Source organism: Trachurus japonicus, chromosome 1 (assembly GCF_045865225.1).
Source record: "Trachurus japonicus isolate A0001 chromosome 1, Traja_1.0".
Lineage (NCBI taxonomy): Eukaryota > Metazoa > Chordata > Actinopteri > Carangiformes > Carangidae > Trachurus > Trachurus japonicus.
The window spans coordinates 36059618-36120509 of NC_140907.1; the positions used below are offsets into that span (position 1 = coordinate 36059618).

Sequence of the window (60892 nt, forward strand, 5' to 3'; positions counted from 1 at the left end):
AAAGGGATACGCCAACATTTTTTTTTCGTGTCTTGCCTCACTCCCGAGTCCATGACCAGCAGATAGACACCATCCTTTCGACTATGCGTGCAGTAACCATGGAGATAGAGCCGTATCGCCCGTAATTATCTTAGCTCAAACGCTGGAAGTGTATGGGTAGTGTTAGCCTGCCCCCTACCCGAGCCGAAATCAGCAGTCAGAAGCTGGTTTCATTTTAGCTCTGAACTCTGTAAATAAATCACTTTATCAACATTTCAAACATGTTTAGGCGAGAAAGTAGCCGTTTAGATCAGCAGTGTGTCGTTAATTTGTCTAAATACCAGCTGTTTACAATTTTGTTCGGACGAATTCAGCGCTACTCAAGCTAGCCGATGCGACCAATCGCACTTCCGGTTACTTTCACAAAATAAAACACCCGTTGCCCTTTACATACAGAAAACCATGACGATAGAATTTGTGCTTTTACTTTGAAATAGGAAGCTAACCTACCCTCGATGTAGCTAGCTTGAACCAAAATAAACCGCCTTTGCTTGAACCCGCCGTTTTGACCGATCTCGTCCCGTTAGCGGCATTTGACCGCTCAAGATGCCTTACCGGAGAGTTTTGTCAGCTCTGAGACAAAGATCGGCCCGACGGTTTCAGTTTAGAGTTGCTGAAGAGTTTCTCTGATGACTTTAGGTGGAGGCAGGCTAACACTACCCATACACTTCCAGCGTTTGAGCTAAGCTAATTAGCGACTTTAGGTAGGAGGCAGGCTAACACTACACACTTCCAGTGTTTGAGCTAAGCTAATTAGCGACTTTAGGTGGAGGCAGGCTAACACTACCTATACACTTCCAGTGTTTGAGCTAAGCTAATTACGGGCGATACGGCTCTATCTCCCTTGTTACTGCACGCACAGTCCAAAGGATGGTGTCTATCTGCTGGTCATTGACTCAGGAGTGAGGCAAGACACACGGGAAAAAAATGTTGGTGTATCCCTTTAAGGATCAAAGAGGGGAACGAACGGGATCTTTAATGTTTTGGTTTTTGCAGAACGTAAAACCTCCAGTGACGTAGTCGTTGTTGTTCTTCTGGTTCTCAGACTGAGACGTTTCTCAGGTTCTGGAGCAGAAAACACAGAAACTGAAGGAGCTGCATCTTCTGCTGCCAGCTCTGCTAATTACCACCAGATGTTTGGCTCCAGAAACCTGCATGACTCTCTCTCTCTCTCACACACACACACACATACACACACACACTTACTAATGTGTGTCACAGACAATCACTTAACAGGCGACTGTGTTCACGTCCAGGAAAAAAAAAAAAGTGTGAGAGTGAAGAATCTGAAAATGTCACAGAGAGTTTCTGGTTTCTCTGTTCGTCTTGGACCTGCTCTAGTCTTCACCAGACTCTGTTCAAACCTTCTTGAATCACGACTCCTCAGAGACATCAGGTGACATCTCTGTGTAGAAGAGAAGAGGAGTCATCATGTGCAGAGCTCAACAGATGTGAGCAGATGTTTAGATACAAACGCTGAGCTGCTGCTGCTGCTGATGATGAATGAACCGGACAAGAACAAAGAACATCTGTTCTGTCACAGGACAGGAAGACGCTCTGACCCTTATCTCTCATCAACAGGCCGACTCTGGGCCGACATTAGGCCGAAGCTGAGCCCCAACTTGGAGTATAATAGAAATCCGAAATAAATCACTGACCGTGCGTTTTCCTGGCCTGAACGGGAGCTTGTGTTTTCACTTCTATTAAACTCGTATTTGCTCGTTAACATTAACACGTCACATGTGTCGGGTCACATGATGAAGTTGAACAGAAGTTTAACACAGGGACGGGTCAGATCCTGAACCTTCGGCTTTACGAGCCTGTTTGACGTAAATATGTTGTTTTAGAGGTACAGTAAATGCAGAGACTGCTTGATGAAAACGGGAACGCGCATCAGCGGTTTTGCATGAATTTCCCTCTAAAACAACTCTGTCTGGTAACGTTGTGTTATTATCTCATAGCGTGGTGAATGTGCAGGTCACAACTTGTCCACCAGAGCGTTGTGGAGTTGTTGGATTGTGTATTTGATGAGTTTGATGAGGGAAACCAAGAAATGAGCCTCCGTAGCGTAGCTCTGAGCAGCTCACGGCTCTGCTCCGCCGTTCTAAAAATAGCTTGCACCGACAATTAAAGGTAACGAACCTACTGCTATGACTATAGGGATTATGGCAATGGGCACAATTTGACAAAATGTTGAACTATCTCTTTAACGTGACGTTTAAGCTACTTCACTCACAGCTGTTTCCTGATCAGCTGAGTCATGTTGCTGTGTGTGTACGTTCACATTAAACACACCACACACACCTCACACACTTCCAGTGAGGAGTAAAGGCAGAAGGCCGCTCGCCTCTTGTCCTGAAAAATCCTCTGCGATGAGGCCGCGTGAGGAGGAAACATATTTTGCGAGGATCTTGTTTCTTTTTTTTTTTTTCCATTTTGGACAAAAACCCAACACGGACATTTATGTGCAATGATTCACTCTCTATATGAAAATAATTTTTCTTTTTGGCGGCAGCTTTACGAGCTCCTTCACGTCTCAATCAGAGTCGGAGCACACGAACACCAACAACACGAACCGGTTTCCTGAAAGAAAAACAACTATCTGCGAATCGATAGCGTGACCGCCATCTTCAAACGTCCTCCCGAGCTCGTAAAGCGTCGTCTCGCAGCGGACCGAGTTTCATGAGTTTTCTAACGCACGGCATCAATCATCCTCCGCATGTTCGCGTCACGCAGCCAAACACAACGACTCCATCGCAACTCCAACACCAGTTCCTCTCACTCTGCTGATTCACAGTTTACAGCTGCACATCTTGTTCGCATTTTTCTCTTTGCAGACAGAGGGTGTAATGGGTGGGGGGTGAGGGGGGGGGTAGAGGGGGATCCCCGGCTTGTAGCACAGTCGATCTGACTGACTGGGGGGAGGAGTATCTGCACGATACAACACTATAACAAGGCCTGGGAGTGGAGCCAGAGATTTAGGGTGGTGCTGAAGAATGCATGTGTGTGTGTGTGTGTGTGTGTGTGTGTGTGTGTGTGGAGTGGAGTGGAGGGGGGGTCTGGCAGGGATCCTAACAAAACCGCTCTCATTCATTTGAACATGTACGACGACATGTTTTCATCTCTTTATATATTTACTGTAATTTTGCAGTTTGAGTTTTACATGAGGCGTTCTGAGGTTCATTACTGTAAACGTCACGCAACCTTCAACCGTCTACACGTCCGTCCGTCTGTCCGTCCGTCTGTTTGTCCGCCATCGTGTCAGTGAAACCACAACATGACAGTTTGAGGGTTTATCCAGACAGAACAGAGAGATGGATGGACGGACGGACGGACGGACGGACGGACGGACGGACGGACGGACGGACGGACAGACAGACAGACAGACAGACAGACAGACAGACAGACAGATAGATAGAAAGACGGATGGATGGATGGATGGATGGATGGATGGATGGATGGATAGATATAAGGATGGATGGATAGAAAGATGGAGGGATGGATAGAAAGATAGATGATGGATGGATAGATATAAGGATGGATGGATGATAGAAAGATGAAGGGATGATGGATGGATAGAAAGATTAAGGGATGATGGATGGATAGAAAGATGGAGGGATGGATAGAAAGACCGATGGATGGATGGATAGAAAGATGGAGGGATGGATAGAAAGATGGAGGGGTGGATGGATAGATAGAAAGATGGAGAGATGGAGGGATGGATGGAGGAATGGATGGATAGAAAGATGGAGGGATGGATAAAAAGACGGATGGATGGATGGATGGATGGATGGATGGATGGATGGAAAGATGGAGGGGTGGATGGAGGAATGGATGGATAGAAAGATGGAGGGATGGATAGAAAGACGGATGGATAGAAAAATGGAAGGATGATGGATAGAAAGATGGATGGATGGATGGATGGATGGATGGATGGATGGATGGATGGATGGATGGATGGATGGATGGATGGATGGATGGATGGACCAGACCAAACCAGTGGACTCATCCCTCTGTGTGTTACTGTTCCTCTGTTTGTCCCACAGCTCATCTCCATACGGAGGCAGATCTTCTCTCTGGGTTTTTATTATTCATGATTCAGTCCGTTTTCATCGGAGCCTCCTCATTCAAAGTCTCAGTCTCATTCTGAAAAGGTCGCCGATCCTCAGGAGAACACCACGCCAACGGGCCGGACCGAGACTCGCCTCCTCCCACTCAGACCAGAGGTTCCCATGGAGACCAATGTGCCATAACAGTCGGTCGATCCAGTGGAGGTGACGAGCAGCTGGTTATCAGACAGGAGCACAATAAACCGTCTGGACTGTTACTGACCTCATGTCAGATATTTGGTTCTGGATGGTTCCTCGTTAAGGTTTCTCTGTGGAGGACTCTTGATAAAGTTCTTTGACTGGAGGCTCAGAGTCATAAGACTGTATTTGTCTTGTTTGTTGCAGATGAGTTGTCAATCAAGGGCTCGTTGGTGTAGAAGGTTTGATCTTTGCTTTGAGTGGTTGAGCCCTCGGTTGGTTCCCTGTATCATTTGACCTTTAAAGGTTTATCTGACCACTGAGCCAATTTGCATTTGCAGGAACTACGTCCATGTGGTGGACGTAGTTCAGAAGGCAGAAGGTCTTATAAGTCCTTCTGCTGACTTATAAAGCTCTTAATGATAAAGCTTTGTCCTATCTGAAATAACTCATCATTCCTTACTGTCCTACCAGAGCACTCCGCTCCCAGAATGCAGGTCTGTTAGTGACTCCCAGTATCTCTAAAAACAGACTGGGAGGTAGAGCCTTCAGTTACCGGGCTGCTTTACTGTGGAACCAGCTCTCTCCATGGGTCAAAGAGGTAGACACTCTACACACTACATTTAAATCTAGGATTAAGACTTTCCTTTATGACAGGGCTTATAGTTAGGGCTGGTTCGGGTAGCTCTGTACTTTGTAGTTTGGCCTTGGTATCTCGCACTCTCTCTGTGTTTCCACAGATCCACCGGAGCTCCATCTCTCTGGTGAGGGATCCCTCCTCTGTTGCTCACCCTGAGGTTTCTCCAATTTTTCCCTGTTAAAAGTGTTTTCCATGGAGTTTTTCCTCAGTCGATGTGAGGGTCTAAGGACAGAGGATGTTGTTATGATGCTATGTAAAGCCCTTTGAGACAAACTGTTTGTAAAAATGGGCTATACAAATAAAATTGCCTTGCCTTGCCTTGCCTTTGTTTCAGGAGTCCGATCAAACCGTCTTACAGCTCCTGCACATGTTCTACCTTCCACAAACCAGTCAAGAGCAACACAGTTCGACCAGTCAACTGTCTGAAGAGCAAGTTCAGCTGATCAAATGAGTCAGTCCAGTCTTGTGCTGCTGATTGGTGGGAACAAAAATGGTTTGGACATGCCTGGTCTACACAGTATATTTTCTAAAGTAAAGTCATGCTCCTCAGAAACTTTGATTCCAATCCAGTCCGATTTGGACGAACGAGGGTCTGTCCTCTTCCCGGTTCGTCAGAATTGGACGAACCGGGAAAAGGAGCTTCCGCTACAAACAAGCTTGAAATATAGACTTATTTAATTTTTTTCGGGACAAATTTGCATTTTGGGGCTTCAATACAAGACGGACATTACATACGAGCAGCATGGAGGTATTTGGATGTTTTTTGGTGTGTATTTTTGTTACGAAGACAGTTGGCATCCATTTGCAACCGCCATATGGACATGCACTTCTCCCAACCCTTAGTCGACATGAGGGTGAGTAGATAATGAGTGAAATTTCAATTTTGGGTGAACTATCCCTTTAAAGGTCCAGTGCGAACATGAGTCAATATACTACCCATGAATGTACTATTTGTATCAGTGTATAATCGCTATAAATTAAAATCTGTTTGGTTTTTATGTTTCTTCATAATTAGATTAAAATGATTGAATGTGTGTAGGAGGAGAAACATGAATGAATGAAGACACGCTGTCACTTTGTTAGCCTTTATAAAGTCTTTTCTTTCTTTTTCTTCTACATTCCTATTGGGCCACAGCTGACTGAGGGGAAACCTCCAGCTCCAGTCTAATACGACCACAAACTGACAGTTATTATTCTTGTCTCATGATATCATGAGTCTGAACCGGACGTCAGACCTGTGGTTTTTCACAACCTCATTAGACTTCACTACGGCACTTCACTCACAACATTTATTGCTGTTTTTAAAGCATCCCATGAGCCTTTGCTGCAGTGTGTCAGCAACACAGTAGAAACATACAACAACAGCAAACAAATCCTGTCTCTTTACCGCGAAAACAACCAGAGCAAAAAGCTGGATCCATCCTGACGATTAAGAAGGAACAACACAGAGGCAACCCTTTAACCTTTAAGAAGACTGGATGATCTTAAAATGCTGAATGTTTCTGTATGAAGCTGAAGCCCGGATCATTGTGTCATTTCAGAGCATAAAACCCCCATAAAACAGTGCAGCTGAACTTTATGGTCCTCCCATGATGCCCTGGGGGAAACAATAGGGAGCATTAACGGACAGTGGGCTTCAAAGAGCTGCCGGTACAACCAGAAAGTGTAATTACAAAGCTGCGCCGCCTTTTAAAAGCCGTTTGATCGCTGCAGATACCTGACGGGGACTCAGACTGCTGACTGGGCTGATTGGACCCATGCAGGACTCGGGTGACTGAGCTGCTCCGATGCTGCTGCTGCAGGGACAGGAACGTCAGGCTTCAAGGTTCATTAGCCTCCCTAGAGTCCCTACAAGGTTTCACCACCGTCCATCCAACGGCTGGACACAAGTCATAGATGACCATCAACACTCTGACTCCATTAGTGTTCGAGTTTCAGCCCAAAGTCAAACCCAACTCCCAAGAAGACCGACAAGTCTTTGTTGACTCAAGTCCCAAAATCCTCAAATCAAGAGTCAACTCCCTAGCCTAGAAATCTATCTGCACCCTAGCGGCAGCAAATCTCTTTGCTCCGTAGGTGGGTCTAGAAACGAGCCATAGGAACTTTTTGAGTCTCAAACACCGTTTGTGTTCACCAATCACAGCGCTCTATCTGTTTAGAGAGTCGTTGGGCGGCTTAACGCCATGACGACATACATTTTAATTGGCTTGTCAGGCTAACGTCATCTAGAGCACTGAGTGAGAGAGTAACGACACGCATTGGTCCAATGGAAGCGCCTCCTGATGGAGGAATGTGGGTTTTGCAAAAGCGCCCAAGAACTGACATCTCTGCATTGTTGGTGAATGAGCAAGTGTGGTATTTTCAATAATTTAAGGACATTTATAGATCACCCACGTTAATAGCATCATTGAGGATCCTTTACAGATAAACATTAACACATAGGCGAGTAAAAAAACAAAAACAAAAAAAAACAGTTGTCTACATTAATGTTTCAATCTACATTTTGTAATAAACAAATTATAAGTATAATTTGATATGACCAAGACACCTAAAAACAAAAACACGGCCGTTTTCATCAATTTACAAGCAAGTGGGCAACACACATACATTGGAGTGAATGGGTTTTCTGGGCGCTTTTGCAATACCCATATCCTGCCACTAGGGGCGCAAAACCCTTACCACGGGAGTCAATGGTGGTGTCGTTACTCTCTTTTCCAGTGCTCTAACGTCATCCTGCTCTTTGCTCTGATTGGTCGTAGCGCTACCCTATTGCGTGCAGAGGCAGTTTGAAAGACAGCCTTCATCCCGCCCCCTGGATTGAGCCGAGGTCTACCGGTCGTTGCCAGACTAGACATTTTAATGATATAGTCTGGCTTGTCTGGCTATCAACTCCCAAGATTCAAGTGCCAAATAAAGTCCAACGAATCCAACAAGTTGAGACTGAAGTCCAAAGACCATTGAGTCCAAGGAAAACCAGCCCCAACGAGTCCTGAACCAGATCCTAAACCTTCCAGATCAACTCCTTCTGTGAGGTCATGTTCATAGAGATAACTGCTGCTGTTTGATGTAATTGATGTTGTGAGTCTGACAGAAGTAATGAAACCTCACACTGGTGATTGAATCTGAGTCTGACTGTGGTGGAGCTGAGGCTCTCTGAGGCCGGCGTGTCGGAGCTGAAGCTGCTGCTGTCAGGCCTGAGAGAGACGACTCAGTCCGTTCGGATCGGAGACTTTTGTTTTGTTTTCCCAACCAATCTGTGAGCGATTAAGAGATTTAACTGAAGCGACTGAGGGTTTGTGTTGGTGCAGAGGAAAGAGAGTCTGAGGTTTACCAGAGTGAGGAGGACGGGCCGCTGGGAGAAAATGTGTGAGTATCTGATGTCTGATGTCGTATACATCGGAGGTTTCTATGGTAACAAGGGGAGGGATGAGGCGGGACTCTAGGAAAATGAAACTTTGGTAACACATTACTTGACGCCTACCTCTATAATGCATTAATGAGTTATAATGTGGTTATAGCGCTGTGTAACTATAATTATAAACACTCATAAATGGTCATAATGCTTTATAACAATAATCATAACACACTATAAAGCATTTTATCATGACTTATAAGGTCAGGTATTATAATACGTTATAATTGTTAGTAACTGGCTGACAATGCCCACATCGATAATACATTATAAATATAGTTATAATTGGCTTATAAACATGTATAACTATCATTATAAACACTCATAAATTACCATAAGGCTTTATAACAATAAGTATAACACATTATAGAGCATTATAACTCTATTATAATACTTGACCTTATAAGCCATTATAAAATGCTCTATGATGTGTTATGCTAATTGTTATAAAGCCTTATGGTCATTTATGAGTGTTTATAATGGTAGTTATACATGCCTAATTAGCCAATTATAACACATTATAACTATATTTATAATGCATTATCGATGTGGGCATTGTCAGCCAGTTACTAACAATTATAATGTATTATAATACCTGACCTTATAAGTCATGATAAAATGCTTTAGTGTGTTATGATTATTGTTATAAAGCATTATGATCATTTATGAATGTTTATAATTATAGTTATACAGTGCTATAACTGCATTATAACTCATTAGAAGTACGGTTTTAATGCGTTATAGAGATAGGCATCAAGTAAAGTGTCACCGAAACTTTTAGGTGTTTGTTTTAGTTTTTGTTGCTTCAGATCTCTGATGGTAAAGACAACGACAGTGATGATGATGATGATGATGATGATGATGATGATGATGATGATTGATGATGATGGTGGTGGCACCTGTGTGTTAAATGTCCTGGACAGATGGCACCACTTGGACCAGCGCTCCCAGAGGCAGCAGACGAGCCGCTCATTGATTTGTGAAGGCCAGAGGTCAACGCTGCGGTCTGAGGGAAGTCCATCAGATCAGAGGAGGCCTTTAATTATTAACGAGCCACACAGGCCGCCGGTAACCTGATCTGAGTTCAGGGTTTGAGTTTAAGAATCAGTTTTATTTTGACTGTTTGATCCAGAGTCGGAGATCTCAACAACCACTGGACAGACGTAAACACGAAGCACTCAGATCTGAATGAGAACAACATCTCAGGACAAACTAAATGATTTCATTCATTAAAAAAATTCAAAGAGGAGAGATTAAAGAGAGACCAGAGGACACGTGGGGACAGAGATGTCGCCTTTTCTTTTTTCTTTTCCTTTATTTGTTCGAGAGGGACAGTGTACATTAAAGGGACAACGAAGAGTTTCTATCTGGTTATAAAAAAGTCTCACGTTAATGTGGATGAATCTACGCTCATGGTAAATGTAGTATGAACACACTTCGCTTTCCAAAACTCCTCTTTGTCCCTTTAATGAACATTTTAAGATAAAATGTAAATGCAGCCATTAATAGCCAATAGGCTAATTTCCGTTGGCAGTCCCCCTGCCGGATGGAGCATGGCAATGAGACCTATAATAACGGTAGCAAATTACATTAAGACGAATATATGCACATTATTTACAACAGGAACATTACACTTTGGCCCCCACCCCTCCCACCCATACGCACACATACACATACACCCTCCAATCCACAACCAGTACTCCCTTTACCCCTCAACCACACAGTAATAGTATACATCCCCCATTCTGACAGGGGAATATTCATATCAAAAACGAATAAACGAGGCCGGGGATATGGTGTGAAGTACAGTTCATACCTCTACCACATAGTTAGATAGCTTTGTTGTTGAGGGTATACTGAAATATTAATGCAATTTCAGTGGGTGTACTGCCTGTTTATCACATAGACTACACCACTGGTTTTAACCGACTGACTCACGGTCATCTGCAGATAAGAGGAGGAGGAGGAGGAGGAGGAGGAGGAGGAGGAGGAGGAGGAGGTGATTTCGTCCAAAGCATCATGGGAAACACAGCAGCAGACGACTGACTCAGGAGAATAAAACCCTCCCGGACTCATAAAGACCTTTAATGAGTCTGAAGACCACAACCCTCCTGCTGCTCCGTGTTATCACAGCGTTCAACTCCCTTCACTGTATCTGTAGGCTACTGTACAGTACTGTACTGTACTGTACTATACTGTACTGTAGCCATCTGGTTTACGCTGAGTAAAGTAAAAATACCGCAAATTACAACAGAGTTAGCATAGCTTAGCATAGCTTAGCATAAAGACTGGACGCAGGGGGGAACACCGGGATCATCCCTATGTTCCCCACTCTGTTTGGGACCGGGGAACATAGGACCCTTTTTCTAAAAAAGGGTCCTATGTTCCCCGCTTTTCCCCAAAAGGACCCGGGGAACATGCAATTTTTGGTCCCATATCTGAAAGTTGTGACTTGGCATATTTTTGGCCTATTTTTGAGTGAGAAGTTGAGCTGTGACTTTGAGTGAGAAGTGTAGGCTAATTGTCCCATTGGTTGGGTTTAGGCAATGAAGAAAGGAGTTGGTTAAAGCAGAAGTAAGCGATCCGGTCGTTTTTGGCTATCTTCGTTAGTTAGCAGCCCCCGCCCTCGTCATGGATCTATTGGTCCTCGTCCCTACGTCACCACATTCACGCGCATCCGCATCTGCGGGTAATGGTAGCCTGCCTCCTCCTAAAGTCATCAGAAACACTCTTCAACAACTCTAAACGGGCCGATCTTGGTCTCAGAGCTGACAAAACTCTCCGGTAAGGCATCTTGAGCGGTCAAATGACATACAGAAGTGCTTTTACTTTGAAATAGGAAGCTAACCTACCCTCGATGTAGCTAGCTTCAACCAAAATAAACCGTCTTTGCTTGAACCCTCCGTTTTGACCGATCTCGTCCCGTTACCGGCATTTGACCGCTCAAGATGCCTTACCGGAGAGTTTTGTCAGCTCTGAGACGAAGATCGGTCCGTTTAGAGTTGTTGAAGAGTGTTTCTGATGACTTTAGGAGGAGGCAGGATACCATTACCCGTAGACGTCCGGCGTTTGAGCTAAGCTAATCAGCTGTGCGCCAGCTCTGCCCGCATCTCCCTTGTTACTGCACGCACAGTCGAAAGGATGGTGTCTATCAGCTTGTCATGGACTCTGGAGTGAGGCAAGATGCGTTAAAAAAAAAAAATGTTGCCGTATCCCTTTTACACTGGAATCTCAAGGAAATTTTAAATCGAAAGCAAACGTCTTCCTAGACCAATAACCAAGTCCAGTTGCTTTTGATTGGACAAATGAGAATATTCACAGGCTTAACACTGGAAGAAGTTTCCGTGTGTTGGTGATGATGACTGGAAGCCACGCCCCCCTAACCTGTGTGTACATGCTTCCCAGTTCCTGCTGCACTTACTTGGAAATCATACACACGAGTTTAATTTAGGAAACTTAAATTATACAAATACATGCAGCTCCGTCCCTGCAGGAAGACGCCGCCCGCCCGTGGACTCTCTAAAGGCTGCAGGAGGAAAATGTTTGGCCGTCAGAGGAAGAGTGACCTTCAGCAGAGCGACTGGCTGCTGCATCACAGCTCATCACTTACATCTGTGACTCACACTGTAAATGTCAACTGGAAACCTGAGACAGATGGGAACAAGACCTTCGCTCGCTCTTCACGGTGGAATCAGAGGTTTTGCAAAGAAAATAATAAGGAGGAAAGAAGAGTTTCTAAATGAGTTCATCCACTTTTCAAACTGCAGCATGTCACATCACTTACATACAGGGCCGTTGCTAGGAATTCTGGGCCCCCTTAAAGAATACTAAAGTGGGCCCCTCCCCCTAACTTTTCCAGTTTTTTTTCTTAGACTACGTATGTATTATCATTTTTTATTTAGCCTACTTTGTTTTGATGCTAGTGCAGCATTACACTGCAAAAACTCAAGTATCTTACCAAGAATATTTGTCTTATTTCTAGTCAAAATGTCATTTCTAGTCAAAACAAATCTCATTATACTTAAAATAAGACATATCATATTAAAAGTAGCTTGTTTTTAGACACTTTTTACTCCTTTCAAGCAGATTTTCACTTGGAATAAGTAGAAAAAATCTGATAGTGGAACAAGTTTTTCTTCCTTATTACAAGCACAAAAATCTTGCTTTCACTGGCAGATTTTAATACTTATTTCAAGTGAAAATTTGTTTGAAACAAGTGAAAATGATGTAAAAACAAGTTAATTTTTAGGTGATGAGTCTTATTCTAAGTGGAAAGAGATTAGTTTTGACTAGAAATGAGACATTTGGACAAGAAATAAGACAAATATTCTTGGAGAGATGTTGAGTTTTTACAGTGTACTATGAGTATTAGTCAGGGTCTTATGCAGAATAATTAAGTCATACAAAGATTAGACTACTGGGCCCCTAGAATTATCATCACCTTTCTCCCCTATACAACGGCCCTGCTTACATATGTACTTACTAGGTTGATGCACTTCTGGCTCTATGCAAACTACATTTCATTGGGTTTGTGCTTGTTCTCTGCACAATGAGTTGTATCTAATCTATATCTATGTATTGGTAAAAGTTGTGGAATAAATGAAACCTTCATCTACTGAGACTTAAACGTCCCGACAGGTGTCAGCCGGTTTGATGAGCAGCTAATGAAGCGTGAGTGGATTCAGCCTCAGGACTTTATTCTTTTTGCTTCACATTTATTATTAATATTATTTTCTTTTGCTGCTGTCTCGACAGTTTTGCCAGCTGAGCTCCTCAAAAGGAAACCCGTCCTGTCTGCAGGTTTGGGTTTGGCAGCAGCAACATTTCACGTTCATCACGTTTTAGGCAGCAAATTTGTGATCATGCCTTCAGGTCGTCGGCGGTACTATAATGTGCCGATGCGGAAAGCAAACCGCTATGCAAATTATTTTATCCCGTCTGCCGTAACACTGCTAAATGCACAATTGCAGAATGAACTGTGAATTACCTGCCATGAATTATGTGAACCGTGTGTATCTCGTTATATCGTATTTCGGTAGCCGCATGGACAGGTTGACTGTATTTAAGTGAATTGCCCTTTTGGAACTAATAAAGGAATCTGAATCATTTGACTTGTCGAGAGGCATCATGTCAGTTTGGCACAGGAGGAAATAAATGAGCCACAGTTTCTGCTCAGTTTCACCTGAAGAGTTCGACCATTCATTCACCTGTGAAGAGTTTCATAAACCTGTGTTTGACCTCAGTGCAACCAATTATCTTTTCTTTAAAGGACAATTCCGGGCAAATTCAACTCGGGGGGTGTATATTCCTAACATTTTAGGTCTAAAAGAAGGAATCTGAAGATTTTCAGTTTGATTGCTCCTGTTTTGCGGTAGTTGTGTCTGTCCCCGCATCGCCACGGCAGCACTTGAACACACCGAGCACGGCAACTTGGGTCTTGCACGAGACTCCACGAGACTTTGAATTAGGCTAGATCTAGTTTTACAAACATGTCGGCTTGCTTGAAGTAAATAAACTTTGCGGTGCATGTTTGCGTCGCCATCTGACGCTGTCTGTGGGGAAAAAAATTGCAGCTTTGAGGGATGTAAACAGTCTAAGCAGCGGAACTTGCATCCGCACCCATATCGCTGCCGTGGCGATGCTGGGACAGACACAACTACCGCAAAACAGGAGCAATCAAACTGAAAATCTTCAGATTCCTTCTTTTAGACTTAAAATGTTAGGAAAATACAGCCCCGAGTTGAATTTGCCCGGAATTGTCCTTTAAGTTTAAGTTTTAGGAACTTTGAAACATCTTTCATGCTCGTTGTTAACATTAATACTCACAGCACGGACACAGCCAAGTCAAATAAATGATGCCTGTTGACGACATACATACAGCGGCTGCAATAAGTGTTTAAAAACTGAATCATCTGTCCCACAGCCAAACATTCAGCCAGTGAAGCAGTCAATGGGCAGCCTATAAATACTACAACACCCATGGGTTTATAGCTGTGCATAACTTCACATAGCTTGAGAGCTGTCACTGTGAATGTGCTGCTAAATTAAAAAGTAGCAGCTAAAATAAAATAATACAAACATGTAGGCTACTGTAGCCGCCATATTTATTGCTAACATCTTAGCCAGCTGGAAGCATCGTCTGTTGACAATTAACACAAACATGCTGTTCAACCAAAAACTACAATAAGCATCAGTCTTGTCCATTAGCTCAAGTGCTATGTTTTATATTTGTGCCAATACGGGCAGGGCTACTTTAGCTAAGATGCATTGCTAACATCTTCACTGGTTGAAAGAATATTCACACAAATCACATGTGTTGGCTGTCGACTGAAGCATAGCTAAAGTTTTTGTGCTGCTAAACTAAAAGCTAGCGAGCTAAAAGAAGAAAAAAAAACTAGGCTACATAAACCTAGAGTTTGTTGCACATTATTAGAATTGTAAGGTGTTTTCTATTTACTAATTAACCTACATAGGCGCTAAGCAAAAGCTAGCAGCTAAAAGAGGCCAAATTATCTAAAAATAATAATAAAAAAAACACCAACCTGTCACATTAAATCTGGTCTTATGTCTGTAAATATATTGGCATGCAATTATCAGGACAGGATTGTGTTTAATCAACATTAAAGCAGATAACAGCGGCACGGCCGTTTCGGCTAATGCTGTGTTCAAGGCAGGCTTTTGAAACCGTAAGTTACAGCTTCAAGTCACAACTACGACTTGGTAGCATTCCAGGTAACCCGTAGCTCGTGTTTTTACCGTCCTGTTGTCTGTGAAAGTTCCCTATAACGGCCACTCGTAACTTCCGACCCGTGAACTCGTACCAGATCGAACTGGTATGACTTCACAGGAAGGAAAAACACAAAGTACGAGTTTCCTTGAACGCACCATGAGTTAGCAGCCCCCGCCCTTGTCAGGCATCAATTGGTCCTCGTGCTACGTCACCACATTCACGCGCATCCCTTGGCTGCACACACAGCCCTTCATGCCGTTCTCTCCCCTCATTGGATAACACTTGTATCCCACAAGGAAAATTTTCTCCTCGGGTTACAGCAGAGCAGAGTGACGGAGAGACTCGTGTTTAGGCTGAAATACTTCATGTAAGTGATTGCTGACGGAAAATAGGACTATTTAGGACTTATATTAACAAAAACATTCCACTGATATCTGCTTTAATTAAAGGGACAACGAGGAGTTTCTCCGTCGGCAGAACGAAAAATTCCGCGACAATAAAAAAGTCTCATATTGATGTGGATGAATCTACGCTACCCACACTTGTTAATGGGCCCATTTTCGATAAATATATTGTTTTGTCTCTATCGTTATTTTGTTATTATTAGTGGTGGCGGAAATGCTGGTTGAGCCGACCAGCGTTTCTTTATTTTCGGTTTCGCGGCGAGTCATGAGAATAACGCCACCGAATCGCCGTTTATGGTCGGAACTACGACGGTATCTGATCGTCTTCGGCCTCTGACTTTAATTATTGATGAATGAAAACATTTTTGGCAAGACGTCCATCTTGCGCCAGTCCAAGAATTTCACCGTGCGCGCGAAGGCTCATGGTGAGAACACTTCGCTTTCCAAAACTCCTCATTGTCCCTTTAATCCTGTGCACATGAACCTACAGTTAAAGCTGGAGGCTGCAGGGAGACTAAAGGAAGCTCTGGGATCATTTCACAGCTGCAGACGTTCACTCGGAGCGCCGACCTTCCAGACGGATATGAAGGATAACATTTATGAAGACTGCAGGGAGACGAGGGGTTTCCCAAAACTCGCTGGATGTCCAGTAAAGTCTTTTACACTCAGAGCTGCCAACATCACACACACACACACACACCCTGTTTCCACTGAGCAAACACTGCTGCAGAGTTTACTCCACCGCTGCTGTAGGAGACAGTGTGAGGCTCTGGACAGGAAAGCGTTAAAGGGATAGTTCACCCAAAATTGAAATTTCACTCCTTATCTACTCACCCTCATGTGGACTAAGGACTAAGGGCTGGGAGAAGTTTCAGAGTCCTCCGTGGCTTCTCTGAGTTCTGGGTCTCGGCGTAGCAGTGCATGTCCATATAACGGTTGCAAATGGATACCAACTGTCTTCGTAACAAAAAGACACACCAAAAAACATCCAAATACCTCCATGCTGCTCGTATGTAATGTCCGTCTTGTATTGAAGCCCCGAAATGCGAAATTGTCTCGAAAAACATTAAATAAGTCTATTTTTCCAGCTTGTCTTGTAGCAGAAGCTTCCGCTACAAACAAGCTTGAAATATTTTCGGGGCTTCAATATAAGACGGACATTACATACGAGCAGCATGGAGGTATTTGGATGTTTTGTGGTGTGTCTTTTTGTTACGAAGACAGTTGGTATCCATTTGCAACCGTCATATGGACATGCACTGCTACGCCGAGACCCCCTGTAACTCAGAGAAGTCACGGAGGACTCTGAAACTTCAATTTTGGGTGAACTATCCCTTTAATTTCCAATAAGAAGACAAAAAGACATGAGTTGTGTCTCTTCTGTGGCGACGTCCTGCTGTGGTCAGAATCCACAATAACATGAATGTTGTCTCTCAGCAGTGAGAGCGAGGCACCGACGCCGTCAGAGGTCACGGGGTTCGTCCCCACAGCGAGAAAGGAAACCTCCAGTTAAAGGGATAGTTCACCCAAAATTCAAATTTCACTCATTATCTACTCACCCTCATGTCAACTAAGAGCTGTGAGAATTTTCAGAGTCCTCCGTCGCTTCTCTGAGTTACTAAACTCTGTGAGTCATATAATGGTTGTCAATGGATACCAACTTTCTTCGTAACAAAAAGACACACCAAAAAACATCCAAATACCTCCATACTGCTCGTCTGTAATGTCCGTCTTGTATTGAAGCCCCGACATGAGAAATTGTTCCGCCCGGTCAGTGTAAATCAGGAAGAGCAGTGAACTGAGACACTGGGAGCTTCCGCTACAAACAAGCTTAAAATATAGACTTATTTAATTTATTGCGGAACAATTTCTCATGTTGGGGCTTCAATACAAGAGGGACATTACAGACGAGCAGCATGGAGGTATTTGGATGTTTTTTGGTGTGTCTTTTTGGACGAAGAAAGTTGGTATCCATTGACACTTTGTGTTACATGGCTATGTAGGAAAAGTGCTCTATAAATAAAGTTTGATTGATTGATTGATTGATTGCCCTTAGTCGACATGAGGGTGAGTAGATAATGAGTGAAATTTGAATTTTGGGTGAACTATCCCTTTAACTGGGACAGTTTTCTGCTGCCCGCTGGACTGGACTGGACGCATCTGCATCCGAATGGTTTTTACAGTCTTGTTTTACGAAGCGGCCGGGGAAAGGAGTCAAGTCTGTCCAGAACCTCTCAGTTTTCCGCTTTTGTTTTCATGCTGTTAAGAAAAAAAAAAAAAAGTCACCACAACAAATACGAGCGCCTGAATGTGGAGTCAAGTTATTAACCAGAAACACAAAGCTCATGTAGAGGAGGACAAACCATGAAGGAGGAACCTGCTGTACAGGACGCAGAGGAAGTCATTCATATAAAATCTATTAGTTTATACCTTGTTTGTTTGTTTGCTTATTTTTTTAGACATATCTATCAAAAACACAAACTGGAAAGTCAACATCTAACATGGTTCCCTCATAAAGTCCTTGTGGTGAACTTGTTAGCAAATAGTTTCAAACATCCATCAGACACAAAGCAACACGATCTCCCCATATAAGTGTCCACACCACTTTTAGCTCTGGTTTGGTCTCCACCATAAACACATTACAATTAGCCATTACATCATCACATCTGAGTCACATGATCCAGATATGACAATGCTGAGCAGCCAAGATCACATCATGGTTTTCTTTCTGGTTCGAGTTTCCTCCAACAACTACATCACCAATAGTCTACTTGCCAGCCCATAGGGCCCCATTGTGAACCCGGAAATGTTGAGTACCCCAAAGTTTTATGTTAGAAATAGATAGTATGGGTCCCAAGTATTCAGAAACAGCCGGATGCTAACTTATATATATATTGGGCAATTAGCATAACTGACATAATTAGCATAAATTAGCATAATTGCATATATGGGCAATATTTCAACAAAATTGACTTGGCTGATCTGGGCAATATTGGAGTGGTTTTAGGGGTTATTGATGATGCTGAATCCATTTCTGACATTTTCAAAATTCAAAATGGCTGTCTAAACCGGAAGTGACCAGATTTTAACCACCAGTGGGCCGATTTTGATGGATTTCAAAACTAAACTTCCGGTTTAGACAGCCATTTTGAATTTTGAAAATGTCAGAAATGGATTCAGCATCATCAATAACCCCTAAAACCACACTAATATTGCCCAAGGTCAAACCAAAATGTGTCGCCTCTGGCACCCTTAACCCTCCTGTTGTCCTTTTGGGTCAAATTGACCCAACCTGTTTCCTTTTTCCATCCTTCCTTCTTTCCTTCCTTGCTTTCTCCCTTCCTTCTTTCCACAATGCTTTTTTCCTTCCTTCCTTCCTTCATCCGTCCTTCTGCTTCCTTCCTTGACCTAATCTGTTCCTTCCCTCCATTTTTCTTTCCTTCCTTTCCCGCCTCCTTTGTTTCCTTTGTCCTTATTTCTTCTTCCTTCCTTTTTGACCCAATCTGTTCCCTCCCTCCATCTATTGTACCTTCCTTTTTCCCTTCCTTCTATCCTCCCCATCTCTCACTTCATCCTTCCTTCCTTTCTTCCTTCCTTCCTTCCCTTCGTCCTTCTTTCCTTCCTTCCTTCTTTCCCTTCGTCCTTCCTGCCTGCCCTCCTTCCTTCCCTTCGTCCTTCTTTCCTTCCTTCCTTCCTTTTTTCCCTTCATCCTTCCTTCCTTCTTTCCCTTTGTCCTTCCTTCCTTCCTTTTTTCCCTTCGTCCTTCCTTCCTTCTTTCCCTTCGTCCTTCCTTCCTTCTTTCCCTTTGTCCTTCCTTCCTTCTTTCCCTTTGTCCTTCCTTCCTTCCTTCCTTCCTTGACCCAGGAGGACAACGAACCATTTTTCTATTGCTACCTTCCTTCACAACTGCTAAAAATGGACGTCCTTCCTTCCTTCTTTCCCTTTGTCCTTCCTTCCTTCTTTCCCTTTGTCCTTCCTTCTTTCCTTCCTTCCTTGACCCAGGAGGACAACGAACCATTTTTCTATCGCTACCTTCCTTCACAACTTCTGATAATGGACAGGTGACCTCTCAACATGTCCTTGGCCTAACTAATGATGGATGGATGGAGAAGTTGAACAGTTTCTGAATCCAAGAGAGAATCCAAGACTTCCAGGACTCCTTGTGTCCTTCAGGCTCGTTGGTCTAGAGGTATGGTTCTCGCTTCGGGTGCGAGAGGTCCCGGGTTCAACTCCCGGACGAGCCCTTAATGAGCTAGCCTTGTTGTTGGTCAGAAGTGTTACTGACCTCAAATCTGTCTTAGAAGAAATCGTTAAACAACAACCATCTTCTATTAACACTGTCCAGGTGAAACACAGTTCTGTATGAACTCTGGAGATGGACGAAGGCCCTTCCTGTTTGAAGAACTCCTGGTGAAAAGTTCTGAGCTCACTGGAAGATCTGTGGAACAAATCAACATTTAAAGGGATAGTTCACCCAAAATTCAAATTTCACTCATTATCTCCTCCCCCTCATGTGGACTAAGGGCTGGGAGAAGTTTCAGAGTCCTCCGTGGCTTCTCTGAGTTACAGGGGGTCTCGGCGTAGCAGTGCATGTCCATATGACGGTTGCAAATGGATACCAACTGTCTTCGTAACAAAAAGACACACCAAAAAACATCCAAATACCTCCATGCTGCTCGTATGTAATGTCCGTCTTGTATTGAAGCCCCGAAATGCGAAATTGTCCCGAAAAAATTTAAATAAGTCTATATTTCAAGCTTGTTTTGTAGCGGAAGCTTCTCGAAGCTTCTCTTCCCGGTTCGTCAAATTTGGACGAACTGGGAAGAGGACAGTAAAATTTCAATTTTGGGTGAACTATCCCTTTAACAACACTGACTCTGACTCTGAGGTGAAGTGATTCCACGTGTTTGTCAGTTTTCTGTGGCTCGTTGGTCTAGGGGTATGATTCTCGCTTAGGGTGCGAGAGGTCCCGGGTTCAAATCCCGGACGAGCCCTGAGCATGGATATCTCCTTTATCTGTCAATGCAACACCAAAGCAATGTTCACTTTGACCACTGACCTTAGCAACAGGAAGATCCAGTTCATAGAGGGATGGAGACCAGAACCTAACACCATCACAGGTCTGGTTCTACATCTAAAAGGGATAGTTCAACATTTTGGCAAATTGGCCCATTGCCATAATCCCTATAGTCATAGCAGTAGGTTCGTTACCTTTAATTTTTAGAACGGCGGAGCAGAGCCACGAGCTGCTCAGAGCTACGCTACGGAGGCTCATGGGATTTCTTGGTTTCCCTCATCAAACTCATCAAATACACAATCCAACAACTCCACACACAACTCTGGTGGACAAGTTGTGACCTGCACATTCACCACGCTATGAGATAATAACACAACGTTACCAGACAGAGTTGTTTTAGAGGGAAATTCATGATAAAACCGCTGATGTGTGTTGCCTTCAGGGGCAGTTTTTCATCAAGCAGTCTCTGTATTTCTCTCTAAAACAACTCTGTGTGGTAACGTTGTGTTATTATCTCATAGCGTGGTGAATGTGCAGGTCACAACTTGTCCACCAGAGCGTTGTGGAGTTGTTGGATTGTGTATTTGATGAGTTTGATGAGGGAAACCAAGAAATCCCATTAGCCTCCGTAGCGTAGCTCTGAGCAGCTCACGGCTCTGCTCCGCCGTTCTAAAAAATAGCTTGCACCGACAATTAAAGGTAACGAACCTACTGCTATACGATACGATACGATACGATACGATACGATACGATACGATACGATACGATACGATACGATTAACTGTATTGTCCCGTTCAGGGAAATTTGTTTTGGACACTGTAGGGATTATGACAATGGGGCTAATTTGCCAAAAATGTTCAACTATGCCTTTAACAAACAACTTATTGCTTTAGGACACTTGAGCAACAGGTGGGAATCAAACCACCAACCGCTCTCCGGCACCTGAGCTGCTGCTGTCTGCTGGACGCCCCGGAGACTTCTGGGAAACGCAGTGCAGAAACACCACAGACAGAGCGAGAGCTGCTGAGAAACTGCTGCCTCCCTAACTCTCTCTCTCCGTTTCCATCTGTTTTTTATTTTGACACTTTTCTCCACTGAAGTCTCTTTAACAGATTCTCTCTTTGTTTTACACGTCGTGTTGCGGCGCGAGCGAGACGCTCTGAGCGCTAATGAAGCGTCTGGACCGATTCTCCCTCGTTTATGGAGTCGTGAACAATTATGGCTACAAGAAGCAATCCATAAAAACAATTACAGAGCTTTAATGTGAAGTGTTAAAGTCTTTTCCCAGGGTTCAGTGTGTGTGTGTTTGGAGTCTTTTGTTTCAAAATAAAAGATTTCAGACTCTGTGATTGGAGAGGAGAGAATGACCTCATCCTCTCATGACCCACAGTGCTTGTTTTTTTGTCTCCACAAATGTTCTACATACGTGGTTTGTGCATGTTTATCTTTTTTTTTTAACACACACATAACAAGGGAGTGAAACTGGACCAGAAGAACCGACGCCATGTTTTTATTATCTCTCTTCTTCCCCAAAAAGGTCATCGTTTCATCTCTGGACTCATTCCCACATCAACTTTTGTTTGTGTAGATTTAAGAGGACGAATCACTGTGGTGGTGTTTTCTTCTTTCTTTCATCTCTATGGCGACAGAGACAGAGATAGATGATGTCGTTCTGTATCCTCTTGTGTTTTTAGTGTGGACTGTAAAAGTGGGGTCATGTTTCCTTTTTGCAAACATTTTCCAAAACAAAACTTATTTATCGGTTCAGTTGTTGGATGGATTTTTTTTGTCTTTTTCACAGAGTTAAGTCACTCGCAGCTTTGTAGGTCATGTGACTGAGCAGCTGTTTCCACCTCCACAGAAGAGGAAGAAGAAGTATTCATGCAGTGTGTGGCTCGTTGGTCTAGGGGTATGATTCTCGCTTTGGGTGCGAGAAGTCCCGGGTTCAAATCCCGGACGAGCCCGTTCATTTCCTTATAGACTCTTCATAAAGACTGTGGATCAGCTGTTTCTGTCAGAACTGACCTGCAAAACTCCTAGAGCTTTGACTAACGATGACTGTTATGGCGCTTTTTCACTACACTTTCACGGCTCGGCACGGTAAAGGTGCTTTGGTGGGGTTGTATGATCTACAAATAGCCCCTAAGTACTTTAATTGCAGTAGAAGACTCTCTGCACTCCTCCCGTTAGCAACTGCATTGTCCCCAAGTGTACAACATCATTTGGACAGTCTGCCTTCTCAATAAAAGGGGTTAACCTATGGAACACTTTACCCACTCACCTGAAACTGGAGACTGACACAAACTCCTTTAACAGAGGACTAAAAGCATGGTTAAAAGCAAAACAACAATGCTCACATGTATAAATATGGACTTTTTTATTGTTACTGTTACGATCATGATTCTGTTTACTCAATCTCCTCTCGTTGATCCTGTGCTCTGTATTTTTTAGTATGTTACTGTCATGATGTAGTGTCATGCACTTGGTTTTATTTCATACTGTTGATAATATGTTCTGTATTTTTAGATTAGCCGCCTATGGACTGGTGTTGAAAATTAGCAATGTATTTGTATTTATACTTAATGTATTTGTGATGTCCATATCAAATAAATAAACATAACATAACATAACATAACATAACATAACATAACATAACATAACATAACATAACATAACATAACGCCAGCCCATAATAGCCCTGCCCAGAGATTTACAACATACATTATTTGGACCTAACCAACTGCTGATCGGCGGGCGCTAACCCTGGGCGGCGGGATACGTGAGTTGGTTAGGTCCAAATAAAAACTGTGTTTTTCCTGCACTTTGAAGGGCTGGAAAAAATTATATTGTAGCGAACAATGGAACTGTGTATTTTTTTTCCACGTAAAACCTCTTTTAGGCTGCGAAAATAGGCCGTTTCTTTGGGTCTGTTCACAACACTGTATGTTGTAAATCTCTGGGCAGGGCTATTATGGGCTGGCGTTGCTAACGGGAGGAGTGCAGAGAGTCTTCTACTGCAATTAAAGTACTTAGGGGCCATTTGTAGATCATACAACCCCACTTTTTAAAAAAATGCTACTATCCCTTTAATTATGGACCACAGCATGGTTTTCCACACAGCAACATTTGACTCGAAATGTCCGGGTTTGATTCTCATGTTGGACGTAGCGCTCGCGACTCTTCCAGTGACGACGCTCTGTCCAATCAGTGGAAGGCAGTCGGCTGACGTCACGTTATAGTATCGCTTCGGCTCGCTTGGAACCAGGGCCGAGGAGGTACTAAAAATAGTACCTGGTACCAGGTACTAGGACTAGTGGAAAAGCAAAAAAAGCGGGCCGTGCCGCGCTAGTGGAAAAGCGCCATTAATGTTCATTGTTTCTCTAAACACCAACCTGGACATCTTATAAAAGAATAGTTAACCAAAAAATGAAATTCACCCTCATGCTGATGAATACTCTGGAGTAGTTTTTTATTCCTCCAAGTGCATCTGGAGACCCGGGAGGCCGGTTCGTAGTCCAACCAAAACTTAATATGAGAGTAATAGGGACCGACACAAAAACGTCCATAAAACTACACAAAAACCATTTAATGTTCCTCCACACTGCTCGTCCACTGCAATCCAAGTGTCCTGAAGGGAGATAGTCCAGAGTTTACTGGAAACTATGTCATTTAGGACATTTTTACAGCCTAACGAAGTCCGGACTTCGGCAGCAACCGGTCTGCAGAGCTGGTCAGCCGGCCAACCTTCATCGTCATCCCGGGGGGAGAAAACTATCGCTACAATCGTTTACTGGAAACAACGTCATTTAGGACATTTTTACAGACTAAACAGTCCTGTTTTGAATTTACCTGCCGTTCATGCGATGTACTCTGGACTATCTCCCTTCAGGACACTTGGATTGCAGTGGACGAGCAGTGTGGAGGAATATTAAATGGTTTTTGTGTAGTTTTATGGACGTTTTTGTGTCGGGCCCTATTGACTCTCATATAAAGTTTTGGTTGGACTAGGAACCAGCCTCCTGGGTCTCCAGATTAACTTTGAGGAATAAAAAACTACTCCGGAGTATTCATCAGCATGAGGGGGAGGCGATAATGACTGGATTCCATTGTTTGGAGACCTAGTCCTTTAAGTCGGACACTGACTTTGAGACCATGTCTTCTCTGTGGCTCGTTGGTCTAGAGGTATGATTCTCGCTTCGGGTGTGAGAGGTCCCGGGTTCAACTCCCGGACGAGCCCTTAATGAGTTGTTGGTCAGAAATCTTATTGATCTCTTAGATCTCGTCAAGGAGTCAGAACTCGTTCTGTTCAGCTTCAGAAGGTGTTTGACCTCCTGCTGAGAACTTCTGCGCTCACTGGAAGATGTGGAGAATTGAAGCTTTCCCACCTGTAGACTAGAACCTCATGGCTCGTTGGTCTAGGGGTATGATTCTCGCTTAGGGTGCGAGAGGTCCCGGGTTCAAATCCCGGACGAGCCCCAATTGAGATCATCTCCTTTATCTTTCAATGGAAAACAAAAGCAGACAAAAGCCCTATTCACACGGGATTAGTATTACCTGGGGACCTCTGGTGATTTGTAAATTACCCCCCCCTGTCCGTGTTTCTTGCGGTGCATTCGCTCGGGATAAGTGAAGTCTGTATTTTAAGCTTGTTTGTGGGAGCTTCCGCTACAAACAAGCTTAAAACATAGACTTATTTAATTTTTTTCGGAACAATTTCTCATGTCGGGGCTTCAATACAAGAGGGACATTACAGACGAGCACTATGGAGGTATTTGGATGTTTTTTGGTGTGTCTTTTTGGACGAAGAAAAGTGAGCTCCGTTCTCAACCGTCATATGGACATGCAGTGCTGCACGGAGCCCCGCTGTAACTCAGAGAAGCCACGGAGGACTCTGAGACTTCTCCCAGCCCATGAGGGGGAGTAGATAATGAGTGAAATTTGAATTTTGGGTGAACTATCCCTTTAACTACTTAATTGTTGCCCCTTTTTTAGGCTTTTAGGTTGCCTTTAACATCTGGCCGGGGACAATGGACGAAAACTAGCCTTGTTGGCTAACTCTGGCCCACTTACAGTTTTTCTTTTAACTCTGTTGATTAGTGGTGCACTGTCCCTATGAAATAAACTAATAAATGAAAAAAAATGAAATAACTTGAACAGGTGTACCTAATATTAATTAGGGTGAAGAGTCTGGCATGACCCGACATCACATCCACCTGAGTCTCGACTGAAAACTTCTGAGCTCTGTCACATTTTCTGTGTTTTTTTTTAACTTTATTTATTTTTTACAGTGCACCGAGCGCTGCGCTGGGTGTCAGATTCAACCCGTTAAATTCCCATCAGTCGCGGCTCACGCGTCACTAACGAGGATTAAAAACCAGCAGCTTTTCATCGGCGGCGAGTCGACACCGTTGGCATCCGAGGCCGCCGCCGCCGCTGCCATCATCATATCATCTGACTCGCTCGCTTTCACACCCCGGCTACAATTAATTAATTGCAACAAAACAAATGCTGTGGTGAAAAGGCAGCAGCAGCTCATAATCTGCAGAACAATGGCCGAACAATGGCCGAACAACGGAGCAACAGAGCAACGGGCTCGGGTCCAGCTGCAGCAGCTCTCGGCCTTTTCAGCCCTCGGCTTCTTCTCATGAAGTGTTGAAGGAACTCTCCGCCTTTGTTCCCTCTCTCTGTCTCTAAAGGAAACAGTCACTAAAGTCTCGTTTGTTGCCCGTGCTGCTGCTCCGTGGCGTTGGGCCGAGGCCTTTAAATGGGATTATGAGGGCTTAATTGAGTGTGCTAATTGAGAGGCCAGTGAATGGGGCTGAATGGGGCAGAATGGGGGGCAGAATGGGGGGCAGATGTGGTGTGAAACCCCTGGTTCTGTCTGAAAAAAAGAATACAAATCAGCAGCAGAGGGATCTATTCTCCGCTCTCTATCACACTCAATTATCCCTTTCAGAGGGCGGTGGTGGTTGGAGGGGGGGCAATGGGGCAATGGGGGGGGGGGGGGAACAGGGCAACAGATGGTTTCCACCCCGGGGGGTGAACGGAGGCCGTCGCTGATCCTTGGTCTTTTCTTCGGCTCCGATGATCCACCGTGGAGCGATGGATCAGAGCCTTTTATTGGCCATTCATGACGACACACGGGAACAATGGACGACCGGAGCGAAGCCGCCATGAATCCTGATGAGGAGGAGGAGGAGGAGGAGGAAGAGGAGGAGATATAGGCTAAGTAGAAGAAGAAGAGGAAGAGGAGCAGGAAGAGGAGGAAGGCATCCATTACCAAGAGAGAAAGAAACTGTGGAGGGTGTTCACCTGGAGGAGGAGGAGGAGGAGGAGGAGAAAGAGGAGGAAGAGGAGGAGATATAGGCTAAGTAGAAGAAGAAGAGGAGGAGGAAGAAGAAAAGGAAGAGGAGGAGGAAGAAGAAAAGGAAGAGGAGGAGGAGGAGATATAGGCTAAGTAGAAGAAGAGGAGGAGGAGGAAAATGAAGGAGATGAAAAGGAGGAGAAGGAAGAAGAAGAAGAGGAGGAGTAAGAGGAAGAGAGGAGGAAGAGGGGGGGAAGAGGAGGAGGAGGAGGAGGAAGAAGAGGAGGAGGAGGAAGAGGGTTCGAACCCGGGGAGGAAGGCGTCCGTTACCAAGAGAAAAGGAAACTGGAGGGTGTGTTCACCTGGAGGAGGAGGAGGAGGAGGAGGAGGAGGAGGAGGAGGAGGAAGAGGAGGAAGAAGGAGATGAAAAGGAGGAGACGGAAGAAGAGGAAGAGAGGAGGAGGAAGAGGAAGAGAGGAGGAAGAGGAAGAAGAGGAGGAAGAAGAAGTTGCCAACTGTGTTAAATCTTCATCAGACTGAGTTCTTCATTAATAACTCATTAAATCCTGAAGTCACTCGTGTACGGAAGCCCCGATGGACAAACTTCAAATGAAACTGTTTTATCAACTGATTTCATCACAACATCGACTAAAGTAGAAACTTTTCCACTGATTTTCAGAATAAAATCATTTTAACGTCTTTACCTCAAACTGAGGAACTTAATATAAAAAAGTTCCCTCTGTTCTCTCACAGGGAAAATCTTCTTTTCTTTTATATTTTTATTTTATATTCAGAACAGAAATGTCAAAACGTCAAAACGTCAAGTGTGAAGAAAAAGAGAACGACCTGTTGAAGTGTCGTTTTAGAGGTAAATTCAACCAATTTGCCAAAATGTTGAACTATCCCTTTAATCTTCAACAGGTCGGTCTCTTTCTCTTCACACTTCTTCAGACGTTTTGACAGTTTGAAATTTCTGTTCTTCTGAATATATATAAAATAAAAACATAAAAGAAAAGAAGATTCTCCCTGTGACAGAACAACTTGTTGAACCAAAATGTTGAACTATCCCTTTACTAAAAAAAAGGAGAGAAAAACCATCAGAATCAGATAAAAGAGAGTTTCGTGTCTTTTATATTGTCATTTTAATCAGTTTTTATCGAAACAGAAACAGTGAAAGTGTATGAGAAGCTCAGTCACCACCTGTTACCGCACACACACACACACACACACACACACACACACCAACCGTCCGTCTAAAGCTGCGACACTAACGAGTCTTTTATAACTTTTATAGCAGCAGCAACAAAAGAGAAAGTGGAGTGTGTGTGTGTGTGTGTGTGTGTGTGTGTGTGAAAGGAGTGTATTAGCTCATGAATATAAGACCCTCTGTTATTGCCCCTTCACTGCCCCCCCCTCAACTGCCCCCCCCCCTCCCCACCGTGTCCATTATTAATCTATTCATCTGTGTGTGTGTGTGTGTGTGTGTGTGTGTGTGTGTGTGCCACCTGTCAGAGAGCAGAGAAAACAGCATTGAGCTCGTTACACACTGATGAACTGCTAATTGACTTTTAGAGACGTCACAGTGTGTGTGTGTGTGTGTGTGTGTGTGTGTGTGTGTGTTTGTTTCTTGTCTCAGTGAATTATTCGTAAAGGGATAGTTCACCCAAAGGGTCGACTAAGGGCTGGGAGAAGTTTCAGAGTCCTCCGTGGCTTCTCTGAGTTACAGGGGGTCTCGGCGTAGCAGTATTTGTCCATATAATGGTTGTGAATGGATACCACTTTTCTTCGTCCAAAAAGACACACCAAAAAACATCCAAATACCTCTCGCGAGTTTTGGACAGACCAGGAAGAGGAGCTTCCACTACAAACAAGCTTAAAATATAGACTTATTTGATTTTTTTCAGGACAATTTCTCATGTTGGGGCTTCAATACAAGACGGACATTACAGACGAGCACTATGGAGGTATTTGGATGTTTTTTTGGTGTGTCTTTTTGGACATTCACATTCACAACCATTATATGGACAAATACTGCTGCGCGGACCCCCCTGTAACTCAGAGAAATTCTCACAGCTCTTAGTCGACATGAGGGTGAGTAGATAATGAGTAGCCTCGCATCACCAGGCTCTTCAGACAAGCGAAGAGCCTGGTGTCTGTTACCTCCCAATTAGTCTGCATTCTGGTTCCTGTCTGTAGCGGATACCGAAATCACCAAATTCACCAAAATAAAAGTATTCACCAACATAAAACTTATAAAATAAGCATTAACTTGTAATACAATAAAAGCAAAATGTTAACTTAATGGCTCGGGGACATTCTTGTAAATTATATTCCTTAAATTAAAGAGTTTTACCGCATTTTATTAGCTCGGTGCTTTTATTTTGACGGAAAGGTCTGTCTCTCTCGCCCTGGATCCGTTTCCTACAGCGAGTCAACGGCCCCAGACTAGATAATGAGTGAAATTTGAATTTTGGGTGAACTATCCCTTTAAGACTGACTGCCACTGACTGCAGGGTAAATCTGAGGTCAGTGCTGCCACCTGCTGCTGGTGGTTTTCCATGCAGGGAACATTTATACCATCAAATTCTCAAATGAATGAACATGGACACATGTGTCATGTGTAAGTGCTAAAGATGAGTAACGACTGCCACGATTTTAACAAATATATTTTGAAAGGCATGTTGTTGCAGCATGTTGACATTGATTTGGATTTGTAGTCAGGTGCAAATATGACTTGACCCCCCAAAAATTCTAACAAAAGGTTTCTCAGCTGTTTTTTTTATAGTATTAGATGACCTTAATAACATACTAAAAGTTTACCAAAGTTGGACCAACTAGAAAGATGTCATTTTCAAGATGGCGTCCAAGATGGATAGGAAGCCCGGGGAGACACCACAGGTGAATAGGGTAAAATTCTTAAATAACAGATATCACCATGAAACTTCCCAACTTTATCACTTACATTAAGACAAATATTTTTTGTATTACAAGTTCTGTCAAATTTTTTTGTTTAAATATGTAAATGAGGCAATATCTAATGAAATATGCACTAATTTGCATTCATTTCCAGAACCGAAATCTGAACAATGGATAAAGCTTCTTTCAAAATTCTTGTTTCATTTTGTTGACATATTAAGAGTCAGAAGTTTTTACAGAGGAGATTCTGGATATCTCTTTTTATTACTTTGTAAATGAGAAAATACTGTCACCAGCCCAAAAAACTCAAATTTCGCCATGTTTTTAGTAATAAAATGTTGTATAAATCAGGCTGTGAATGATATATCAACAATCCCCTCTGTGAAAACCTTCAGAATATAGACAGGAATAAAACTGGGAGGTTTGGTGTCTGTAAGTGGAGATTTCGGGTTCAGAGTCTGTGGAAAAACTCATTTTGAGAAAACACCACACACACACATTTCAAAACAGAAACACAAACATGTACAAATATAGTTTTATTAAAAACAATCTGTATAACCCAGCAGCGTCTGAGCAGAAGCTGTTAAACATCTGTACAGCTGTGATTAGAAACAGTTTTTATACAAAACAACTTCAAAAAGAAAAAAAAAAAAACGTTTAAAGTCATTAAAGGAGCATATTGCTACTTCTGTAGACACAAAAACATGCTCACGGTGCGTTCAAGGACTCTCCGGCACATTCACTTTGTTGTTCTTTTTCCCCACTGATTACATATAAACTACTGAATTTCACCAGTTCATCGTCAACACTCGTGTGTCTGAGCGTCCCTGAACGCACCACAGAGATCATATAATAGTCTCTCTCTGTAAAGGGTCGACTCGCGGTCTTCTGCAGCAGCAGCTCCCTCTGCAGGAGGAGACGTGTCATCGCCGTTCGTCCGTCAGCAGCAGGGTCAGTGAACGCCTCACCTATGGCAACAAACCATTTTAACATTTAAAAGCCAGACTGGATGTGTTGTAGATATCTGTAATTCAGTTTTGCCGAGTCAAAAAGAACATTTCAGATATCTGCAACTACGTTCTTCCTAGGACAAATGACGTCACTTTTGCCGTTCATGTGTATGGGGTTTGTCATTACAGATATCTACAATTCAGTTGCAGATATCCGCTATGTGAATTACGGATATCTGTAACTGAATTACGACTAGTAGTAATTACAGTTTGAGATACTATCTACAATTTGATTCTGACTAGTCATAATTCCAGTTCGAGATATCTTTAATTCACCTCAATTAAAGATATCTACATGTCCCTTTTCGGATATCTTAAATTAAGTTTTGACCTTAGGCGAAATGAGGTTGTAGATATCTCAAACTGGAATTCGTACTAGTCGTAATTCAGTTACAGATATCTGTAATTCACATAGTGGATATCTGCAACTGAATCGTAGATATCTGTAATGACAAACCCCATACACATGAATCAGGGCCGTTGTATAGGGGAGAAAGGTGATGATAATTCTAGGGGCCCAGCGCCCAGTGGGGCCCATAAAAAACCCCAGTAGTCTAATCTTTGTATGACTGAATTATTCTGCATAAGACCCTGACTAATACTCATAATACACTGTAAAAACTCAACATCTTTCCAAGAATATTTGTCTTATTTCTTGTCCAAATGTCTCATTTCTAGTCAAAACTAATCTCTTTCCACTTAAAATAAGACTCATTACCTAAAAATTAACTTGTTTTTACATCATTTTCGCTTGTTTCAAACAAATTTTCACTTGAAATAAGTAGAAAAATCTGCCAGTGAAAGCAGGTTTTTTGTGCTTGTAATAAGGAAGAAAAACTTGTTCCACTATCAGATTTTTCTACTTATTCCAAGTGAAAATCTGCTTGAAAGAAGTAAAAAGTGTCTAAAAACAAGCTACTTTTAATATGATGTGTCTTATTTTAAGCAGAATGAGATTTGTTTTGACTAGAAATGACATTTTGACTAGAAATAAGACCAATATTCTTAGTAAGATACTTGAGTTTTTGCAGTGTAATGCTGCACTAGCATCAAAACAAAGTAGGCTAAATAAAAAATGATAATACATACGTAGTCTAAGAAAAAAAAACTGGAAAAGTTAGGGGGAGGGGCCCACTTTAGTATTCTTTAAGGGGGCCCAGAATTCCTAGCAACGGCTCTGACATGAACGGCAAAAGTGACGTCATTTGTCCTATAGGAAGAACGTAGTTGCGGATCTGAAATGTTCTTTTTGACTCGGCAAAACTGAATTACAGATATCTTGAATAAAAAATCCAACTATTCAAAATGTAATTACGACAAGTCAGAAAGACGTTGTTGATATTTACAATGTTAATTCTGGAGAGTCAAACTTAGCTTTTAATAAATGTTAAATCCGCTGGCCATAACTCACGCTGCCTTCTGGGCCGGTGGGAGTTTCCGGCGGTCCTTCCCGGCGTTCCTCTTCCTCTTCTTGCTCAGGAAGTTCTGCAGCTTCCCGCTCTTCTTCAGCTGCTCGTACTTCTCGGCCAGCTGCAGCTTCTTCTTCTCAGCTGGAGGCAGAAACAAGAGGAAGAAGAGGCGGTGAGGAGACAACAAGCTTTCTGATTGGCCGATAGGATAGGATAGGGGGGGAGAAACAACGAGACGTTTGATTGGCTCTTACATTTCTTCAGGAAGAAGGGTCGAGCGCCCTGATTGGCCAGTTCCCGCTGCTGCCTCTTGAACTGCAGCTCCCGCTCCCGCTGCTGCTCCTGGCTCCTCCTGGCTCGCTCCTGGTTCTCCTGCAGGGGGAGGGGGGGGAGGAGGAGAAAGAGAAAGAGAGGAAGAAGAAGGAGAAGAAGATCAGAGGTCACTTCCTTTTTCCTTCACAATAAAACGTCTTCTCTTCCTCCAGTTTTTCCTCTGAGCTTCACACAGGAAGTTTTATTTTCATAGTGACTGCGTTTACATGCACTTCAGTACCCCGGTTTTAATCAGGTTTTTTAAGTACCCCGTATTTTGATCAAATTCGGGGTATGGTGTTTACATGAACTTAGAGAAACCCGGTTATTCAGTATCCCTGTATACATGATAAATACAGTATCCCGGTTTCTGATTACTGCGTCTTATGCGTGTTTCATGTTTATAGTTTACAACAGGAAGCGCAACTACTAGGAAATATGTAGGTCAGAAAATGTACAAATTAAAAATGATCGGTTCATTGTAAAACATGCATTTATTGATGTAAAAGTGGTGATTTCTGTACACACGTTAGGCTACAGAGCCTCCAGGCAGCGCTGCTCCTCCAATAACGTACACACATGAAGCTTCACTTTTCATTCAAACAAACTAATGCTACTGCCACAATTGTTAGATTTCATCAATGAAACCAGCATTTATCTCCTAAAAAGAATTTAACCAGCCGGTGGCAAACCTCTACAAACCTACGGGTAAGTTAATCAGCGATCGTTTTCTCTCCCGAGGTGACGACGTAGTCTGGCCGCCCGAGCACGTCAGGAGACGGGGTTGCTGTCTCTGTGATGTCCCGGTCACAGCTCACACACGGGGAGCTTCACTCCTCCGAAAAAACGTCGTAGCAAACTTGTAAACAGCCGTCATTTGGATAAACCGACCGCACATTGGGGATCTAAACAGTTACTTTCTCGCATGAAAAAATATTAAAACTTTTAGTCTCCTCGTCGCTCTAGAATGCGCTCTTGTTGTCGCCGCCATTTTGTTACGTAACGTATCTATGGTAACGGTTACGTCAGCTGGCTGAGCAGCTTTCAGATATTGGGGTACTGTGTGTGTGTGTGTGTGTGTGTGTGTGTGTGTGTGTGTGTGTGTGTCTCACCATCCTCTTGAGCAGGAACTGCAGCTTCTCCTTCTTCTGTCCGTCCTTCTTCATCTTCTTCAGCTTCTTCTGGACGATCTGCACACCAGACAAACAAACAAACAAACGGGTGTCAGTTAATGTTCCACAAGTAAACAAACAAACAAACAAACAAACAAACCGGTAAACAAACAACCAGATGACATCATCACCTCTCTCTCCTTCTGTTTGATGTCGTTGATAAATTTATACGTCTTCTCGAAGATCTCCGGCTTGTATTCTCCAGACAGGTCGTCGAACCGAGGGTCCCGAGACGTCTGTAGCCATGACAACAACAACAACCATCATCATACAAACAAAAAAAACAACAACAACATTTGTCATTTAAAGGAACAGTTCACCAAAAAATGAAATTCAGTCATTATTGCCTCCCCCTCATGCTGGTGATTAATACTCTGGAGTAGTTTTTTATTCCTCAAAGTTCATCTGGAGACCCGAAAAGCCGGTTCCTAGTCCAACCAAAACTTTATATGAGAGTCAATCGGGCCCGACACAAAAACGTCCATAAAACTACACAAAAACCATTTAATATTCCTCCACACTGCTCGTCCACTGCAATCCAAGTGTCCTGAAGGGAGATAGTCCAGAGTTTACTGGAAACAACCTCATTTAGGACATTTTTACAGCCTAACGAAGTCCGGACTGAGCAGAGCTGGTCAGCCGGCCAACCTTCGTCGTCATCCCGGGGGGAGAAAACCATCGCTACAATCATTTACTGGAAACAACGTAATTTAGGACATTTTTACAGCCTAAACAGTCCTGTATTGAATTAGCTTGGGGTGTGTGAACGTCAGAGTTCAATCCAGGACTGTTTAGGCTGTAAAAATGTCCTAAATTACGTTGTTTCCAGTAAACTCTGGACTATCTCCCTTCAGGACACTTGGATTGCAGTGGACGAGCAGTGTGGGGGAATATTAAATGGGTTTTGTGTAGTTTTATGGACGTTTTTGTGTCGGCCCCTATTACTCTCATAAAAAAGTTTTGGTTGGACTACGAACCGGCCTCCCGGGTCTCCAGATGCACTTTTGGCGCTTTTCCACTAGCCCTAGCACCTGGTACCAGGTACTATTTTAGTACCTCCTCGGCCCTGGACATGAGAATCAAACCTGGAAATTTCATAAAACAGAGCGGCAACAGCGGCTACCGATCTGTACCGAGATGTGTTGTTATTCCTTCACCCGAGTCAAACGATGCTGTGACGCTGTGGTCCGTTATCGAGGTGCAGACGAGTGAGTTTGGAGCTGACGAGAGGATCGAAAAAAGAGAAAAGCACCTTTACCGAGCCGTGACGTGACTGTGTAGTGGAAAAGCGCCATTTGAGGAATTAAAAAACTACTCCGGAGTATTCATCATCAGCATGAGGGGGAGTCACTAATGACTGAATTTCATTTTTTGGTGAACTATTCCTTTAAGTTTAACTCACTACCCACTAAAACAGAAGTTTCTCTCCACTCACCGGTTTCTTGACGGCGACGACCTGACGGAGGAACGGGGCCGGACGCTTCGCCGAGATCTCCATCGGTCTGAAACAATAACACACACACACACACAGACACACACACACACACAGACACACACACAGTTAAAACGAGCTCAGACGACTGAGGAGCAGGAAGCTTCGTGGTCGTCGTCGTGGTCGCGGTCGCTCACCTGTTCTTGTTGAGTCGTTTCTTGCTCGCCTGCGGCCGCCGGCTCTTGTTGCCGTAGGCGACCTCGTTGTAAACTTTGGTTCCCACTTTGTTCTGCAGCTTCATCACGTCCTCAAACGACATGTTGGACAGTTCTGGGTCACAGGACAAAACAAACATCACCACATGTTATTATCAGCTCTAATAATGTATACGGAAGGATGTGGGAGGATAATTCATTTATTTATTTACATAAAAATGAGCGCAAGAATAGAACATATCCAAATAGAAAGCGGTTAGACAATAACACTAAATGAGAGACAATTAATATGATACTACTAAAAACAAAAACAACAAGTTGACAGTAATACACAACAACAAAAACAGGATGTGTAGTGCAATTAAATAAAATTGGGCGAGATGAACTGTCAACCAATAATCTAAAATCAAAAATTATGCATATTCTATAACTTTTACTTTACAATTTTAATCAATATTAAACACATAATTACGGCTATAAAAGACATAGATGTGTGTAGATAGTGTAAATATGTTAAATATAACTGTATGTGTATAAATCAATCAATAAATACATTAACTATCTTTTTCCAGGAGCTTTTATTTTGTAATTCCTATTAGAGCTACAACAATTAATCGATTAATTGAACAATAATCGATTATTAAATTAATCCTCAACTATTCTGTTAATCTAATTAAGAAAAAAAGTCAAAATTCTCTGATTTCAGCTTCCTAAATGTGAATATTTCTGGTTTCTTTGTTCCTTTATGACAATAAACCGAGTCTCTCTTTGGTTTGTGGACAAAACGAGACATTTTATCGACCAAACAACTAATCGATTAATCGTTTAAATAACCGTCAGATTAATCAATATAATGAAACTAATCGTTAGTTGCAGCCCTAGTTCCAATATTTATTTGTGAGGCCTTTTTATTTCCTTATTTCCACGTACGTTTGCTTCTTTTATTTCTCCGTCAGTAATAATATGTAAATGAGGGGGCGTGGCCACCTCGCGGATTCAGATCACTTCCTGCTTCCTGTTGCTCCGTTCGACCAATCGGAGACGACGAGAGTGAACTCACCTTTCTTTATGTCGTCCCTCGTCTGGATCTCACCGCTGCCGCCGGCAACAACCTCTGGGTCTTCATCATCGCCATCGTCATCCTCCTCATCCTCATCCTCCTCCTCCTCATCATCATCATCATCATCATCATCACCACCCTCTTCCTCCTCTTCTTCCTCATCTAACTCTTTTTCTTCTTCCTCGTCTTCTTCCTCTCCATCAGACCCTTCATCCTCCTCCTCTTCCTCCTCTTCATCTCTGACGCACCGCTCTTCCTCCTCTCCTCCTCCTCCTCCTCCTCCTCTCTTTGTAAGCAGAGCGAAGTTTCTCTCCACGTCAGAGTCGTCTTCGTCGCTGCTGTCCGTCGCCCTCGTCGTCTTCTTCGACTCCTCTTCCTCCTCCTCCTCCTCCCTCCGCTGCTTCTCCTTCACCTTCATCCTGGTTCGAAGACACCTGACAAAGTTCAAGTACAGACACGTCAATTATAACCAACCTCACACCGTGGGAAATTAAAAAATGTCATTATTTGTTAATTTGTTTTTTTTAGCAATTAGCAGTTATGGATGGTGAATCTGGCTGCGGTCGTATAACACAAATAACGGTGGCGAATATTCCTACAAATCCACAGTTTGGTGGCGTCAAATAACACGTCTTAAAGGGACAACGAGGAGTTTCTATTTGGTTATTTAAAAGTCTCACGTTAATGTGGATGAATCTACGTTACCACTTAACGGTTAATGGGCCCATTTTCGATAAATATATCGTTTTGTCTCTATCGTTATTTTGTTATTATTAGTGGTGGCGGAAATGCTGGGCGAGCCGACCAGCGTTTCTTTACTTTCGGTTTCCCGGCGAGTCATGAGAATAACGCCGCCGAATCGCCGTTTATGGTCGGAACTACGACGGTATCTGAACCTCTTTGAACCTCTGACTTTAATTCTTGATGAATGAAAACATGAGTCTGTCTTGCGCCGGTCAAAGAATTTCACGGTGCGGAGGCTCATAAATGTAGTGTGAAAGCGCTTCGCTTTTCCAAAACTCCTCGTTGTCCCTTTAACTTCCATACTCACCATACTTAACAAACGTTCATGAGAGTTTATTCTACATTTTTTATGTTTTCCCATGCTCCTATATATGCAAATTTGATTTTTTTATTTTTTTTTGGAGGGGTTTGTATCTGAGCCTGGGAGTGTCAAACCTGGATGATGTCATCTCTGAGCGCCGCGCGGCTCATTCTGATAATAATGGCCCAATTCCAATCCGACCCCTCACGCACTCACTGACTTAGAGGCGCGTTCACGGGAAGTCCGTGAGTGTGTGAGGGCTGTTCCATTGTCAGATCATCAAGTCAGTGAGTCAGTGAATGAGCCCTTACTGCCCCCTTACCGTAAGTCAGCACCGATGCTGACTTTGGGTAGGGGAATTACCCACAATTCATAGCGTTGTGAAGTCAAACCATAACACATGGGATGCCGTCGGAACGCAAGTGTTAAAAAAAAAAGAAATTAACACCAGTAGTCAGAGAGAGCTCCGCCAGTCTCTTTATTGTTAATGGACAGGAGCCAAAAAAAAAGGAATAAATAAAAAGAAAAGAAGAAGTTAACTGTCAGTATTAACGTGCAGTTTGTGATTATTGATGATGATTTGATCAGATCTGATCCAGGAATATTTTGTTTTGAGTCCGCCTCCCTCTCACACCTTGTGCGTATTGAAAGTACAGTAAATTTATCGGTCCAAGGGTGGAGTTAAAAACATTTTGTTGTCAAGGTAACGTGTCGTGAGAGTGGGTAAGTGCTGTTCCATTCATGTTTACAGCATCTGGACCCTCACAGACTCTCACACTCTGGCTGTGTTCGAAATCATCCACTCACTCACTCACTCCCTATCCACTACATCATGTATATGATATAGTGGACTACATCATGTACACGATGTAGGGAACGACGGGAGGAGAATTCGGACACTAGACGGTAATTTTCTGGACGTGGTTGCGTCAGCTGATGCGCCAGGTGTTGCTGTGACGGAAGCAGACGCGCCGAGAATCATGTAAACAAACCATGGATGTATGAAACAAACCGGACACATAAAAAATAAAATAAGAAAAACCAGACCCTTGCGGGAACATTTTAGGATGTGATTCTGTGTGGTTGTGTTACTCGGACAATAAACTGTTGAAATATCGGAAGTTTGGTTTGGTAAACTACTGTTTTGTGTCCCGACCGTGAGCCGTTAGCGGCTCTGTGGCTATGCTCTGTGGCTATTAGCTTAGCTCGTCAGATCGTATTTACTACATATTCTACTACAGTTTCTTAATTAGATTGATTTAATTTTGCCTGTTAATGTTCGGATGCTGCTGCCCAACTCCTGCTCCTCAGGCGAGGCAAACGGAGCGAAGGCAAATATGTCTGAGGAGTTTTTTTGGTAAATTGCCTAAATAAATCGTAGCTAACATGCTAATTAGCTTCCTCTTCTTCTCTGGCAAAACACGACCGCATTGCATTGTGGGATACGGGAGTAGAAAGTAGTGTACATCGCTTGTTCACTCAATGTTGCGGTGCATTGTGGGTGTTTTGTCATCCACTACATAGTGGATTAAATTAATTGCGGAGAATTCGAACAACACTACAAAATGGCGAACACACTATATAGTGCACTACATCCGTGATAGGGGGTGATTTCGAACACAGCCTCTGTCACTTAGAGCTGACGTCACTTTAGTCAGTGAGGGTTCAGGGCTTGAGTCTTTAGGGAACGGATTGGAATTGGGGGAATCATTCCGCTTCGGCATTCGGGTCCATTTTTATCTCAACTAGCCGGAGCTTTAGTGAGTCCAGGTTGCAGAGAGGAAGAAGCTGAACTTCATCCAGCTGCTCATTTTGTTCTGACAAGTCAGAAACACGCAGAAACGAACCGTAGCGTTAGCAGTAGCAGCTAGCCGCGCGGCGCGGCGCTCAGAGATGACATCATCCAGGTCAGAGGTCAGTAGGTCAACCTACAGACCCCGGATGTTGATAACAGCTAACCCCGGACTCAGAGGGGAATAGCACTAGCCTATCAGAACTAAATATTGGTGAAATGAAGGAGTTTCTCTGCAGATAATGTGTTATTTAGAGGCTGCATTCTGCTGCCCTGTAGACTCCATTATATGGATATACGCGGCTCTCGGCTGGAGCTAATTTCATCACAACCACTTGTAATGACACCAAAGTTATCTGGGGGAGGAAATGATCGTATTTTATGATAGAAATAAGGTCCAGATTGTAAAAAAAAAAAAAGGTAATTACCCTTTAAGTTAAACACATCGACTTTAGCGTAGTGACATTAAATTAATAAATTAAACCAAACTCAGTGTAAATTAGCAGCATTTTCATGACTCCTGGGTTATTTACACATTTAAATACAAAGCAGCGCTTCTTGTTGTGAATCTCAGATATCGACAAGATTATAAACTTTGATTCGGGATGTATCTGGTGACGACACGGGTTATTTTACGGTGTTTAACTTATTTCTTAACTAGTTCTTTAACTAACTAAACTAACGTTGTTTACGTTTTAGCATGAGCGGGGCGCCATCTTGTTTTAACGCCTGTCAATAAATAAACACGTTTCTGTTAATACAATTAATACAAAACAAAAGCCGAATGAAGACAGAGATTTGTTCGGTTTTATATCAGGACTCTAAATGTTCATGTTTTCACCAAAAAACAAACAAACTAATAAGTCTGAAACCGGCAGATTTCCTCCGCACTCTGGTGTGTTGTTGTTGCTCGGTAACGTACTAAAATCTGCTTCGTTACCACGGTAACAAGCGGCTACGTGACGTCACCGCCGCGGGCTCGGGTCTGGTTGAATAAAAAAGGTCCAAACACACACAAACACACACCTGCTGCTGGTTTTAAAGTTGTTTCTTCCTCTCAAAGAAGTCCTGTTTGTTTCAGCTGCCTGAGCTCCGTCATCCACGTGTTTCCATGGCTGCAGGGAGGGATCACTGACGTCACTTCCTGTTTCAAAATAAAAGCGTCGCTCGATAGTTTTTTAGTCGAATCTGATCAATAAAAACAAAATAGAGCCACCGTTTCTCCCAGGAGTCTTATTAAACTATATCCAGACATAATATTCATTAATGCCACAGGGCAGATCAGGATATATTTTATACATATATAGTATATATATTATTCCCCCCTTTTGTTTTATTTTGTAGTAAAACTTGACTTCCCTTTAGGGCACAGCCTGACTTGCGCAGTGCTGCCCTCTGCGGGACTGGCATTTCATTTCATTTTATTTCATTTCATTTCATTTCATTTCATTTCATTGTATTTGTTCATTCCAGCCCTGGGATTGGAAAGGAGCAGGATGAAGACAATTTATTATAACACCTGCTCCTTTATTCAAACAATAAAACACTGACATCAGATGAAATGCCATGATAATGAACCGGTTTACAGCCAACAATAGGCAACAAATCAAAAATGCGTAGGCTAACTATTCTTTTTTTATGTTTTTATCATAGACTGTATGGTTTTTATAGCCTCATTTCCACATTGTCCTTGTCTATATTATCATCAGGACCAGTATCATTTCTAACTGGACTAGTATTAGTACCATTCACCGGCACCAACACTAGTACTGGTACCATAACTAGCACCAGAATCGGAACTGGTACCAGAACTAGTATCCAAAACGACACCAGAACCGGTACCAGAACCACCTACCAAACCCAGTACCAGAAGTAACACCAGCACCAGCACTAGCAGCAGAACCAACACCAGTACCAATTTCAGTCCCACGACCAGGACCAGTACTACAAGTCAAAGCTTCTGGTAGATGGATCTAGTATCGGTACTAGTCAGAAGTTCACCAGGACCAGGACCAGGACCAGGTCTGGCACCAGGACCAGTGCCAGGACCAGGACCAGCACCAGGACCAGGACCAGGACCAGTACCAGTACCAGTACCAGCACCAGGACCAGTACCAGGACCACCAGGGCCAGGACCAGGTCTGGCACCAGGACCAGGACCAGGACCAGGACCAGGACCAGGACCAGGTCTGGCACCAGCACCAGTCAAAGCTCAGTCAAAAAGAACCTGGTTCTGGTACCAGTTCTGAACTGGTCCAACTCTGTTGCTTCCAAAGAACCAGTTTTCTTTCCCACTGGTAACGAGCCAATCAGAGCTCAGAGCTCAGAGCTCCGCCTCCAGGCCGGCTATAGAGTTCTCGACCCGGTCCGACAGAACATGCTCCTTGACCTGATGTTATTGTCGTCAAGGACACGGGAGTGTGCGTTTTGGAAAGAAAGATAGATTGATAGACTGATTTACTTTTTTAATGGACCTTGAGTCTAATAATAAAGTCTATCTAACTTTATTGGTCGTAAACTGGGAAACTCTAATGGTATTGTCTTGTATTATCCACCTGAACTTTTTGCTTTAAAGCAGAAGTAAGTGATATATTTGTGTTAATATAAGTCTTAAATAGTTATATCTTCCGACAGCAATCACTTACATAGAGTGTTTGGTCTGAAACACGGGTCTGTCAGTCCCTCTGCTCTGCTCTGAGCCGAGGAGAAAACATTTATCGTATCCTACAGTTTTTATCCAATGAGGAGAGAGAACGGCATGCAGGGCTGTGTGTGCAGCCAAGGGACGCCGTGAATGTGGCGACGTAGGGACGAGGACTGTTATGGTGCGTTCAAGGAAACTCGTTTTTTTCCGACCTGTGAAGTCGTACCAGTTCGATCTGGTACATAGACTGTACAAAAAGACGTACTGGTACGATTTTACGGGTCGGAAGTTACGAGTGGCCGTTATAGTGACTTTCACCGGTAAAACAGGTCGGAGAAACACGAGTGGGTTGCCTGGAACGCTACAAAGTCGTAAGTTGTGACTTGAAGCTGTAATTTATGATTTCAAAAGCCTGCCTGGAACGCAGCATTAGCCAAAACGACCGGATCGCTTACTTCTGCTTTAACATCGTGCATTATGTTCTTCTGTCTTTCTTGGAACTGAAGGAAAGTGTTTAGTAATAGATGAGACATGAGTGACCCTTGTGAGATGCACCAATGTGTTTTTGTTGTTCACGGAGCCTTTAGCCTCGTTCGGAGGATGAACCCAAGGTCGTAAAATTATATATAGGCTAGATCCTGTCTTGTGTTTATGAACACAAAACATGAACTGTGTATGTTAGACAGATACAGCTATTGTTTGGATTTACAGAATGCTTCTGTTAATGTCGAACAGTTAATGCCTAATATGCTAAGCTGTATCCTTATGTTGGGAGAAGGTGGAGTTTTAGAGTTAGAAAGTAGGCCTATATAAAGATTGTGGATTTGAACCATAGGAGGGAGATCTCACTTTGGCACCAGACAGGGCCGTTGCTAGGAATTCTGGGCCCCCTTAAAGAATACTAAAGTGGGCCCCTCCCCCTAACTTTTCCAGTTTTTTTTTCTTAGACTACGTATGTATTATCATTTTTTATTTAGCCTACTTTGTTTTGATGCTATTGCAGCATTACACTGCAAAAACTCAAGTATCTCACCAAGAATATTTGTCTTATTTCTAGGCAAAATATCATTTCTAGTCAAAACAAATCTCATTATACTTAAAATAAGACACATCATATTAAAAGTAGCTTGTTTTTAGACACTTTTTACTTCTTTCAAGCGGATTTTCACTTGGAGTAAGTAGAAAAAAATCTGATGGTGGAGCAAGTTTTTCTTCCTTATTACAAGCACAAAAAACTTGCTTTCACTGGCAGATTTTTCTATTTATTTCAAGTGAAAATGTGTTTGAAACAAGTGAAAATGATGTAAAAACAAGTTAATTTTTAGGTTATGAGTCTTATTTTAAGTGGAAAGAGATTAGCTTTGAATAGAAATGAGACATTTGGACAAGAAATAAGACAAATATTCTTGGAAAGATGTTGAGTTTTTACAGTGTACTATGGGTATTAGTCAGGGTCTTATGCAGAATAAATCAGTCATACAAAGATTAGACTACTGGGGTTTTTTATGGGCCCCACTGGGCGCTGGGCCCCTAGAGTTATCATCACCTTTCTCCCCTATACAACGGCCCTGGCACCAGAGATGCTCCGGGATTCAGCATTTTTTGTACACTGTTCTTCTTGTTAATAAACTTCTTTTTTGAATACAAGAGAAGACGTGCCGGCGGTGATCCCTTCTTTTCATAAATAGCCTACTAATAATAATCTTTCAAAAAAGGCCTCAGCTTATTATCACAGTGGCTGTTTGTCTTCAGGTGTATTATATATGAGATCATGGGATATAGGCTATAACAATCAATATATCATATGGTTTTTCTAATGCACTTCAAAATAAAACATCAGTGTCACACACAGATTCAAGGCGGAGGAACAGTCCGCTCGTTCTGTCCTTAATGAGCTGAAATATAACACACACACACACACACACACACACACACACACACACACACACACACACACACACACACACACACACACACACACACACACACACGCTTGAGAAACGAGGAGGAGTTTATTCCCGTTGCCAGGAGATCCCGGTGAGCAGCTTCGTCACGTTGGACACATTGGAGACCGGAAGCAAATAAGTCTCCCTTCAAAATAAAAGAAGGTTAAACTTACTGTAAGTGTGAAACTTGTTCAGAAAATCGACAAAGACTCATTTTAATACAGATCTAAATATCTTACAAACTCAAGATTACCAGTGGTCACTTTATTCCTCTCATTAAAAATAAAACAACTTAATTTTCATTTTATAGTGTTGTGTGTCCAACTAAAATGTAAAATAAAGTTAGTTAATTAGTAAACAATGTAATCAATCAGCCCTCCAAAGAAAAAGACCAAATTAAATGTTGTTGATCGTATCTGATCTTTGTTTTGAGGGAGACTTTTAATATTGTAAGATTCAGGTCTCTCTTCTTTTGTTGATGCAGACCTATTTTTTTATTTTATTTACTTATTTATTCTGTTTAAAAATACTAATGCACATATTCTTCATTTGTTTTTATTCATTTTATTTCATTGTGGGACCACAGTTGTCATGTGTCCCTCCTCCAACTCGATAATAATCAGTTCATTCAGATATTTGCATTAAAATTGATAACTTTTATTCATTAGTGAAATTTATTTCACTATCATTGTTGTTCTTGATTTTATGACTGTGATTGTTTTTATTATTTAAAAGTTATCCTCAGATGTTTTCCCTAAAAATGCGTCTTAAGAGCAGTTTCTTCCCCTCTGCAGTCAGCCAATAATGAACAATGCCCCAGCTCCCCCTAAATAACCCTAAACCATGGACAGTCAGTCTGCACTACAACATTTTGCACAATAAGTTATTTTGTAGTATTTTGTATCTTTATTCTTTATTCATATAGTAGGCCTATATTTATATTTCCTTTTTGTATATATACAAAAAGGAAATATGCATATACTATAAATATACTAATAATAACTATATATAGTAGGCTATATAGCCTACGTATCTTTTGCACTAGAATATTTTAATTCATTCTATTTTATTTTATTTTATTTTATATAAAGCAGAAGTAAGTGATCCGGTTGTTTTGGCTAACTTCTTGTCAGCCGATGGAGTTAGCAGCCTCCGCCCTCGTCCCTACATCACCACATTCCCGCGCATCCCTTGGCTGCACACACAGAGAGGACCGCCCCTTTATGCCGTTCTCTCTCCTCATTGGATAAAGGTTGTAGGATACAAGGAAAGTTTTCTCCTGGGCTCAGAGCAGAGCAGAGTGACTGACAGACCCGTGTTTCGGTCCAAACACTCTATAGAAGTGATTGCTGTCGGAAGATACAACTATTTAAGATTTATATTAACACAAACTTATTTTATTTAAATTCTTAATTCTGAAAATTCTTATTCTATTCTAGTTTTTGTACTTTTATGTTCGCACCTGACACCAAGACAAGTTCCTCGTGCTGTAAATTGACCTTGACTGCTGGTTTTATTTATTTACTTATTTAAATATTTATTAGCTTATTTATTAATTTATTAACTTATTTATTTATTAACTTATTTATTTACTTATTTAATCTATTTTTGTTCTGTATAAAAATACTAATGCACATCTTCTTTATTTATTTTTTTTCATTGTCCCACAGTTCACTCCTCCATCTCGATAATAATCAATTCATTCAGATATTTGCATTAAACATTGATTAGCCTAACTTTTATTCATTAGTGTAATTTATTTCATTTTGTTGTTCTTGATTTTATGACTGTGATTGATAATTTATCCTCAGACATGTTTTCCCTAAAAACGCCTCTTTTATTCTGAAATGCCATACAGGAAGTGGTGTTGTCCTCGCTGCGGGTGGATGTCCGGTGATTGAACGCTCGTGAGCCGCACAACACAGCACGCTCTCAGTCAGTCAGTCAGTTTAGTCAGACTGATCCAGGACCAGGACCAAGGAGGACCAGGAGAACCAGGACCAGGACCAGGGAGCCGCTCCTCTTTGTTCTCCTTCTCCATCCGTCGTCTTTTATTTTGGAAACCGGAGCTCTTCTTCCGCTCCGTCCTGCAGCCGGCGACTCCCGCTCCTCTTCATCATTTCATTTCCACCTTTTTTTATTTATTTATTTCATTATCACTACTCTGCGCTCCGGTTGAGAGGAGCAGGAGCAGCAGGAGCAGGAGGAGCAGGAGGAGCAGGCCCGGAGGAGGAGGAGGTCTAGAGGCAACAGGTCGAGGAGGAGGAGAAAGAGGAGGAATATGAAGATGGAGATGAAGATGGTTGTTTAACGGGTTTATTAACAGTGTGGATGCGACGCAGCAGCGGACACCTGCACCTGCCGTCATGATGCCGGTGAGTTCGTGCTGTTGTTCACCTGTCAGAGGCCGCGCCGAGGCCCCGCCCCCTGCCGCTGTCAATCACAAGGTTTCCATGGTTATTAGGCTATCAGCGGTGGACAGTAACGGAGTAGCCTACATTTACTTGAGTATACTGTAGTTAAGTAGCTACATATCCAGAGGATTTGTACTTTAATTGAGTATTAGATTTCTTTGGTACTTATTACTCTTACTTGAATACATTTCCAAGACAAATATTTTTACTTTTACTCGAGTTAAAGGGACAACGAGGAGTTTCTATTTGGTTATAAAAAAGTCTCACGTTAATGTGGATGAATCTACGTTACCACTTGTTACTGGCTCCATTTTCTATAAATATATGGTTTTGTCTCTATTTTGTTATTATTAGTGGTGGTGGAAATGCTGGGCGAGCTGACCAGCGTTTCTTTACTTTCGGTTTCGTGGCGAGTCATGAGAATAACGCCGCCGAATCGCCGTTTATGGTCGGAACTACGACGGTATGTGATCGTCTTCCAACCTCTGACTTTAATTCTTGATGAATGAAAACATGAGTCTGTCTTGCGCCGGTCAAAGAATTTCACGGTGCGGAGGCTCATAAATGTAGTGTGAAAACGCTTCGCTTTTCCAAAACTCCTCGTTGTCCCTTTAATTTCTAGGAAGGCTGAAAAGTACTTGTTACTTTCAGGTCTGCTCTTTTTTTTCTCTAAAATCCTATTGGACACAAGCTGTGTTTGTCAAAGAAGGAAACTCTAACCCCTAAAAGCAGCACATCAGTGCAGCTGCTTTCAAAGAGTTCATTCTCAGAAACAAGAGTTAAAAGCTCCTTACATTCATTTAGAAACAATTATAGTAATTCATTGATGTGAAAAATAAGAAATTTACTCTTACTCTTCTTACTTTTACATAAAGTAAATTTAAAAGCATGTACTTTTGGATACTTAAGTACCTTTAAGAGCAAGTACTTTTTTACTCTTACTTGAGTAACATGTCGATTGAGCTACTTTTACTTGTAACGGAGTACATTTTGACCAGTAGGCCTAGTATTTGTACTCTTACTCAAGTACTGGGGTGGAGTACTCTGTCCATCTCTGGTTATTACAACAGACACCTGGCTGCACCTGTCCTTCAATTTGTAGGTTACCACTTCCTTATTGACCCCTGGACAAAGTTTAGACACCAGTTACTCCCAAAATATTAGTGATAACCTACATATCGGGCTGGGTCTTGACTAAACATGAAACTCACTTTTCACATGGGTTTCAACATGTTTAACCCCTTCCTGGTCAGTTGTTTTAGCTGCAAAAACACAACATTTCTATGGGGCTCTATGGGCTTTAGGGCTGGTGGCAGTATTTTTGTGATAAAAAGAGATAAAATTCCAAATCCCCTCGGTGAAAACTTCTGACTATAATATGTCAACAAAATAAAACAAGAATTTTGAAAGAGGCTTTATTGTTCAGATTTCAGTTCTGGAAATTAGCGCATATATTGCCTCATTTACATATTTAAACATAAAATTTGACAAAACTTGTAATACAAAAAATATTTGTCTTAATGTGAGTAATAAACTTAGTAAGTTTCATGATGATATTTGTTAGTTAAAATTTTTACTTTAAAATACATTAAAAAACCCATAGGCGGAGGTGGACATTTTTGTCCGGCGAAGGGTCGAGTCCAAAAATTGGACTTTACTTCTGAAATTTCGGACATCCAGAGTTTACCCAAAGATACACCTCCTTGCCAAAACTCAGGCCCCAGTGACCTTTCATCTGACCGTGGGGAGTTGGGAAAGTGTGAGAGGTGGACAGAAATGTCCAGGGGTAAAAGGAGGGTTTGTTGGATGATGTTGATTAGAGCTGTAATGATTAAACAATTAATTGAACAATAATCAATGATTAGATTAATCATCAACTATTTTGATAATCTAATATTCAGTTTGAGTCGTTTTTTTAAAGATAAAAAAGTCCAAATTAGCAGTAGTTGAATTGACAGGGAACAGTGACATAAAAACAGTGACGCAGGACGACCACATATAGTAATACAACACAACGAAGACAGACAGTTAAGAGGGAAATTCATGCAAAACTGCTGATGCACGTTGCCTTCAGGGACAGTTTTTCATCAAGCAGTCTCTGTATTTCCCTCTAAAACAACTCTGTCTGGTAACGTTGTGTTATTATCTCATAGCGTGGTGAATGTGCAGGTCACAACTTGTCCACCAGAGCATTGTGGAGTTGTTGGATTGTGTATTTGATGAGTTTGATGAGGGAAACCAAGAAATCCCATAATGAGCCTCGATCCGTAGCGTAGCTCTGAGCAGCTCGCGGCCCTGCCCCGCCGCTCTAAAAAATAGCTTGCACCGACAATTAAAGGTAACGAACCTACTGCTATGACTATAGGGATTAATATGGCAATGGGCCAATTTGACAAAATGTTGAACTATCCCTTTAAATTAATGTTTATAAACTAATTAAAGTGGTAGAAAAATGGTTGATAGGATGAATGGTGCCGACCCACCGGAGTTCCCTCTGCTAATAATGAAGCTCTACTTAGATATCTGAACTGTTTTTGCAGCAGAGAAACTGTCTGAGCTGCACAAACACAACAACAAACATTCTCCACGGCAACAGCAACAACAACAACAACCACAACGAGGAAGTGATAATTCAGATTGTAGTAGAAATTAACGAAGCTTCGGACTCTTTGTGGTTTTTCACTTCCTCTCGTTGTAAATAATGAAGCAGAGAGAGGAAGGTGATGATGAACTAACTTCTGCTTCTGTCAGTGTGTGTGTGTGTGTGTGTGTGAGAGGGTGTGTGTGTGTGTGTGTGTGTGTGTGTGTGTGTGTGTGTGTGTGTGTGTGTGTGTGTGTGTGTGTGTGTGTGTGTGTGTGTGTGTGAGGGTGTGTGTGTGTGTGTGTGTGTGTGTGTGTGTGTCTCTAAACGTCTCACCCAGGCCTCCGTTAAAATGCAGCTCGTCCTCGTCGTCTTCCAGTTCTCTCAATGGAGCCGTGCTGCTTAGTAACTGTTGCCACAGTGACCGGACACACACACACACACACACACACACACACACACACACACACACACCCGTATACGTGCTGCTCAAGGTCACGCGGGAGCACTTTTTATTTCAGTGTTCCTCAGCGAGGAGGAGGAGGAAGTGAAGTTGTTCTGCTTCACGTTGGCTGACGGTAAAAAGTTTGAACTTAACGACCTCAGAAACAACATGGCCGCCGCCCTGTCCGTCGCCGGGCGGAGGAATAATAAAGTTTTGGTTTAATGTTGATGTGATCTGAACCTGATGTTGGTTCAAAAACATCCACACACTGTTTGTTTTGGTTCAGGTTGAACAAAAAGACTCATATTTTGACAGATGTTACAACAGACAGTGAATATCTTTTATTCTGAAGGAGCTTTAACACAAACATCTGCCTTTATTTTGAAGGAGCTTTAACACAAACATCTACCTTTATTTTGAAGGAGCTTTAATACAAACATCTACCTTTATTCTGAAGGAACTTTAACACAGACATCTACCTTTATTCTGAAGGAGCTTTAATACAAACATCTACCTTTATACTGTATGGAGCTTTAACACAAACAGCTACCTTTATTTTGAAGGAATGAGCTTTCATACAAACAGCTACCTTTATTTTGAAGGAGCTTTAACACAAACATCTACCTTTATTCTGAAGGAACATTAACACAAACATCTACCTTTATTTTGAAGGAGCTTTAACACAAACATCTACCTTTATTCTGAAGGAGCTTCTATCACAAACATCTACCTTTATTTTGAAGGAGCTTTAACAAAAACATCTACCTTTATTCTGAAGGAGCTTAAACACAAACATCTGCCTTTATTTTGAAGGAGCTTCTATCACAAACATCTACCTATATTTTGAAGGAGCTTCTATCACAAACATCTACCTTTATTGTGAAGGAGCTTCTATCACAAACATCTACCTTTATTTTGAAGGAGCTTTAACACAAACATCTACCTTTATTTTGAAGGAGCTTTAACACAAACATCTACCTTTATTTTGAAGGAACTTTAAGACAAACATCTACCTTTATTCTGAAGGAGCTTCTATCACAAACATCTACCTTTATTTTGAAGGAGCTTTAACAAAAACATCTACCTTTATTTTGAAGGAGCTTCTATCACAAACATCTACCTTTATTGTGAAGGAGCTTCTATCACAAAAATCTACCTTTATTGTGAAGGATCTTCTATCGCAAACATCTACCTTTATTGTGAAGGAGCTTTAACATAAATATCTACCTTTATTTTGAAGGAGCTTTAACACAAACATCTACCTTTATTTTGAAGGAGCTTTAACAAAAACATCTACCTTTATTCTGAAGGAGCTTAAACACAAACATCTGCCTTTATTTTGAAGGAGCTTCTATCACAAACATCTACCTATATTTTGAAGGAGCTTCTATCACAAACATCTACCTTTATTGTGAAGGAGCTTCTATCACAAACATCTACCTTTATTTTGAAGGAGCTTCTATCACAAACATCTACCTTTATTTTGAAGGAGCTTTAACACAAATATCTACCTTTATTCTGAAGGAGCTTTGTTTTTTTTTTTAAGGTTTTTAGTCTCAGATCTTTGTTTATCTGTTTGTTTTGGTTCAGGTTGAAACAAAAAGACTCTTATTTTGACAGATGCTACAACAGACAGTGAATATTATGGTCTGTATCTTCTAGATTTCAGTCATTTTTATCTTTGTTTGGACTGAACAAAGAACATGAATGAACTGGATGAAGTTCATAATGTTGTCAAGTCAGAAACAAACATGGCCGCCGCCGCTGCAGCATCTCGTTGCCGTGACACCGTGACACCATGACAACGTCTCCTTGTCTCGTCAGGTTGTTTGATACAGACGTTGCCCTCCTGTCGACCTCGCAGGGTTCACACGTTCACACGCCGTCGTTAACTAATTAACTCGTCAAAGTGCAGCTCGTTATGAACGTGTGAATGTGACAACGTTGCTGCTCTCGGCCAATCAGCAGTCAGCTCACAGCCGCGTCTGTGTTGATGTGTTTTGAACAGCAGGCCGGGGTTTAGTAGAGTGTGTGTGTGTGTGTGTGTGTGTGTGTGTGTGTGTGTGTGTGTGTGTGTGTGTGTGTGTGTGTGTGTGTGTGTGTGTGTGTGTGTGTGTGTGTGTGTGTGTGTGTGTGTGTGTGTGTGTGTCTGTGTGTGTGTTAATCCAATATTGCTGTTGGGTCACGTGACGCCGTCGGCCATATGGCTCCAGTCGACCACACGGCCACAAAACATTTGGGATGTGACCTGCAGTCAGCAGCTGAGAGGGGGGGGGGGAGGAAGAGAGAGAGAGAGAGAGAGAGAGGAGATAGAGAGAGAGAGGGGGGGGGGGAGACAGAAGAGAGAGAAAGAGAGGAGATAGAAAGAGAGAGAGAGAGAGAGGGGGGGGGGGAGAAAGAGAGGAGATAGAAAGAGAGAGAGAGAGAGAGAGAGAGAGAGAGAGAAGGAGGGAGAGGGGGAGAGAGGAGGGTGAGGGGGTGCAGAGAGAGAGAAAAAGAGAGAGAGAGGGGAAAGAGGGGAAGAGAGAGAGGGGGAGGAGGGAGATAGAGGGGGGAGAGAAAAAAGTAATAGACTGAGAAGAGAGAGAAAGAGAGGAGATAGAGAGAGAGAAGGAAAGAGAGGGGGAAAAGAGGGAGTGAGGGGGAGAGCGAGGGGGATAGAGAGAGAGAGAAAAAGAGAGAGAGGGGGGAGAGAGAGGGAGATAGGAGGAAGGAAAAGACAGGATAGAGAAAGAGAGGAGATAGAGAGAGAGAACGAGGGAGAGGGGGAGAGAGCAGAGCGAGGGGGCAGAGAGAGAGAGACAAAAAGAGAGAGAGAGGAGGGGGAGGGACAGACAGACAGAAGAAAGAGAGAGAGAAGAGGGGGCGAGAGAGAGGAGGGGGAGGGAGAGAGACAGACAGAAGAGAGACAGAGAGAGAGGGAAGAGGGAGGAGAGAGAGGGGGGGAGGAGAGGAGGGGGTAGGAGGGAGAAACAGACAGAAGAAAGATAGAGAGAGAGAGAGAGAGAGAGGGAAGAGAGGGAGAGAGAGTGAGAGGAGGGAAGAGGGGAGAGGGGAAAGAAGGAGAGAGAGGGGGGGGGAGACAGACAGAAGAGAGACAGACAGAAGAAAGAGAGAGAGAGAGATAGGGGGAGAGGGGAAAGAGGGAGATAGAGGGGGGAGAGAAAAAGAAAAAGACTGAGAAGAGGGAGAAAGAGAGGAGGGAGGGGGAGAGCGAGAGAACAGCAGGACCCAGTTAACACATGAACCATTAATTTCATTGTTTGATGTTTTCATCTTTTCACTTCAGCTCGTTTTAATCTCGACGTGAAACGACTTCAGTTCACGATGAAAAATTTAAATTTATGCCCAATTCCAATTCAATTTTTCATCCCTACCCCTACCCCTAGCCCTAGCCCTTAACCCTTGCCCTTGAAACGGAGCTGCAATTCGTAGGGGTTGGCTTTCAACCCCTACGAATTGGGACACCACTTCAACAGTCACATACGTCATCAGTAGTCTCTGCTGGCTTTCACATAAGCAGACGTGATGAGCTTTTGCCACAAATCCTCTATTCAAAACCACGTTAACTTAATAAAATAAAATACAATTTAATGAAGAAACCACAAAACACACATGAAGCTTCACTTTTAACCCACACAAACTAATGCGACTGCCACAATCGTTACATTTCATCAATGAGACCAGCATTTATCTCCTAAAAGAATGTAACTACGCCGCGGTGAACCTTTAAAAACCTGCGGGTAAGTTAATTAGCGATCGTCTTTTCTCCCGGGATGACGACGGAGGTTGGCCGGCTGACGAGCTCTCTGGACGGGGAGAAAAACATCGGAGCAAACGTCTAAATAGCCGTCATTTGGATAAACCGATCTCACATTGGGGATCTAAAGAGCTACTTTCTCACAAGAAAAAATATTAAAACTTAACAAAATGACGTAATAACAGCGCTACAGTGAGAAATAAAACAGCTGCCGGTTGCCGCGAGATGCATTCTGGAAAACTTGCCATAGCCCTCGGTTTGTGCGCCTGAAAAATCTCCGTTTCGAGGGCGAGATAGCCCTACCACTTCCCCCTAACCCTCGTCTGAACCAGAATCGGGACACCCCTACCACTTCACGTGAACGCGCAAAACGAAGGGTTAGGGCCAAGGGGGGAACTGGAATTCACCCTTCAACTTGACGACTGATGTTAAATCACTGACTGATCCTGTGTTGATCCACGATAGGAAGAAGTAAAAACCATCTCCTCCCTCAGCTTCTCTCATCTACCTTTATTCTGAAGAAGCTTTAATAGAAACGTCTGCCTTTATTCTGAAGGAGCTTTAGTAGAAACATCTGCCTTTATTGTGAAGGAGCTTTAATACAAACATCTACCTTTATTCTGAAGGAGCTTTAATAGAAACGTCTGCCTTTATTGTGAAGGAGCTTTAATAGAAACGTCTACCTTTATTCTGAAGGAGCTTTAATAGAAACGTCTACCTTTATTCTGAAGGAGCTTTAATAGAAACGTCTACCTTTATTCTGAAGGAGCTTTAATAGAAACCTCTACCTTTTATTCTGAAGGAGCTTTAATAGAAACATCTACCTTTTATTCTGAAGAAGCTTTAATAGAAACGTCTGCCTTTATTCTGAAGGAGCTTTAATAGAAACGTCTACCTTTATTCTGAAGGAGCTTTAATAGAAACGTCTACCTTTATTCTGAAGGAGCTTTAATAGAAACGTCTACCTTTTATTCTGAAGGAGCTTTAACAGAAACGTCTGCCTTTATTTTGAAGGAGCTTTAGTAGAAACATCTAACTTTATTCTGAAGGAGCTTTAATAGAAACATCTACTTTTATTCTGAAGGGGCTTTAAAGTGTCTCCTCCTTGCAGACGTTGATCCTCTGAGCTTTTTAATTAGCTGGAACTCACAATACAACAACAACAACAGCAACAACGACAATAATAAAATGGCTGCTGGTCATTAAAGCACGATGACAGGATTAGTGGAGTCGCTGCTCTGAGTCTGTTGACGTCTCTCAGACAGAAGCTGGATCATTAATTTCCTCCTTCGCTGTGGAGGGGGAGGAGGAGGGTGTGTGTGTGTGTGTGTGTGTGTGTGTGTGTATTAAGCAGCGTGATGCTGTGTGCTAATTCCCGGCTGGATTAAGAAGCTGCAGCCTCAGGAGTCTGACGAGGCCGCGGCCTGTTGACTGACTGACTGACTGACTGACTGACTGACTGAGTGAGGTCACTTCCTGCTGTTCATGACTTCATGTAAATGAGTCCAACACTGAACGTCTGTTCACGGTGGAGATAAGACGCAAAAAAACGTACATTTGAATTTTACTGCTGCATGGACGTCCATAAAACTGAGACTGATAACTCCCAGAATGCATCTGGAGAGGACTGCCACTCTGTAGATCCTCCAGGGAACAGGTTAGAACGGGTTAGAATGGGTTAGAACAGGTTAGAACAGGTAGGAACAGGTTAGAACGGGTTAGAACGGGTTAAAACGGGTTAGAACAGGTAAGAACAGGTTAGAACGGGTTAGAACTGGTTAGAACAGGTCATAACAGGTTAGAACTGGTTAGAACTGGTCAGAACGGGTTAGAACAGGTTAGAACAGGTCAGAACCGGTTAGAACTGGTTAGAACTGGTTAGAACAGGTAGGAACAGGTTAGAACTGGTTAGAACAGGTCAGAACAGGTCAGAACTGGTTAGAACGGGTTAGAACTGGTTAGAACAGGTAGGAACAGGTTAGAACAGGTCAGAATGGGTTAGAACAGGTTAGAACGGGTCAGAACGGGTTAGCTAAGCTACAGCTCAGCTGATCTGAAGCTTTACAAAAGTTTGGTGTTTTCCAAGATGGCCGTCATGCCCAGCAAAGTTACAAAGTTGTTTTACTGCAGAATTTTATTAGTCTAAGTGGAGGACTTCCTCCTCTTCCTCCTCCTCCTCCTTAGGGAGAGGCGTCGTCGTCTCCTCGGCCTGTGATTGGCTGCTCGTCCTCGGTTCTGTGTCTGACCCAGTTCCTCTAAACGAACCTGCTCTGCTCCAGTTTCCTTCAGTATGTAGGACGACAGGACGCAGACGGACGGAGGATAATTAATCTCTGTCACCACCAGTCACATGACTTCTCTTCACTCACACATTCAACATGGCCGCCGTTTCTGGAAAGTTTTCTCACCTGAAGAATCCAGAGTCAAATCAAACATGAACATGAAGTTTAACACACTGTAAAACATTTAATCAAAGTAGGCTACATTTCAACACACGCACAAAAAAAGAAACTTGAAACCAGGCCAGTGCGAGCAGGTTAGCACAGAAACAAGTTGACCACTGACTTTTACACAACTTTTGGTTTATTATTCTTAATTAATAGTCTGTAAATTGTTTGTGTTTTCTGAGTGTAATCTATGCACATATATTACATTTTGACGCATGAAATAATTGAACATACAAATGAAAGTACAATTATATATAGGCTATTATGTATATTTCATACATACAGTATAGCTAGTTGAGGACCTATATTTCACTTTTTTGTAAATATTTCCCAAGTGCTGTTAAACAGAGCAAATGTTTTTTTTTAACGCCGTGTTTTCAAACATCATAGTTGTATTTTGGATACTTGCATTCATTTATTTTGTACACAGAAACAGAATTATTTCACAAAAAAACAAAAACTACCAGGGTTAAAATCATTAGTCCCCCTGAAGGAGAATGGGCTGGGATTCAACAGACTTGTTGAAAACTAAAACAAACAACTTCACGCTGTTTTCCAGCAAAAAGGACACACAACTCCACTAATCCACTAATTTTGACCCTGGTAGTTTTTGGTTTTTGTGAAATACTTCCGTTTCTGTGTGCAAAAATGTAAGCATCCAAAATAAATAAAACATTTTCATAAAGCTGTGTTTAAAAGTCTTTGCTCATCTGCTAATAGAAAATCATATTCATATATCCAGAACATCATATATGGAACATTTACTTGAGGTAAATGGACAAAACATTTCCCATGATGCATTAGAAGCTGCACAGATGAACAGTTGTGGATTGTGTTTATCAATAAAACACATTTCCTGTGTCAGAAGCGGCGGCGGCCATCTTGGGATTTTAAAGGCCCCGCAGGGATCAACAAAGCGCTTTTAGCTGCACCGCGGAGGTTTTATCGTCTTAACGGAGAGGAGGAGACGGAGAGAGATGACTTGATTACTTTGGTTTCCCGTCGACGCTCTGAAATCTCCCATGAGCCTCCTGTGCAGACTAATGGAGCGCTAAACGGAGGTGGTGGCACTTCATTTCCATTTTCAGCTGCGTCCTGCTGCTGCTGCTGCTGCTGCTAATCTCTCAGAGCGAGTGTGAACCAGGAAATAAATAAATAAAAGCGTCCCAGAGAAACACTGAGCTGACGTGACCCGGTGTGTGAAACCAGCTCCGTCACCGTGACGATGCCACGTTCACACTTCACTTCATCCGCTCCCTTCAAAGTTAGAAATCCGACCAATCAGCTGCTGCTCAGGCCTCCATGTCTCCATGGCGACCGTCACTCATCCACTTCTAAATGAGAGAAATTCACAACTCAAACATCACAACTAAAAAAAAATCCTGTTTTTCGGAGTAATTTATTTTTTGGTTTGTTTTTCGGGGTAATTTATTTTCTGACTTAGCTATTGAGATTTCAAAATCCCATGAGAAGTGACGTAAGGACTTATTTCAAAATAAAGGTGCTACATCAGACCGCTCTGATATTTTCTGAGGTGGAGTTCTGTAATAACAGGTAGTTTCCTTTCAATATAAATCTGAATTTACTGGGAAATACGACGGAGTATTAGGGCCACATTGAGAAAAAACAAACAAAAAAAACACAGACTTCGAGAATAAAGTCGTAAATTTACAAGAATAAAGTCGTACATTTCCTACGAGAAAAAAGAAATAACATTACGAGAATAAAGTCGTAAATTTCCTACGAGAATAAAGTCGTAAATTTACGACTTTATTACTCCTACACACAGTTATACTAAATACTTCAGTTGACTGAAGGTCTTTGGAGACACTGGAATAGGCTACGTGTTTTAAAATTAAGACGGTGTTTTTTATTTTGTATTGTGTCTTTGTATTGTCTTCTTTTATTTATAATGGACCCAAGTCCGTAATAAAGACTATCTACTATCTACTCCGTCGTAGGGAACACAGTGAAAGTAAGAAAACTGAGTGGGGTTTTCCTTTGAAAATCTACAATGCCGGTCATAGCTCCACTGTAATTTTTGTGGAGCATAACCATGGATGTATCCGTGACGAAGTGGAGGCTTGGATGCTTTCATACATTTGTCCTTTAATTCACCCAACATGTTGGAGAAAGACGTCACCGATCTAAGACAAGAGACTCATTCAGACTAGATGTGAAGTTTATCGTTAATTTATTTGTTTCCAACTTTTAGTTTTTTTCTTGGCTTGAAGGAAAATCACAGGTCAGTATCTGAAGGTTTTTATTGTGAAAGGTTCCTTCACAAAGTACGAAGCACAAAAAAATCTAAGACATGCACATCCTCCAAACAATTAAAGCTTGCTGCTGTACCACAAAGATGAGCGATTCAAACAACACAGTCTCACCCCTTTGCGTCAAACGGTTGACGCTTGGTCAAGGCCCCTTACGTCAATATACTGACGTGGAGGGGGTACCCTCGAGGTCGTTTCTCGACGAATATGGCCACTCATAGACTTGAATGCAAATCCCTCATTGTCGGATTTTGACGAAGGGGGGCGGGGCCGTTTCTCCCTCACTCCCAGTGCGTCAACAGCCTGACGAACGGTCACTGTCCCTCCTCGTCACATGCCTGACTCATTAGGTGCCCGTTTTTCGTCAGGTTTTGACGCGCTCGGCTTTCAGTTGATTCCAATGCAGTTCCCTTCGCGGCGATATGTGACGCTCAGAGCAAGTGATCCAGCCGACCGGCTGCGGCACTGACGGACGCTGTGAGCAGAGAATAACTTTTTTTTTTTTTTTTTTTTTTAACTTTTCCTTAAATCTTTATTGAACCTGATGCTGCTGTGTTTGACGTAGCTTTCGGCAAGGACGTCCTTTCGGTTATTTATTTATTTATTTATTTAGTGATCATGGTGTTTGGTGCAGAATAATCAATCAATCAATAAATAAATAAATTACGTCCTTGTCGGAAGCTGCGTCAGACCAGGAGGGGGGGGGGTTGTGGATTCTACAGGTGAAGACCACTTCCGCGTTCAAAAAGCTGCTCTGTTTAATCAATATTCTGAAGAAAGATCTGATTATTAGCCATAACGCTGTAACCATCCAAGGAAGACTGTGTAACAATATTATGTGCTTCTGCTGAGTCCAAAAGCCCTGTGTAATATCAACTTTATTTTAAGAAAACACGCTTTGTTTCCAATGTCATATCACGGAGAAGCACTACATTACCCATAATCCTCATATTTATCAGCGACGTGTCTGATTGGTTGAGCTTGCTGTTACCAGCAAATGAAAAAATAAAACAAATTGAGCTTATATTATTTTCTTAGTAACTAAAAGGTCTTAACATCTTTTTTGTTTTCAACATTGAATAAAAAAACGGTGCTATATTGTTAAAATTCAACAATAAAGTGCATAAAAGTTGGCTTGACTTCTTTCTTTTTTTTCATAATTTTCACCAGCATCTTTCTGGTCCACATCACATCACATTTATTGTAATTTTTAATTCAATGAGTGACATTTTATTTTTTATCTGAAAAACATTATTATGAATTCAAGGGTCAGAGGTCACTGATTAGTGTTAAATTTAACCTCTTTGACCCTGTTTCCTTGAATAAATCACTAAGACTTTGATGCGGGAAGCTGAGATTTTGATTTGATTTTGTTCAGAGCACTAGGGACAAAGTTTCTGTAGAATTTCAGACCTGTCGGACGTCCAGAAGGGTCACAGCTGACCGTCCAGGCTCGTTTCTCGGCCTTCAAAGCCTAGATTTAGAAGCCTCTGACCTTAAAGGAGAAATGCAATTCTTTAATAGCTTCCAGGTGCTTTGGCCTATCAGGCTGAATTTTTAGCTAAAGGAGCTGGTGTACGATCAGGAAGTAGGGGAGCTGTGCATAAAGCCAATTGGTAAGTGTCAAAGGTCACAGGGGTCAAACATCAAAGTGAATCCAGCCATTCCTGCTTTTTCTCAACAAAACATACACGCTTTAAGTTATCATCATGAAATATTAATAGGTTGTATATCAGAGAGTCCTCTATCAGAATATTTTGGTCCCGTTGCTCTAGGGGCCCCGGGGGGCCACTTGGCTTTCCCATGCTCCCACAGAGTTGGGCTTCAGGGTGATGGATAAGGGCCTCACCATGAGTCCACAGGCCAAGTTTCAAGTGATTTGGTCGGTTTCTATGGAAACGGCGGCCTCAAGGATACAGAGGAATGCGACTGTTTGAAGCCCCGCCTCTCGAAAAGTAATGGCTCAATCAGGACCAAACACACATCTACGCGTTCGTCTTGGGCCCCCGAACCATATATTACGAAATCAGAACTATACGACTTTTGGAAATGTGTTTTGTCTATTTCGGATTTTCTGACTAAGAGGGTCTCTCAAGCTTTAAGTCTGACAGACTCTGAGTCTGAAAAGCCGAAATAGACAAAACACATTTCCAAAAGTCGTACAGTTCTGATTTCGTAATATATGGTTCGGGGGCCCAAGACGAATGCGTAGATGTGTGTTTGGTCCTGATTGAGCCATTACTTTTCGAGAGGCGGGGCTTCAAACAGTCGCATTCCTCTGTATCCTTGAGGCCGCCGTTTCCATAGAAACCGACCAAATCACTTGAAACTTGGCCTGTGGACTCATGGTGAGGCCCTTATCCATCACCCCGAGACCCAACTCTGTGGGAGCATGGGAAAGCCAAGTGGCCCCCGGGGCCCCTAGAGCAACGGGACCAAAATATTCTGATAGAGGACTCTCTGATATACAACCTATTAATATTTCATGATGATAACTTAAAGCGTGTATGTTTTCTTGAGAAAAAGCAGGAATGGCTGGATTCACTTTGATGTTTGACCCCTGTGACCTTTGACACTTACCAATTGGCTTTATGCACAGCTCCCCTACTTCCTGATCGTACACCAGCTCCTTTAGCTAAAAATTCAGCCTGATAGGCCAAAGCACCTGGAAGCTATTAAAGAATTGCATTTCTCCTTTAAGGTCAGAGGCTTCTAAATCTAGGCTTTGAAGGCCGAGAAACGAGCCTGGACGGTCAGCTGTGACCCTTCTGGACGTCCGACAGGTCTGAAATTCTACAGAAACTTTGTCCCTAGTGCTCTGAACAAAATCAAATCAAAATCTCAGCTTCCCGCATCAAAGTCTTAGTGATTTATTCAAGGAAACAGGGTCAAAGAGGTTAAATTTAACACTAATCAGTGACCTCTGACCCTTGAATTCATAATAATGTTTTTCAGATAAAAAATAAAATGTCACTCATTGAATTAAAAATTACAATAAATATGATGTGATGTGGACCAGAAAGATGCTGGTGAAAATTATGAAAAAAAAGAAAGAAGTCAAGCCAACTTTTATGCACTTTATTGTTGAATTTTAACAATATAGCACCCTTTTTTTATTCAATGTTGAAAACAAAAAAGATGTTAAGACCTTTTAGTTACTAAGAAAATAATATAAGCTCAATTTGTTTTATTTTTTCATTTGCTGGTAACAGCAAGCTCAACCAA

At 42.4% G+C, this 60892-nt stretch overlaps 1 protein-coding gene and 5 non-coding genes across 8 annotated transcripts; 5 read left to right on the forward strand and 1 right to left on the reverse strand.

Annotated features, from left to right (window-relative positions):
• The first annotated feature begins 19644 nt into the window (after nucleotides 1–19644).
• On the forward strand, nucleotides 19645–19716 carry trnap-cgg (transfer RNA proline (anticodon CGG)). The gene has a single exon. It is a non-coding gene; the product is annotated as a tRNA-Pro (tRNA).
• A 678-nt stretch (nucleotides 19717–20394) lies between these two features.
• trnap-agg (transfer RNA proline (anticodon AGG)) lies at nucleotides 20395–20466 on the forward strand. The gene has a single exon. It is a non-coding gene; the product is annotated as a tRNA-Pro (tRNA).
• Nucleotides 20467–22382: 1916 nt separating this feature from the next.
• trnap-ugg (transfer RNA proline (anticodon UGG)) lies at nucleotides 22383–22454 on the forward strand. Its single transcript has one exon. It is a non-coding gene; the product is annotated as a tRNA-Pro (tRNA).
• Nucleotides 22455–24655: 2201 nt separating this feature from the next.
• On the forward strand, nucleotides 24656–24727 carry trnap-cgg (transfer RNA proline (anticodon CGG)). Its single transcript has one exon. It is a non-coding gene; the product is annotated as a tRNA-Pro (tRNA).
• Nucleotides 24728–24894: 167 nt separating this feature from the next.
• On the forward strand, nucleotides 24895–24966 carry trnap-agg (transfer RNA proline (anticodon AGG)). The gene has a single exon. It is a non-coding gene; the product is annotated as a tRNA-Pro (tRNA).
• A 5555-nt stretch (nucleotides 24967–30521) lies between these two features.
• On the reverse strand, nucleotides 30522–40276 carry rrp36 (ribosomal RNA processing 36). Of its 3 annotated transcripts, none has more exons than XM_085786840.1 (9): nucleotides 40184–40276; nucleotides 36321–36754; nucleotides 35243–35375; nucleotides 35049–35115; nucleotides 33745–33849; nucleotides 33554–33631; nucleotides 32384–32501; nucleotides 32132–32270; nucleotides 30522–30678 (listed from the first exon to the last, which is right to left on the reverse strand). In XM_085786840.1, the coding sequence occupies exons 2-9, from the start codon at nucleotides 36736–36738 to the stop codon at nucleotides 30675–30677; spliced, it is 1062 nt and encodes a 353-aa protein (XP_085642966.1). In that variant the 5' UTR covers nucleotides 36739–36754; nucleotides 40184–40276; the 3' UTR covers nucleotides 30522–30674. The 3 variants fall into 3 exon arrangements, with proteins under 3 accessions (XP_085642966.1, XP_085642983.1, XP_085642975.1); XM_085786857.1 differs by having other exon boundaries at nucleotides 36321–36739; nucleotides 40184–40263; XM_085786849.1 differs by lacking the exon at nucleotides 30522–30678 and having other exon boundaries at nucleotides 32128–32270.
• Between the last annotated feature and the right edge of the window lie 20616 nt (nucleotides 40277–60892).

Bases quoted from the DNA above. Each gene is read 5' to 3' on its own strand.
- rrp36 (XM_085786840.1), bottom strand. From the start codon at position 36,738: ATGAAGGTGAAGGAGAAGCAGCGGAGGGAGGAGGAGGAGGAGGAAGAG. The intron at 33,632-33,744 runs GTGATGATGTCA...TCTGGTGTGCAG, and splicing joins TCAAACAGAAGGAGAGAGAG to ATCGTCCAGAAGAAGCTGAA. The intron at 32,502-33,553 runs GTGAGACACACA...CTCCCCCTGCAG, and splicing joins AGTTCCTGCTCAAGAGGATG to GAGAACCAGGAGCGAGCCAG.